Source organism: Alosa alosa, chromosome 2 (assembly GCF_017589495.1).
Source record: "Alosa alosa isolate M-15738 ecotype Scorff River chromosome 2, AALO_Geno_1.1, whole genome shotgun sequence".
In the NCBI taxonomy this organism is placed as follows: domain Eukaryota; kingdom Metazoa; phylum Chordata; class Actinopteri; order Clupeiformes; family Clupeidae; genus Alosa; species Alosa alosa.
The window spans coordinates 4702448-4774536 of NC_063190.1; the positions used below are offsets into that span (position 1 = coordinate 4702448).

Sequence of the window (72089 nt, forward strand, 5' to 3'; positions counted from 1 at the left end):
CCGGAGTCTTGAAATGTTACGGAGGTGAAAGAAGGCAGATTTGGTGATGATCTGGATGTGGAAACTGAATGAGAGTGTGGAGTCCATAATGACGCCCAGGTTCCGCACTTTGGGAGATGGGGAGGTGGGACAGCCGTCGATGACCAGGGTGAGGTCTCCAACCTTCCTGATAAGGGGGTGAGTTTGCAACCTATGATCTTCTCGGCTTCTGTAGCCTGTTCTGAACACTGGCATTTCCATACCAGACAGTAATAGAGAAGGAAAGAATACTCTCAATAGTGGCGCGATAGAATTGCAGCATCCCCTTGCAGGCCACCCCACATTTTCTTAGCTGCCGGAGAAAAAAGAGCCTCTGGTGGGCTTTGCTCATGATACAGCTCAGGTTCTCTCCCCATTTCATAGAGGATGAGACTATGGTCCCTAAGAACCTAAAGCTGCCCACCCGTTCCACCTCTACCCCATTGATGGTCAGGGGCTGGGACACTTGCCCCTTGTGGCGAAAATCCACTACCATTTCTTTGGTTTTTAAAACATTTAATTCTAATTGTGGTGGGAGCACCATTCCACTAGTGTGAGGACCTCGTTCCTGTAAGTCACGTCATCGTCCTTAGAGATAAGCCCTACCAATGTTGTGTCATCTGCAAATTTATACATCTTGACAGAGTCTGTATGTGATACACAATCATTAGTGTACAGTGAGTACAGTAGGGGGGACACATCCCTGAGGGGCGCCAGTGCTGATGTATTTGACCCTGGAGATTTTGCTGTTTACTCTTACCACTTGTTTCCTATGCAGCAGAAAGTCCAGGACAACTACCATATGTTAATTATATTACAAGGGCATTGTTACATTGTCCCTAAAGCACCTCAAGGTTAAGTGCCTTTCTCAAGGGCACAGTGAAAGCTGGGAATTGAACCCACAACTTTCCTGCTACTGCATTATCCCAGCTCCTTAACCATTACAATATCACTGCCCCATGTTTCAGTTGCTGCTGCACTGTGGCCTAATACCCTGTCTTTTGTCATGAGGGCACAGAGCTGCATGATGCAGAATCATTTGAAAAGGCAAAAAAGACAGGAGGCACGTCATATTTCTTTGAAATAATTCATTACACTCCTAGTGACCCTTTCTACCATCCTGTTTCTAACATAACACCTTTGCTGTTGCTGTATCCTTTCTAACTGACTCGCACCTTTCCATCTCTCTTGGTGGGCTTTGTGGCTTATGGCTGGAGGTGTGTAAAGGTAATACTCGTAAAGGAAACCTGCAGTTTGTTTTGTTCGCCTGTAGAGGGCACGGTTGTGTAACTTTTTTATGGAAGCCCTTTGATCGTTCAACTCTACATAAAATAACCACTGGAGTGTATAGTACCTGTGTTATGAATGACTTCCACATATCATCACCAAAAATAAACAATCTCAGTAACAGTTTGGATACTATACCAAATACATGCTGTAGTCAGGCCTATAGTGCATTTCGAAAAAACAAAGACTAACTTAGACAAGTACATTAGTGTATGAAAAAGCAATGTGTTGTACATGTTTTATTCAGTTATTTTATCTATGTGCTTGATTTTCCATATACAACTGCATATTTTGTTTTCAACTGCATTTAACTTTTTGCTGCTTTTTTGCTGCTTTTTGCTGGTTTTAGTGGAACTGCAGCGTGAGCAAACCAGAAACTGACATCTATGGAACATTAGGGTTACCATGCAATCAACTACCTGCTCTTTCGACCCGCTGCTGTAAACATCACTCTACAAAATGTACTAAATGAGCTCAGCACAACAAGAACACATTTACACTTTCCGCCAAGCGTGGCTCGTTAGAGGGACACTGAGAGATAATGAAACTGGTCGTATTAATGGGAAAAAAATACACCATCACCAAGGCAGCATTTCAGCATTGGAAATCCAAAGCCCCCCTGGGGGTTAATTTAAAACAGTAAGGCTGAAAATGCATGCAGCACCACATGGAAAAAACATCAGGGTATGCCCAGTGTTTTTAAAGGAGAAACAAATCAAAGAACAATTAGTGTAGCAGAGAAAGAATGTTTTTTGATGGGCCTCATAAATAATATCATGCTACAGCTTGGAATTTATATTCCCATGAAATATTCTGCTGATTAACACTTATCAGGAGAAAACTGTTGGGCTCAACAAGATCAACGATGTAAACTGTGGCTATGCTGTTGTGCAACTATAACACACACAGTCTTGAAATCATAACACCTTGACTCTCTGAAGCCTGCCATCATATGTCAAAAAGAGTAGACACGTCTAGTAAAATTATAGTGAACAAATCTGTTCTTCCTATCAACATGGCATTTAAGTGCTTACAAAGGAAACTGGTTTCTCGGTTAAGCTTCAGACCCACAGAAGAACATTTTGTCATCAGTAGCCACGTCATCCTCATCAGTGGTTTCTAATGCTGGTGCAGTCATTTTCTGTTACGCTGACAATGGAATTATAAGAAATACTAACAATGACGGCATTGACACACCTGTATTTTAGCCATCAGCTCATATTACATGTCACTCCTTCTCTTATAGCACAAGTCTGTGTGTGGATAATGAGGAGAGTTTGTCTTTATGTGCTGAACTGCCCTCCAAAGGGGTAGGGAAAGGGTGAAGTGATCCCTTTCCCATGGAACTGTTGACTCTTTCAATTGTAATCTATTGCTCTTTTTTCTGAGAGGCCAAAAAGTTGCGGCTGGTGGAAAGTTTCAAGAATAATATAACAAAAATAGATCTGGCCGAGCAATTATTCAAGTTCGTGCTCAACCAAATGTCACAAATCCATTTCTTCCTGGCTTGAAAGTTCCATCCTGGACCATGGAGTAAAGAGGCCTCCGGAAACCTCAGTTTCCTTGGTTTCCAGCCTCAATGTCCTGTCCCAGTGCAATGGGTGGGCTCCAGGATGGGCTATAACGGCTGCCTACCTAACTGCTTGAAGATCGTGATCACTGGCAATGAGCGACAGAACTCCTCACTGCTGTGATGATCAAACAATTAATGAATACACTGTCTCTACTGTTTGTGTCCAGTGACCATGCTAGAAAGTTATGCTGACCACATGTCTATTGCCAGTGATGTACTCCTCATCATAGGTCCAAGATCAGCTGTCATGCATCAAAGGAACAAGGAAATACTCATTATGCATTGCTGTTGTAACGGCTGACTGTAAGTCAGTGAACATCACCGTGTCCTGTTATGTGAGTTAGGTTCTAAGAGTGCACACCTGAAGGTCATGGAGTCTGTGGATCCTTCCTTTGTGTTGACTATGGTGCAGTCTTGACTAATGAGCTCTTGGAAACATCTGATGAGCTGAATGCCGTTGTTCCTGTACAGCTCCATGTGCTTCATTAACTAAGCATGTTGAAGGAACTTGATGACACCTGGGGTACAGAGAGGAAAGGCAGATAGCGGATACTTAGCAAAGAGTGCAGTCCCCTTAATCAGTGAAACCCACTGTTGTGAATAATGGCACTGTGGAAGAATTGATGATACTTGGATGCATTCTGATTATCTGGAATCTTCTCAAGAAACAGTCAGATTTGTGAAAACTGCTGTCTCAAGGTGAAGATTTACCAAATTTAGCAAAAGGCGCATTGGACACAGAGTTCATTTCAGACATCTGTTTGAATTCAGCTCTTTAATACATTGTTTTATTGCTTACCTTTAAAATATACCAATAGCACAACTCTCACAAAGCAAAGCTGGCAAGGAAAACTACAAAGCCTCACCACTGGCAAAGAAAGAGGCAGGATGCCGTTTGTTAAGAATGAGAATTCCCAGAGCAAGTCCTGGATGATTATATTGAGTAGCATAATTGTATGGTTTGCTTCTAAACCTTGTGTAAAAAAATTGGTTGATTTAGTTGCACATCTTGCACATAAAATCAATTTATCATAAAACCATAACATTTATGTGTTGTTTTTAAATATGTACTGTAAATATTGTAAACAAATACAAAAGAAAACATTTATTTTATTTATTAGTGATGAAGTTTTCAATCTACTCTTTTCCTGCCCCTTCAGCCTCTTAGTTAGTGACCCAGCTGACTTACAAAAATGATTTCCCAGGAGGGAAAAGGACTCAACCTTTTCTAATCAAGACACCCCATGAAGCCACTTGCATCACCTGAGTCTGTTGTCTGACTGTGGGAAAGATAGCTGCAGAGGCTCAGGGCAGGTGTCCAGTTCCCAGTGTGTTTATGGGCATACCTTTTTTGCAGTGGAGGCACAAAGCTCATAAACCAGCAGCCCCTCACTCTCAGAACAATTATTTTCTTCAGTGCAGTCTCATATTGTTATGGGTGGCGTTCCATTCTTCCCCTATTACCATTTCATACAGTAAAGTAACAACAGTGCAATAAAATTCAGCCGTGTGGAATGTGGAAAGCATGTGGCGAGGAATTTACAGATCATACCAACTTAAATTGAGAGAAAGAAAAACAGGACAGAAACTTTAACCTGTGGCCTCATTACATCTCTTAACCAATTTTGGTTTGATTTTCCTTCACAAGCCTGTAAGCTATTCGGGTCATCACAAGGGGGATCATTCCCAGTGTTGCTGTTGTTTCAGCAGTTTGTAAAGTTTTGCTTTGATGTAAATATGCTCACAAATATGCTTTTTCTAGGGTAATTAAGAGAGGAGAAGGAAGAACAGTCAATTGTGTGCAGGTTTTGTATATTGGTAGTATTCATAAATAGAGATGATGGAAAACAGAGTGGGTAAATTAGAATGGTTTTAGAGAGAAAGAGAGAGAGAAAGACGGTGAGAGATACAAATTGTTTATGCTCTATTGCATTCTCTATATCAGTGGAGAAACATAAGGCTTCCAGATGGCAACCAAACCATCGGTCCTTTTCTCTGAATGTGAAGTAACGTGCTCTTTCTGAAATCAAATGCAAGAGCTAAATCCATAGACTAAACAGTACCAACCTGCAGCACCTCTGCTTAAAATAACACAACTTGGGCACACTGCATTTGTCTAAACACTTCACTTACAATAATAACAGATTGGAAATGCCCTGTCTTTTTATAATACCATATACTATTTATATACTATTTATATACTATTTAATACCATATACTACTTTGGTATCCTCTGTGAAGGAGGACGTTGTTAAGCTGGTCAAGCCACTTACTGATAAAAATCACTACAAAATGAAAACAAGGCAGTCACACTTGTGGAGAACAATGCATGTGTACACAAGGACGGCTAGAGAATTAGAGAGTGGGATGGACACAACTTTCACAACTTGTTGGTCATTTGCGTTTATTCATTAGCAAATTATTTTTGTTATCACTTGGTCTTTGAGCCAGTGGGCTTGGCTGGAACGATATGAGGGGAACAAGTCAAGTCAAGTCAGTTTATTTATACAGCACATTTTACGCAACAGAGTTGACCCAAAGTTGACTCATATTGACTTTTGTTAAGGCAGGGGTCTCAAACTCAAATGAGCTGGGGGCCAATTCTGCCAACGTCATCTGATTGGAGGGTCGGCTATTTCTGAAAATGCAATGTTCTTTTTTTCAAATACCACACAAAACTGCAAACAGAAAGTGCAAGTGTTTTTATCTAGTTTTAGACACCTGTGCTAGCAACCTTAGCTTATAAATAAAATAATGATAAAATAAATATTAATACAAATTATAAAATAAATGAAAAACATAAAAACAGGTATGTGTGTGTGTTTCACACCAAATAAAAATATTTCCTCTCATAACTTTTTTAAACCTGGCAAACTAGGCATCAGGGTTAAGAAAGCCATTGCCAACACCATTGGATTTTTATATCAAAATGTCAAAAGGCCATGGCTTGAAAGTGGTCAGAGATAAAGTCCTACTGTAAATGTAAAAATCTTTGAGTAAAACAAAAGTTTATGAAGGGGGTAAATCTACCCATCTAATTTGTCACTGGATGGCAAGCACCTCAAATTATGCACCTTTCAGTAAATACTGGATGAACATATTTAAGCAGGTTTACTTTCTTTTTTCATATTACCCACATAACAAATTAACAGGAAAACACCTAAGATGTATACCAACACCTAAGATGTTGTGGTTTAGTAATAGATTACTACAATATAGGCCTACAATAAAGTATTCTGGTCAAACAGTTCCTATCGCGGGTAATCTGCAGTACCCAGAAGTTCGCATCATATTGCGGGTGACTTTGTAGTTCTTTAGAGCCCTATTTCTACTAGCCCTGCTGTCTGTACCACATCCATTACGGACACTATCATCACGATTACCACTGCAACCTCCAAGCTATGTTGGGCAGAGGGTCGAAACAAGCATGGTATGCTTAGTGGACACCGTTGTATACACGCACCTCCATTCACAGACGCACCGTGACTATCACTGTCATAGACGATCGATCATAATCTCCAAAAGGATATTCTCCTTCAGAATTAGAATAGGTGAATAACATAGCTTACCTAAGACTTCATCACACGTGAACGTTTTTTAACATTTGGTGTAGGCCTATTTCTGCTTAATTTCTGCTTCAATTTCTGCAACACTATGGCCTGCATCGCTTCCGCGTCATTACATATGCACGTCTTTGTGTTTCTCGCGTGTAATACAAGTATTTCCTGAAAACTTTGCGCAGCGATTTTGAATCAAGCTCTGGATGTCTTGCACATAGTGGAGCAGAGTAGGCCTACAAATGAGATTTGTCACCGTACCTGGATCTATCGTCTATTTTAATCAGTATCGTTGTTTGTCGCAATTAATAGCCTCAAGGGCCGGATTACATTATTATTTTGTCATACGTCGCGGGCCGGAATTGGGCAGGACGCGGGCCGGATTTGGCCCGCGGGCCGGGTGTTTGAGACCCCTGTGTTAAGGTATACAACCCTAAAGTTGGAATAAATTATAGCTTTGCATTGGTGGTAGCTTTTTGTGATCACCCTGTCTGTGTCTTTGATATGCCTATGCAGGGATATATTACAAGTCAGTAGGATACATGATAATTACAACAATAACTTCCCTGCTGATTATTTAAATTGAGTCAATATTTTTTTAATAAATTCACAACAACCTTAACAAAATTCACAACAACCTTAACACTGGATAAAGTCAGGTTCAAAGTTCTTCTTTTTGTTTTTCATTTTGGTGACACATGACATATGAGTATTCTGCTCGAAAGGTACTTTAGAAGGACCAAAATCTGGCTCTAGGAGTAAGACTGATATTATAGAAAGATAAAACATCAGGTGCTACTCCTGCTGCTGCATATTACTGCTATTGAGTCCATAACTTGTTGGGGTTAGTTAGTGCCTTATTGATACTTTGAGCTAATAGACCTGTCACAGTAAATTTCTTCCACAAAAATCCTCGCCGTTCATGTTTGATGGACTGCCATTACTTCATTTTGTAGCCTACTTCGTTCTGACTTGCAGTTTTCACTCAGATTACACATTATTATACACTGAAAAAAATGGAAATAGGGGGTGATTTGACACAAATTAATTTGATATATGCAACATGATTGTTTTATATTCCGCTTGCAAACGTGTTTTAATTAAGTAAATTTCAAGAGATAATTTTGAATGCTGGATGTAGACATTTTTTTGTGTTGATCAAAAGTAGCCTGGCTAGCACCACCACTTCTCAGACGTGGTCTGGGAACCAAACGTTCATTTTCTCGTATTTGAAAAAAATGCCCAGATCCGTTTATTGGGTGCCACGGATGTCTATCAAATGCGTCTGTGCATAGCTCATCATCGTCTTGCTTTCCCCCCTGTTCTGTGATTGGTTCCCTATCTCAGGCGAAAATTTGCTCCATGGTCTCCAGGCTGCCCTAGCAGCGTGAATCAAATTGCGCGCAAGGCAGCATGGGAACACCCAGGCTAGATCAAAAGTGAAAATTTCAAGTTCAGACATACTCCAGAGAAGTAGGTGGCTGTAATGTGTCATACGTAGTAGTAGAAGAAGAAGTGTTTGAAGCATGGTTTGACCAAAGATTGTTAAGGCGGAGCAAGATATTTCATCAGGAGCCACTTCCGGGAACCCGGATCGCACGAGGGGGGGGGAGGTCAAAATCCCTCTTTATGCAGAGCAGAGGCAGCAACTGCTCCATTGAAGTCTATGGGCATAGCTCAGAATTTCACCACATATGCTAAGGTCTTGGTTCTATAGAGTTAGGAATGTGAATTGGTTCTATAGAGTTAGGAATGTGAATTTCTGGCACATTTTCATGATCCTCAAACCCTTCTGAACATTTCAGGTACATTTTTAGCATTTTTGAGCAATCCAGTCTAGAGAAAATCAACCTTATATCAGGTGTGCGCCGGTTATTTATGCCGCTGCTGTTGGCCGGTTGCAACTTACGCTCGTCAATACGTCATCGACACGCCTCTTAATGCAGACAGGATTCGATCCCCATTTCACGCCCATAGACATGAACTACGACGAAGTATCTTGCTCCGCCTTAACAATCTTTGGTTTGACCGTTAAAGTTTGAATATCTATCATCAGTGACTGAAGTGGAAGAGAGAATAGCAGATCGAATTAGCCTACTGAAGGGTAAGTTTATCAACCTTATGATCATCTTATATTAGACAATAAATCTCCTAGCTGTTTTCTTACAGTATTACAGCGTTGCAAAGTTGACCCTTGATGTCTTTGTATTTTTTGGTCCAATTCTTTTTACAAAGTTAACGTTAGCCTAACCAACCAGTTAGCTGCATCTGTTGGGCGGTTGGAAAAATACATAAATCATAGTAAAGCTAAATTGGGCTTGGTTTGGTACAGTCCATTAATTTGAACACGTTTGAAGCATAATAAGTTGTATGTGAGTGAAAAGCCTGTTAGCCTGTGTGCGCCAAGTGTGTTGCCAGCAAATGGCTGCCTAAAAGCAAGCTAGCATAGCCACGTGGACAAAAAGCCATTTGCAAAGTTACATTATAGCATCCAAAAACGTTTAGCCCTAGGAAGTTGTCTCCCCATATGATGAAAATATGAAATATAAATATTTTGATTTGTTTGTGCAGGCAAAAAAAACAGGTAGTACAGTGTACGCATACAACTTTTTTGTTACTGAGTCTAAGATGTAGTGATGTTACTGTTTGAAGTCACTGAAGTTTGATCTTTTATTTATTTATGAATTTACTGTTGATAAAATGAATGTCTTATACACCAATAAATGGCTGTTATGCTAGATGTGTGGTGCAGTATGTGTATGTTTTTTTCTGGCACTGTCGTGTGATGGTATGAAACTAATTTAATTCCTGCTAATCTTATTTCAGATCAACACGGAATTTCAAAAGAATCACAATTGTCCCACTTCAATCCAAGTTCCTGTCTCCAAGCAATGATTAAGCAAATTACTGATGTGAGTGATGCAGAGTTTTAATCATGCAAACCTTACAGAGGCTAATATTTTTATCATGTTGATATTGATACTTCTTCACATATTGTTCTATTATTATTCTATTATTTATCACATCCTAAAATTTGTGATGATCTCAGGAAGAATAAAGTATCTATCAATCAATCAATCTATCTATCTATCTATCTATTGTGTTCGTCTAACTTTTTGTTTCTTTTTATCATATGGTCGTTTACAACAGTGGCTGACTTAAATGAAACTTGGATTAACGTGCTAATCAATAATGTTTTTATTTCAGTGTGATATAGATGCTGGCCAAGTGTCTCCTGAAGGGACTTTGTATCTACACGTGGGAAGATCCTGAAAACTTTGTGCAGGAATATGTGGTATGTACATGAACATGTCTATTTTCACATTCATTTCTCAATAGGGCTTTGTTAGAGGGTCTCATTTTCTTACTGTTATGTGCATTTGTCTGCCTAATTCAGGGCATGGATGAAGTTGATGTCATTGAAGACAACTGGGGTTTATGTCCTGAGAGAACATGAGTCAAGTGAACCAGAGGACATTGGGGTTGTACTCCAAGGAATAAAGTTTTGACAGATCTACATGGCATAACGTTAGCTGTCACTATGATGTCGTTGTTGATAACCTCATGTACCTGCCCATGCTTAGATACACCTTTGAGGCATTGCAAAAAATCTTTATGGAGCTGGATGAAGGCAAACTCCCAAGGTTGGTTAAAGAACAACCTGTTTCAGTGAATGACTTTCTTGTCTTTTTGTGTATGTTTTTTATTATTAAGTGTGCTTGCAAAGCAGCACACTTATTGTTCTTTCAAACGAAATCGGCGGCGAAGCTCCGAAACAGGAAGTTGTCCATATCTCAGGAACACTGTCACATATCGATACCAAATTTTGTATTTGAACTCGGGACTCCAATGTGAGGGTGCATAAGCTAAAAAAAAAAGAATATATTCCAAAAGTTTCCAGCATTTGGCAAACCACTCACCCGTATTTGGTAACTAGCACCTTTCACATTTGCAGTTGTACTACTACCACAATGCCTTCCAAGTATGCACAATGTCTCTGGGCAGCTTTGCCTAATCATGAATTCCTTGCTCAGCCATGGGATAGTATGGACTTACTAACTGAAATAGTAAGGAGAACATTAGCTATTTATTGCTGACGTAGTACAGTTATTTTCACATTGACAGTATTCAAATTAAATTTTTCATTATTGTTAAATATAATGATGGGAGAGTATTATTAAAAATGTTACAAGTATGCAAATGCATATGTTTACGGGCATTTAGGTTTTACTGTGTTGTTTTGTTGTAAAGACATGCAAGGCATTCTGGGCCATGTAATGAACAGTGGTCGGCAGCACTCCATACGTATTAATATGAATAGGTGTTTCTGTAAACCTAGGTACAATAAACAGCTATCTCTGTTACAAACACGAGCTGGTAATCGCTCATTGAAGAGGGAACTATGATAAAAAGATTGTTTTCCTAAAAGCATGGAGTTGACGAAAGAATAAGCAGGAAATGTCACGTTAATGTTAAATAGCCTAGGCCTACATCTGAACGCTAGGTGGCAACGTTGTATTACATTTCACTAAATGCGGGAATTAGTGTGAGCTTCACAAGTAAGGAAGGTGCAAATATTATGTAATTTATCTTGGGAAATTATTGGAAAAGTTGGAATTTCTTGTTTATTCTAATTGCAAACCACACACATCCATTCGTAATCACACGTACACTTTTAATACCTGGAAGACTCATTTAGTTTATTTGATGTTGCCTAGCAACGCTGGGAACGGCCTTCAGAGCAAAGATTCTAGAACAGAGCTTCATTCAGAGAGACACCAGAGCCCGTCTACGGAGAGCCTTGCCACTCCGTATTAAGTCCCATTGTACCGAATTTTGGATGCAGTTCCACCAGAGTTCCACTGGGGGCGATCGCCATGAGTGCAGAATGAATGGGAGTCAATGGAGCTAGACAGCTAAATTGGTCTCTTTCACCTGATTGTCGTTGACAAATCTCAGATTTGATTGTAGTTTGTATAACTTCAACATGGGTTATAGGTCAAAAGTTGAATGAACGAGTACTTATGTCCTTTTGATTTCTTACAGGTTGGGTCGTTGTTGCACATAACACGCTAGCAATGTGCTAATGAATGACGTCATTGACACATTTGAAAGGCTTTTTAGAGCAATTAAGTGACTTTAAAAAATATAATACTCAACCAGGTGTATTTTCTTTGCCTCTCCTTTCGAATGCAATACTCAAATTACTTGAAAAAAAATTATATCCCAAGAAAAGTGGATTTTGAGGGGTACAGCTCCATAGACCTCCATGCATTCTGCACTCGTGGACGAGCGCCCTCATGTGGAACCACAGCAGGAACTGCAACCAGTTCAGAAACCGGAAGTTTTCCGAGAGTGGCAGTTCTCCCCTTATTAGACATTCTCTGGAGACACGTTTTGAGTTTGTTTTTTGTGACTCATTATGTCTGTGTTTTATAGAGTTACAGACATAATGAGTCATGTTGTAGTGGTCAACATGTGCCCCTTCTGTTATTAGAATGCTAAGCAGAGATTTAACATCATTCATTTCTTGTGTGGCTAGAAGTTAGCTTGCTATGTCATAGGAAAGAGATGTTGCTGTATGGGATTTATGTTGCTTAGTGTAATGCCATGGTCATTTGATATGAGATGCTTGTACTCGTAATTTCGTCACTCATAACTTTAGGACTCCTATTTTTTTTTTAACTAAGAGTAATTCAGGAAGAATTTTAGCCCTAAAAGTAGCACCTGAGTCTGTGACGGCTTAAAAGAAGTCGTGAGGACTTCTAACTCACTAAGACCGATTCACAAACAGTTTTTTGTGGTGGCATTTCACGTCGCGATGTTTTGAAATGCGTCTACAGGAGCTTCCAATCGCGAGGGAACAATGTTGCATTGTAGGCATAACTAACTAAGGGATGCAGGGAACACCCTTTCTTTTACTGTCTATGGGAACACCAACAACAACAACCAAAACTAGCCTACTCATTGTCAGCATGATCATGTACATTAAATGTAACGTTTCATTGTGAATCAAATTAAAATGTTCTCCTCTTTGCAAACGTAGGCATATGGTGACAGATTAATTTAATAATGTTGCTGCGTGAATCAAGGTAAGCGCGAATGAAGTGGCCACTTCTTAATGGGACTCACTGTATGGAAGTAGGCTAAGTAATGTTTCAAATAAAATAACTTAATAGTCTAGTCGTGATTTCATGAACCCAGAAATGTTGAGTACCCTAAAGTTTTATTGCAGAAATGTCATCTATAGTCCTAGTGGGTGGAATTCAACTTGGTTGCCTAAAGTTGCACTTTGGGCAATTTGCATAATTAGCATAAATAGGCAATTAAGGCGAGGCATGAATAGGGTAAAAAAATTAAATAATAGATATCACCATGAACATTTCTGAGTTGATTACTTATGTTAAGATGAGAAAAAAATTTATTGCATGTTTTTTATATTTTAATGTTTACATATGCAAATGAGGCCCTATCTCATTAAAAATGCTCTGATTTGCATACACACAAAAGCAGATAGTGTGATAAAGCCAGGCTCAAAATTGTTTTTCCAAGGTAAACACGTGTACTTGGTTGGGTGAGTTGGTGAAAACCTTTAAGAAACTTGGTAAGGAGGCAGTGTTGACCTATGGACAGACAGATTAAGAAATTAAGTTTGCCATGCAAAACTAGAAAAGCACTCGAGTGCAGACCTCCACCAAACGAAAACATAACCGCCTCCTGGATCCAGACGGTGATCCGGATCACTCCCAAACTTTTTGAGTTATCTTGCGAACAAACAGATGAACAGACAAACAAACAAAATATGAAGTATTCCTTTATTCTGAGATACATCTGAGATACAGATGCTTTCAAAACAATCCCAGGCTCTCAAAATAATCCCAAACAGACATAAGGTCTTTATAGAGCAAATCCATATAGAATATTTGTCAAATAAACCAGTAAAACATAATTAGGGGATGGAATATATAACATTCACACTCATAGTTCATATTTTTTTTAAATAAATCAGTGAAAAAGTATCCTGACAAACAAGCAGCATTTTAATGCCTTGGTCATATTTCATAATTTCAATTCTTTACCTGATAGCCCAGTTTGAGAGGTGCAAGACACGTGACATTATTTATTATTGCAGCCAATCGCTGCTGTTTATTTTTATTGATTTGATCTTAGTCACCCCGCAAGCCAATAGTTGAATAGCCCTCTCCTAGAGCTTTAGAGGTATTGCCACTGCTCCAACACTGAAAGGCACTGTTAGAATGCTTGGATCAAGCCAGGTTCAGCATAGCGTATGCCACTGTCTGCTCACGTTGGTGACCGGACCAGGGCAAGCACACTTTCGCAGTTCCCGCCGGAAATGCAGTCTAGTTATTATTTATTCATTATCTTTATTTTAGGAACTAGAAATGTCACCTTTTGGTCGGTCATCTTTGAATCTGGTCCATCAGTCTTCAGGCCTGATCTCTCTCTTTCTTTCTCTTCTCTCCCTCTCTCTCTTCTCCCTGTTCTCTCCCCTTCTCTCTCTCTTCTCCCTCTCTCACTTCTCTCACTCCTCTATCTTTCTCCTCTCCCTCCTCTCCCTGTGATGTTTGCTGCACTTTTTTCCATTTGTCAATTGCTGGATAAAAAACAATACTGTGTATTTCATGTTGCTTTCAATAAAAATTGACTACTAAACTGACTTGACTCTTTTCAGTAAAAAGATGTATAACAGATGTCTGCAATTCTAGAAAAAAAAAACAGTTAAAAGACACTGTTCTGGTACTATAGGGACATACAACTTTAAGAGTTTATTTTTTTAGCATTAATAAATGAAGTTAGAAGTACCTTTTACAATCTATTACTATTGACATGATAAAATTACTTTAGCATTACACAATACATTGGTATTACATAAATATGAAGGTATTATCTTCATTCAACATGATTTTTTTATGTAATACGATGTGATTTCAATGTGTAGGTTTTACAAGAAACGATTAACTAGAACAAAAGTGTAAAAATTGTGTCAGTTGGACACATTCTGATCATGTGGGACCGATGTACACATTAAAATCATGTAAATTTAAGGAACTTTTTTTTTTCAGTGTATATGCTGTTGTTGTTGTTGGCAACTCTTGGGCTGGTATGATCATAATTTGGAGCATGATCAAAGCAGAGGAGTTGGTATATAGAGCCGGAGAGAGGGAGTAAGTTCCGTCCCCAATCATTTCAATAGTCGATCACAATTTGATGTGGCAACAAATTTAATCCATTTCAATCAGGTCACTCGTGCTTTACTTTCTTTCTGCAGCACATTCTGCAACACGTATATCTAATAGCTGCTACAGTAGTCAACAAAAGGAGCCCAACCAAAGACAGCAGCGTCAGAATGACATCTAGTGAGTGGTAGGTGTACCAGGGCATCTTGTAGGAGTCAGTGCGTAGATGAGCGGCTCCCTTGTTCCTCATGACGAACTCGATCCAGAACCCTGCCTGGTCCAGCGGGCTCATGGGCTGGTCCCTGTGGAGCCGAGACAGCCTCTGCATGTTCTCCCTGTAGCTGGGGTTCTGCGTGATCTCCTGCAAGCTTGTGTGGAAGGTGTGCTGGTTCAGTTCGGACAGGTCCAGGATCAGCCCGCCGCCCCTCTCCCTCACGCGCAGCAGGTTGTCGAACTGGTCGAAAAACAGCGGGATGCCGAGGACAGGCACCCCGTGGTAGATGGCCTCCTGAACTCCGTTCGTGCCCCCATGGGCGACGAAGGCCTTTATCTGGGGGTGGCCCAGGAGGTCATTCTGGGGCATCCACTGCACCAGCATGGTGTTGTTGCCCAGCGTCGATGGCCTTTCGCCTAGATGCCTCCAGATGACCTTCTGCGGCAGTTTTGCGAATGCAGCTGCTATCTCGTCAGCTATCTCACTGGGGAGCCCTTTGACCAAAGTTCCCATTGACATGATAACAAACCCATGTTCACCTGCGCTCTGAACGAAAGCCTCCAGGTCATCTGGGAGGGGTTTGGATGGCTTACACTGGAACCCCCCCATGTAGACCACATTAGGCATGGTGGGTCGGGGAAAGTCAAAGACAAAGTCCAGCCTCATAAGCCAGATGTCGGCCTCCTGAGTGTAGGTAAGAACATTGCAGTTTTCATCAAAATGCTTTTTGCATAGATCTTTATAATGTGGCCCCACCACAAAATAGTTCTGAAAGAGCATTGTGCTATAAAAAAAGACATTCTTCACCCTTTGAAAAAAAGTCATGTTATCGGAATAGCCAGATCCTGTAACGGGGATATAAGACAGAGGTGAGGGAGCAATGGCGAAATGACCTTCACCACTACAAATCCAGCGGGCGTTCAGTACAAGGGGAAGCTTAAGGTAGTGGGCTAACATAACCCCTCCAGAGATGGCCGGATCAGTGAGGACGAGGTCAAACTTTTCATTTTGCAGTCGTTGAATAAGCTCTCTGTCATCGAACATTCGTGAAAGCAAGGCGCAAGTGAGGCGGTGGTAATATGACAGCATATCAAAGAACTCCAACTGAATGCTGAGGAATTTCAGCACAGACGCCTTCCCCTTCAGAAATTCTATTTGCTTCTTTAAATAGACATCAAAAAAATCGTCAAATTTGATCTCGTCCGGGACGTTGATGATAGTGAAGAGGGGAGATGTCTCCGGAATGTACCAGCTCGTGGACGGACGGATAAGGGTCATGCTGTGACCCCTGGCGTGCAGGTCCTCCATGAGAATTTTCATGTTGATCCAGTGGCTGCCATCCACGGGGAAGACTAAAATATTCCCACCATTGCAGCTTTCCACAAACATGGATAGAAGAAAAGCAGCTTTCAATGCTACATTTCCTACAGATTGCAAAGTACTGGACCCCATGATCTCTGAAAAAGAGAGGGAGTCAAGATCAGATCAGTGCAATCTCAGTCATCATTTTAAACACAGTGTAATCTTTGAGAGAAAGTCCATTTTTAAAATTCTTCAACAATTTAAAAACTCCTTCTACTTTTCAAGTCAAAGGGCATACATAAATTCTCTGCTCTAAAAATGCTGTTTCAGTGGTAAGACACAGAGAATTAAAACATTTTCTAATGTACCAACATTCTGCCACTCTTTCATGTATCTCAATAGTGAATTGATAGGCTACAGCTTAAAACATGACATGCTAATTGTTAAGTGAAACTAAAATACAATATAAACGTTGAGGTGAAAGTAAACTGGAGATACAATAGACACAATATAAAACACTTTTTATATGCAGAATCGGACCCGCTTTTGTTGCAAGCCTTTTGAGTTCTGTCGGACTGGCCACATATAAGCCTTTTGAGTTCTGTCCATAATTTCATAGCTAATATAGAATAACTTCACTTACAAGTTTCCATGGCAGCCAGTCCAGTGGGAGCCAATTTTTGATTATCAAAAGCTACTCTGGCATCAACAAGATTGATGTCGGCATCTGCCTGTCTCTGCAGGTGTATAGCATTATTACCAAATCTGCTGCGTGTGCTTGTGTGTGAGTGTTCAAAGTACAATTTCTCAACATGTTGATCATTAACCTCCTGAGACCCGGGGTATAAATTTGAATGCATTTTTTATTTCTTTCAGTTATTTTGGTTCATTAGGGCTTCAAGAGTATACAAAATAAATTTCACCTCCATGGGCGTAGATTTAGGGTGGGACGCTAAGGACTAGTCCTAATCAACATTTTAAGATGACAAAATTGTCCCCACCAATATTTTAGCGAATTACCTTGTATGACCTTTTACCGTTCTAGTCAGTAACCATTAGACTGTAAAATGAAGAAGAGAGAAGAAAATGTGCTGCCTAGATCATTGATTGGAACATTTACTTTTGAAAAACGGCCTGATGGTGTTGATAAAAATAAAGTGTTGATTAAAATAAAGTCCTCTGCAATGTCTGCAGCAAGGAATTTACATATCACCAGAGTTCGTTAACTCTAAAGTCACACATCAAGGCAAAAAAATAGTGTTGACATTGAGGGGAGTGTTCATTGTGTCCCCTAAGTTATATCTGTGGCCTGAAATGCCTTGTATGTGGAAAAAAAACTTCTTCCCGAAGCACTTTTAAATTAATTTCCTCAGAATATTAGGTCTTATTATTATGGCGATTCTTTGAACAGTGAAAATAATAATAAAAGAGTTTTTGAACTTTAATGTCACTAATGCTGATTATTCAATGACTCATTTGAATTTAAATATTTAAAATACTTTCACAGCAAAAATTATATATGCGATTAATTTAGATTAATTTAGTAATTAATTCGATCACATTTTTTAATCGATTGACAGCCCTAATCTATCTATCTAGATCAGCTATGCCACCCAAAAAGAAGAAAGGGGACATAATACGCTTTTTCATTATGCAGAGTCTAAGTAGGCAAAATAACTAGCCATACAAACTGGCAACTTAAGCACTGAAGGGGGGGGGGATTCCCCCCCATTTTGAAAAATGAATTTTAAAACCTGGATTAAACTTAGCTTCATGTGTTCCACTGAACATTATAATCAGGGCTCACAATGTGTGGGGCTGTGCCAAACCTGACCATAAGGCTACTTTGGCCAGAGTTCAGAGTCGCAAAACGTGGCAAAAAGATCCATATAGAAACTATTAGATACTGTTTGCACATTTTCGAATACACATACTGCCATTAAAACAACTATTATTAGAAATACATGCATTTAACAGCTAAAAATGTATTGAGATAAGGTAGCTACTAAAGTATACTAGCCTATAAAATATGCCTACAAACCATAACTCATAAGAAACGCTTAATTATCTAAGTGCATGCTGATTAGATAGGCAATGCCTATAGACCCCTCTTGAAAGACCCAAAACTATCATTTTACACAGTGTAGATACCTCTTGAAAGACCCAAACCTATCATTTTACACAGTCAGATACCTTGAGTCTCACAATTTTTAAAGTCTCAATGTGTCCATTAGGATTCACTAGAAGTCATTATTTAGGGGGCATATTTTTCAAAAATGTCTGCGGGGGGCATGCACCCGGACCCCCCTAGCCTTCCTGTGTGTGACACTGGGCTAAGCCCCCAATGTTTCAAATGTCTGGCTCCGCCCCTGAACTGGTGACCAGGCTTTCATTTTACTGTGTAAAATAGCATTAGCTGTTAGGATATTACCCAGGATATTGTCACAGCTAAACCTAGCTTCTGTAATCTTTCAACCAAAGTTAGGAGTCATGTTGAATAAGGGTGTGCCGCACGGATAGTCGCATAGGCTATATCACAGAATATAACTCGCCATCACTGACTGTTTATGGGGCTACTAATCTTGCAGTCGCAATAAACAATGGATCCAAGACATTTTCCTGTTCCTATATTCTGTTTATGTAGGCTAATGTAACCTGCACAATGCAAAGAAATAAAAGATAAACTATGGTGAATGGTGCATTTCCATACTCATAGAAGTGAACATTGCGATACACCAGATATCTCTTCTATGATCTCATCCCAGAAACATTTTCTTTGACTTGTTAGTTTTTTGAACATTTATTTTATGACATAGCAAACATGATGACATAGCAAACATGATGTTGAATCCACATATCCTTGCGAAAACTATTTTTCACTAGCCTAAAACCGTGAGACTGAAAGCTAATTGCGTTCACATTCTTCTTAAAGTGACTCAGATTTAGCCTACATACCACAAATTATGATATTAAAGACAAGTGTAGCCTAATAATTTAAATATCAATGTGATGTATTCAAATTACTAAATATGTTTAGCTATTAATAACTAGAAAAGCATTTCCTGAAGGAAATACAATGCATGAAAATGCAAAAATGTGATGTAAAATATCATACAGAGTAAAAACAAACTATATTGGTTGCTAGGTAGATGAGGTTTAATATAGTTGGAATCAGTGTTGTGCGTGAACGAGTTCAAAAGAACGCGTTCATTGAACACGCTCATTTTTTCGTGAACGTTGAACTGAACGCAACACATTTTTTAATAAAGAACTTGAACATGAATTAGTTCACATTATGCGTCATGAACGGCAGACATCACTGTAAATCAGTGGTCCCCAAACTACGGCTACATTTTACACTGATATGGCATGATGGCATGATGGCAATATAAACACAGATAACAATGGTATTAAATTGCAATAGCCTATAGATTAAATGTAATGGAATATTCAACTAAGGTAGACTGCCTTTGTTCACAGCGCTAAGCTATTTATGGTTACAAATATACTCCGAGTCTCTGGCCCTCTCTTAGAGCCAGGCATAGTGAGCTGGCCCTCGGAAGAAAAAGTTTGGGGACCACTGCTGTAAATGAACGTTGGAATTTATTTTCCATTGAAAACTGAGTGACATCTGTTTTCTCTTTTGAAACGCAACGAGAGAAAGTTCCTCCCTCCTGTATTCTCGCTGGTGCCGCTTAAATCATGCATCACCAGACAGAAATGGTTTTGACATTGTGTGCGCCAATGCATTGCGGGCAACGAGTGTCGGCTGAGAATAGTTGAATAGCATACTGGCTTCCGCTGCGCGTTACCGTGATGAATTGCAGCAGAGCGGGTAGCAACGGGCGGCGTAGCAGGCAACGGCGAGCCGGAGGGCTGGAGGAGCCAGAGAGAGACAGACCAATGACGAGAGTGAGAGAAAAGCTGCAATTTAAAAAAAAAAAAAATGGCTAGTGGAAGTGATGGCACGGAGACTGGTCTACCTTGTCTGTACTGCTGCAAGTTTCATCACCTGGTAACGGTGTGTTTCCACACAGCGAAACACCTCGCGATTTTCGGCAAGTTTTAAATTTCGCCTTGGGGGGGCATGTGGCCGAAACCGCTTAACCTTTGACTGCAGTGTCTAGCCAGTGGTGGCAAGCGAGCTAATTAGGCTAATCAGCTAATTCAAACGTTTAAGTACTTAATGAAGATATCCAGGGGTCTTTATGACTCGACTAAGACTATGTTGCCTATAAACAACAATTCATGTTCATAGAAACAACAAGGTCAATAAGACTCAATATATTTCATACCTGTGTTGCAGCATGTAGCCTAGCTGTCTAGCTAGGTTTACAATGCAATCCAATGTCCTAAAATACTAGCATTTCGCCTGTCAGCTAGCTAAAAAGATTGAGTGCTTAAACTAACATATATAGTGGTCTATTTAGTGGTGTATGTGCTCTGACTAAGTTCGTGTGGCATATAAACCACAATTCGTGTTGATACAAGTGCCAATGTTCGTGTAGAAACATTTTAATCACATACAAATGTTTGTGTTACAGCTCAGGTAGTCTCCGCCATCTTGGTCAGACTTTTTTGTAACTCCCGCCTCCAAACACAAAGACGCGGACCTGATTGGTTCTCGAATGGTCCTCATTTAAATAAAGTTAAACTTTGGCCAACTTTGTTTAGCCTGCCTCGGAGATTCGCTTTCATTTAAGCCCAACTAGGGCTTAATTTCGTCTCCATTCAACCTCAATGAGAGCGTATGAAATTTCGTTGTGTTGTGTGGAAACACACCGTCAGAGCCATGAGCAAGTGTCTACAATGAGCAGCTTCAAAGAACGTATAGTGATTTCTAGCTCGTAGTGTAAATAAAAAGTATTTATTTGAATATCTCACGAAAAAAGTCAAATGAACTGAACTTTGAACTAGTTCAGAATTAAAATTTTGAACGTGAACTGTTCACTTTGAGCATGTATGAACTGAACTTGAACTAGTTCAGAAAAGCTGTGAACTGGCACAACACTGGTTGGAATGACTGAACAGTTAAATAGGTGGATAGTTGAAATGGTTAAATTATTTAGGTAGATAGTTGACGATAACTGACAGTTGGAATGGCTCTAATGTTTGCTAGCAGTTATGCTAACTATGTTAACAAAGATAATAATGCTAACCAATTTACTTAACTTAGTTAATTTAGCTAATGTTTTCTAGCAGTTTTTTTTTAATGTTAATAATGCTAATGCTGTTAACTATGTTAACAATACTATGTGACTTAGCTAATGATTTATAGCAGTTATGCTAAAATACTAAGAATGCTAACATGCTAACCATATGACTTAGCTAACTTAGGTATTCATTTTAAGCAGTTATGCTAACTATGCTAACCATGTTACTTAGCTTACTAAGCTAATGTTTTCTAATAGTTTTGTCAAAAATGATAACTATGCTAATGTAGCCGGACGAGTCCTTACCTGGAGCATAGTGATCGGTTTTGTTGTATCTCGCTCCTGCCCCGCCTACTTCGTAAGTGGGTAATTGGCAGCTGTGCTCCATAAAAAGGAAGCGGGGCTATCCAGGGCAGACGTCTGCTTTGTCCAGGGATGACTCTGACCGACCTATCGCCTATCCCCGACGTTTGTACGGTGTTCATTTTAGGACATCCTCAGACTCAGGTGTCAGACTCAGAAAAACATCGGTCATCTTCAGACAAAACAGCCTCAGCGTCAGAAAAACCTCTGTCATCTTCAGACAAAACTGCATCAGCGTCAGAAAAACTTCTGTCATCTTCAGACAAAACTGCCTCAGCGTCAGAAAAACCAGACTCAGGTGTCAGACTCAGAAAAACATCTGTCATTTTCAGACAAAACTGCCTCAGCTTCAGAAAAACTTCTGTCATCTTCAGACAAAACTGCCTCAGCGTAAGAAAAACCTCTGTCATCCTCAGATAAAACTGCTTCAAACCAAACTGCCTCAGAAAAAGTGGAGTCAGGTCTCAGAAAAAATGCTATCAGAAAAAAGTGGAGTCAGGTCTCAGAAAAAACGCTATCAGAAAAAAGTGGAGTCAGGTCTCAGAAAATCAGGTCTCAGAAAAACGCTGTCAGAAAAAGTGGAGTCAGGTCTCAGAAAAAACGCGTCAGGCTAAAAAAAGTCTCAAAGAGTCAGGCGAAAAAGTCTCAAATGAAAAGTTATTGTGGGGACAGAAGAAGGCGGCCCGGATACAGAGCGGTGAGTTTAATATTATGCTTATCGTTATTCTGTCACTGGCAGGGTAGGAATTTCCACGGCTGCCACGGCGGCCCGTGGTAACCCCTTCGTTGGCGTGAAGCCCCTTTGAAAATTATAGGTTTACAGGCCACGGTGGCCTTGGTGCCCCTTCTTTCAATATTCTGCTTTGTGTCCTACTAATAGCGATTTTTTATTTAGCCTGCGGCCTGTCAAAATAATCTTAGCATTCACTGGCGCAAATTAATTTAGTCTTTTATTACGCAGTGGAGAAAGTGACATCGCAAGAAAGTGCGTCCAAATTCACCCATTCTTCTCAGTTGAACTACTTTGAAAGTAGCCTATTCATCACACAGACATCACAAGTGATGTCACATGAAAGAGCTTTTTCTCAGCTTTTAAACTATGTTAGCCGATAATTGCTGTGTTGAACGGTTCGCGAGAAAAGTAAATAATAGCTATAATTCAATTTAATCATACATTCTACTGAAGGTTTTGCGTCCATGATCTCCCTACCCATTCATCTCGGTGGAATACTTTACGAACCCTTCTTTTAACACATGACAAACCACATATCAGAATAAACAGCAGACCTTACCGAACATAAAAGTGTAAAGCAGTCCCTGTACAGTTAGCGTTCCAGAGTAATCCAGTTTTGAATTTGCAGTAAATTTCGACATGCATTGATGTCTCCAAATTGGGCTTTAAGTTTTACAATGTGTTTAAATTGTTCCACATGATTTCATAACGGGCCAAATACAAAATACATGTTACAAATATTGCGTAGATATTGGTAAATCAGAAGACAGCTGACTAAGAGTTTGTGAAAGTAGCCTGATCACAAAATGCTAAGCATGCATCTATTTGAGTTTCTTAAAGATGAGCTGTGCTTAAATTTAAATAGTTCAATACATGATTTCATAGCAGGCCAAATATAAAATAAATGTTATATATAGCCTAGATATCTGTTTTTTATTAGATGATCAGATGATTTACAGTTATATGTAATATGTCATGTTTCATGTTTTTGTAATGTTTCATACAATGATGCAGGTCTACTGCAGTGAATAGGCTAAATACAACTTTGATCATTTTTATAGCCTACTACTGTATAGTTAACTTTGGCCTTGGTGCCCATGTGGCCTTTGTGCCCCCCACCAAATATGCCCAACTGAAGGCCAAGTGGCCTTGCCCCAGAATGGTGAAATTCCAAGCCTGGTCACTGGCATGTTATATTTGGTGCTTGGTTAGATGTAGAAATTATAAGTAAAGATAGAAAGTGATCAATGGTATACACATTGTAGGAAATCCATGGATGTAATAGCTAACCTCACTTAAGCTAGTAACATTAGCAGCTGCTGTAAGGCACATGCGAGATAAGCTTCATTACTACATACAGCAAAATAATTTGTTTTTAGTAGGATTACGGTACATTCAAAGAGCTAGGGAAAAGTGGGTTAAACATTTTTCCACCACGAAAGTCTAGAAGCGACACCTGGACCATTATTTCTTACTTTTTGCTAACCATTTCCCAGTTGTACACTACCCCAGTAAGAAACCTGCATCATTATCATCACATCATTATTCCCAAACCCCCATAAAGACAAATGTGCTATGTCATGATGTAATACCATATAATACCATTATGATAATACATGAAATAGCAGGTACCAACAACAAGGCACATTTCTCTAAATAAGTTAAGATAACATCTCATATCAAATGAATTCAACAACGCTGCAGTTATTGTCCCTGGGGATTACATTTCAAGTACCTTTCTATCTTTATGTCTGTCTATTATTGTTGTGCAATGACAATGACAACTGCTAACGTTTTATAATGGTATTATATGGTATTACATCATGGCATAGCACATTTGTCTTTTATTTAATACTTAATACTTTTCTGAGACCTGATTTTCTGAGACCTGACTCCACTTTTTCTGACAGCGTTTTTCTGAGACCTGACTCCTTAGAGATGTTTTTTTCTGAGGCAGTTTAGTTTGAAGCAGTTTTATCTGAGGATGACAGCAGGTTTTTCTTACGCTGAGGCAGTTTTGTCTGAAGATGACAGAAGTTTTCTGAAACTGAGGCAGTTTTGTCTGAAGATGACCGATGTTTTTTTTTGGCGCTGATGCAGTTTTGTCTGAAGATGACAGAGTTTTTCTGAGTCTGACACCTGAGTCTGTTTTTCTGGCGCTGAGGCAGTTTGTCTGAAGATGACAGAGGTTTTTCTGGCCGCTGAGGCAGTTTGTCTGAAGATGACCCGATGTTTTTCTGAGTCTGACACCTGAGTCTGAGGATGTCCTAAAATGAACACCGTACGTTTGGCTGTAGTTTGTTCCACCATTTGCTCCAGGTAGGCTTGAGTCTTTGTCTGAGGAACATTCGTTTGTGCACTGATGTGCCGGAAAGTTCAGAACTTTTGTTTACATTCTAGTAACAGCAGTCGCTGCTAAACTACTGGCTGGATATCCTCACGGCTGCTCTTTCTCCCGGTGTGCTCATCAATTCCAGCTTAGGTAGGTGTACTCCTTCCTGTGTGCAAACATTATCGCATAGCTAGGCCACTCATTTACGTTATCTGTTAATTACAGCAACATCACGGAGTGTTGCGCTGTCCGGGCTCCCTACATCTGACGTTAGCTGTTGTGTGACCGGATCAATAGTGGAGATTGTTTGTGTCGACTACGCCACCCTGGACCTAATGCCCAGGGACTCCAGAACAATACACCAGGTATCCTGAACCCAGTTTAGTCATCAATATGCACAGGTTCAAAAACAAAAAGGCAGACACGTGAATTCCAATCAAATCAAATGTCCGTTTATTTAAAGCACTGTTATTGGGGAGGGGGGGGTGTGGTGTGATCTGTTGCTGAAACTGAAAATAACTGGCAGGGGTTAGAAACATATAAAAATATACTTTATTTTAGTGTTCTTATTGTATCTTTTTACTGTCGTGTAGGATGCATGACATGAGTTAAATAGCACAAGCAATTCTAACACATCAGCTGGGAATGTTGCACACACCAAAATAAAACAGAAAATTATACTGGCAGGCGGGGCTTACCTGGATGGGGGGGGGGAGCAGACTATCAAGGAAGGTGTCCACACGTGCACTCTCACTGCAGAAAAGTGTTACACCATTGTCACAGCAAGCCACCACCGATATTCCATAGTACACTCCAAAGTGAAGTTCACAAGCCCGCCACCAGGTGACTAGCTACCCCCCGCCGAAGATAACCCACAGGCCTGCCAACACATAAACTGATCAAAAAGGAGCACAGCAACCACAAACACCAGCATGTAGGTTATACCAATTAAAGATGTAAAGCTATTGAGCCAGGGAAATAATCCTCGCTGGGATAAAAGCTAGGCATGCAGACACACTACAAACTAGTGTTAATTTCGTCAGACGAGACGAGAGGAAATATGTTAGATCAGCGACCTTTTTTTTTCATGACTAAGGCGAGGCGATGTGAGGGCGTCAGTAATGTCCTGGAAATACTGACTAAGACTATCTTAAGATGTATTATTGTTGACGAAAAAAAGAGACTAAAATGTTTTGCATGAAATAAAACTAAGATAAAATCTCCCTTCATGTTCGTCTACAAAATGAGAAGACAGAATATCTAGCTGTTACGTTTTCAAAATATTCCGAATGAGTTCATACGCAACAGCTTTCCTGTAGGCTAGTCTACGTGCTGCTGCTGCAACCCTGTGGCTGCAACACGAAACTACATGGAACAAGAACACTGGCAAGCTAACTACCTAAGCTTTATGCCACTGCTACATACCCAGAAGTTGGCCTTCTCTCATACAAATTAACATCCCCAGAATGTCCATACGAAAATGTTCAGCATGTAATGTCAACTATTCATCTAGTTAGACTGATGATGCAAAGTTTGCTAGCAAGTAAGCTAATATAGAAAGTTAAGCTAGCAAGTTAGCTATGGCTAAGATGGAGAGTCTGTTTGGGGAATGTGTTGTGTTTAGGCACATATCGCCATCTAGCGGTAGGAGTAAAACATTAATACATTGGCCTCACGACAGTGTATCTCAAACTATTTCAGTTTCAGGACCACTTAACTAACCCTAGCTAAAAAAAAAAAAAGATTAGACTTACTTCAACAGTAGCCTATAATTAGTCTATAGGCCTACTCACTGAACCACCTTGCTTATTGTCTTTGCACTTTGCTTATTGTGTCAGAGGATTCATTCTGTATGATTTAAACTGGCATATCTTACATAGACAGTGTTGCAGAACTGTTTGGATTTAACTACAAGTTATTTGGCAAACAACTCATCTATATTATATTTTACCACGTCTGCTCGCGGACCACTTGGTGATCCCCGGACCACACTTTGAGAAACACTGGTCTACGAATATGACAGTGGTCCAGTCAAATCTTTTTCTGTCTATGGTCAAATCCCAGCCGAGCTATAACTGTAGCTCGACTTACCTGTGCATGTAAACATACGGACTGACAAAAAATCAGAATGAGTAATTATAACAGACGAGTAGCCCTGTGGACACACAATATTGTTGGAAAATTGAGATGTGTGAAACACTATTTGACTCAAATGGTAATCAGAAATAATTTGTTTTAAAAAAAAAAGACTAAAATGTGTTGACTAAAACTGACTAAGACTAAGATACCTTTAGTTTTCTTTTGACTAAAACTAGACTAAAATGACGAGACTTTTAATTGACTAAAACTTGACTAACAAAAATGATATTTGAATGACTAAATATGACAAAGACTAAAAAGGACATTTCGTCACAAGACTAAGACTATGACTAAATTAAAAATAGGTGACAAAATTAACACTACTACAAACTCAGAAAACACGATTACACACACACACTAAGGCAAAAGCAAAACAGACCAGCAAACAAAAACAAACCCGCCTGGGAAATCCCAATCAAGCAAAGAGCAACACAAACAGGTCAGCTACCGCGACACGGAGGAGCTGTGATGGCGTGAAACACAAAAATAAGTGAAAACTAATGCTATGGACAAGACAGCAGCATTGGACCGCACTAAACAAGCAAACTTGACGGCCATGCTACCAAACACTTGCAGTCACTGATTAGCCAGTAGGCCTAAAGAACGCTTTTAAAACAGACACGCCGTGTCCGCGGGCCATAAGCTGCAGGGGAGAGTTATCTAATGCTAGACAGGTCAGGTTCCATACAGCCACAGCAGAGTAAAGGGAGGACGAGAGCTGGCGATTGGCTCCCCTGCGTGGAAACCCAGGGACAAACCGAGCGAGAGACAGAGGGGAAGACAGTCCGACCTACTAGGCACCTTTATACCATGGCCTAATACCAGGATCTGAATGAATGGATAGCTACATGCCTGCCCCGCCCCCTTCGTTAGAGACCAGTGTGTAAGGTAAGCAGGAGGAGACAGACAGAGCGAGAATGCAACTGGCTACAGTGACATGGTAGGTTTTAGCTTTATTTACCTCAATTTACCTAAATTAAGCATAACGTTAGAGTAATGACTCTGTACCCCTTATAGGATCTGTATGGTATCCTGATGTGGTGACGGCCTTGCTGTTTTGTTCCTGTTTGGGGTTTGCTGTGTGGAGCGCCTTCCGCTTCTCTCTGTGGCCTTCCATTGCTGCGTCTCTGATGCATGATTGCTAGCTAACCTGGTGGTGGCTATCTGCTTGGGCCTGTTTAGTCGACGCATGCGTGTTTGTTGCATGAGTGTGCATGTGTGGGAGTTTGGTTTACTTGCTGCTCTATTGATGCTCTGTGCTTTTCTCTGTATTTTGTTTTGTCTTATTTGTACTCATTTGTTTTTGTTTTTATACTGCATGTACTGTCAAGTGGGCTTTCCCTGTGTATGTTGCTTGTCTCTCCTGCTGGGGGCTGCATTGGGCGCATGTTGGAGGGTTTATTCTTCTCTGGTGGTGTTTATCCCTTATTGTGTGTGCTGTGTTAATTAGTTTAGATAAGTCACCTTTTCCTTTTGATTTGCAGTGTGGTTTGAATCACAGATTTCGCCTCAGAGGCTTTGACATCTGCCCTCTACGGTTAGCCCAATCTAGTGTCAACATTGATCCTGACGATCTAGCATTACATGGTGTTGCTCTGGTATTGAAGTGCATGTACATTGATCCTGTTTTAAATAAATAAATTGTAATAGTTTTGTATTGTAATCTCACGTCTCTGCCTATTATTCAGACTACCAACTTATGTGACCCTAGTGGTAAACAGGAAATTATTAGGTTAATTTAACGGGTAGGTTCCTGGGTAACAGGGTATTAGAACCTGGTGACTGTTTATATCCAAGGTAGGCTACTGTCACACTAACAATGTTAACTATGCTAACCACGTGACTTAGCTAACTTAGCTTATCATTTGTAATAATTATACTAACTATGCTAACTAGCATGTTAACAATGTTAAAATGTTAACTATGTGACTTATCTAACTTAGCTAATCATTTTTAGCAGTTGTGTTAACTATGCTAACTAGCATGTTAACTATGCTAACCATGTTACTTAGTTAACTTAGCTAATCATTTTAGCAGTTTTGTTAAAAATGTTAGCAATGTTAACTATGCTAACCATGCTAACTAGCTACAGTGGGTAGGAGTCATAGTTGATGACAAGTAAGAGTTACAATGGCTGAACAGTTTAAAAAGTTCAGTTGTTTAAAGGGTTAAATTGTTTAACAGTGAAATATTGTAGTGAGGACTTATTTTGAAACAGTTTTTGGCAGAGGAAGCAGTTGAACAGGGTGTGTAGTCTTTGTGTGTAGCCAGTTTGTATGCTTAAAGCCTGAGACTGGCAGTGGATCCAGGTGGCCGGAACACCTGGCCTAGGATTCTAATTGCTTAAGGGCTCTATTGTGATGTCATCAGCCAATGTTAAGTCTATGGGAAAATTTTGAGTAGTTTTTAATTAATAGTTTAAAAAGTATAAAAGTTACAAAGATGAAAAATACATTGCCCAGATGTCCTAAGTAAGACCTATGTAACATAGTTTGAATGAAGTTTCTACGTTAAACGGTTGAAGCTGCATTAACTGCGTTAGAAGAAGAACTAGAAAAGCATTTCCTGAAGGAAATACAGTGCATGAAAATGCAAAAAATATGATGTAAAATATCGTACAGAGTAAAAACAAACTATATTGGTTGCTTTCTAGATGAGGTTTAATATAGTTAGAATGACTGAACAGTTAAATTGGTGGATAGTTTAAATTGTTAAATTATTTGCTAGGTAGATGAGGTTTATAGGTAGATAGTTTAAATGGGAAAACTAGAAAACGCAATTCCAGGGAATTACCAGTGCATGAAAATGCAAAACATATGGTGTGAAATATATTGTTAAAACAGATGTGCTAATTGGCAACCAACATGATGAGGTTTAATATATTTGAAATGACTGAACTAGGTAGATGAGGTTTAATATAGTTGGAATGGCTGAACAGTTAAATAGGTGGATAGTGTAAAAGGTTAAATTATTTGCTAGGTAGATGAGGTTTAATAGTTGTAATGACTGAACTAGGTAGATGAGGTTTAATATAGCTGGAATGACTGAACAGTTAAATAGGTGGATAGTGTAAAAGGTTAAATTATTTGCTAGGTAGATGAGGTTTAATAGTTGGAATGACTGAACTAGGTAGATGAGGTTTAATATAGCCTGGCCACCTGGCCTAGGATTCTAATTGCTTAACGGCAGTCTTAATAGATCCATATTGTATTCTTAAAGCCTGAGACAGAGTGTATAGTTTAAAAAAATGTAGACTCACAAAGCTGGCAAAGAGCTTGACTTGATTTTCACTCGGAACTGCAGCACAGACACCCTCATGGTGACGCCTCTCCATCTTTCTGACCACTTCTTCATCCAGTTCAATGTCAGCCTGACAGAACAGCCTCCCGCTCCTCAGCCGATGGTCATGTTGCCGCCCAACATCCGAACCTGTCTCCAACGCACTTCTCCTCTGTGGTTGCCTCGGTCTACCTCCACTCAACACCTTCTCCTCTCTGGAGGTTAATGAAGCCACTGACTCGCTCTGCTCCACACTGACCTCGGTCTAGATGAGCTGTGCCCTCTTACCACAAGGCCAGCTCGATCCAAACATTCTCATCCATGGCTAAATGATACCCTCCCGATCTTGGCGCACCAAACTCAGAGCCGCTGAGAGGAAATGGCACAAATCCAAACGAGCTGACGACCTCAAAACTACCAGACACTCCTGACCTCCTTCTTAGCCAGCATCACTGCTGCTAAGACTGCTTTCTACAATGACAAAATCAACAGCACTACAGACACTCAAACTTTTCTCAACCTTCAAATCGCTACTCAACCCTCAGCTGCCTCCTCCTCCATCCAGCCTTACTGCAGATACCCTCGCCTCATTTTTAAAACAAAGTGGCGGCAATCAGCAGTCAATTCTCTACATGCCCACTCAACGATCTGACTCAGATACCGCGACTCCTACAACCTCTAGGGACTGCTGGAACATCTTTTTTCAGCATTCACGCCTCTCTCGAGTGAAGTGTCCAGACTCTGACATGCAGCCGTCCCTACCACATGCTCGCTGGACCCTATACCTATGAGCCTACTTCAGTCCATCAGCCCGACCATCGCTCCAGCTATCACACATGTGATCAATGCCTCGCTAACCTCCGCACATTTCCAACAGCTGCTCAAAGCGGCCCGGTAACACCGCATTTAAAGCTTCTCTCAACCCTGCTCAAGTCGAGAACTACCGCCCTGTCTCACTACTGCCTTTCCTATCCAAAGGCATTGAACGAAAGCAGTCTCCAAACAGGTCTCTGACTTCCTTTCACAGAACAACCTTCTGGATCCAAATCAGTCTGGGTTCAAAAGCTGCCACTCTACCGAAACGGCTCTGCTGTCTGTAACAGAAGCCTTAAAGAAGCCAGGGCGACCGCTCGGTCATCAGTACTCATTCTGCTTGACTTATCGGTTGCCTTTTGACACGGTTAATCACCGTATCCTTCTCTCTATACTCGCTGACATGGGAATCTCCGGAGCTGCTCTCTCCTGGTTTGAATCCTACCTCACAGGACTTTCGTTTAACATTATCATGGCTTGGTCAGCTATCTGCACCTCACCATCTCACCACAGGGGTCCCCAGGGCTCAGTGCTGGGCCCCCTCCTCTTTGCTATCTACACCACCTCCTTGGGACAGATTATCCGTTCAAGACGGCTTCTCATACCACTGCTATGCAGACGACACACAGCTCTATCTGTCCTTTCCACCTACCGACCCCCTGGTTTCAGCACGGATCTCAGATTGCCTTTCAGACATAGCTACATGGATGAAGGCACACCACCTCCAGCTGAACCTCTCAAAGACTGAACTGCTGGTCATCCCAGCTAAACCTACCATACACCACGACATCAACATCAAATTTGACTCCCTGTCTGTTTCACCGACCAGGACTGCAAGAAATCTAGGAGTTGTTCTCGACAACCAACTAAACTTCTCAGATCATGTTGCCTCAGTCAGCCCGGTCATGCCGTTTCGCACTCTACAACATAATGGAAAATCAGGACTTACTTGACTCAAGATGCTACCCAACTTCTGGTTCAGGCAATAGTCATCTCACGACTTCGACTACTGCAATGCCCTCCTGACAGGTCTCCCAGCCTGCGCGCAGTGAAACCACTTCAGATGATCCAGAAGCGGCGGGCGCCTGGTCTACAACCAAACCAAAAGGGCACATGTTACCCCGCTGCTCATTCAGCTACACTGGCTACCTATGGCGGCCCGCATCAAATTCAAGTCTCTAACGCTTGCCTACAAAGTAGTCTCGGTTCTGCTCCCACCTACTTGAATGCCCTCATACAGACTTACACTACCTCCAGACGCTCGCTCCTCTGGCCTAACGACGCCTAGCTCTACCACACCGCACGCTCAAGCCAATCCAAACTTTTCTCATCTGTTGTTCCTCGTTGGTGGAACACACTGCCAGTTCCTACAAGGGCAGGGACATCCTTTTCCACTTTCAAAAAACTCCTGAAGACCCAGCTCTTTAGAGAACATGTTTATTGTCTATGGCTATGTCTATAGTATGTCTATGTCTGTATTTAAAGCATGTCTATGTCTGCATGGGAAAGTAAGAAACGAAATTTCAATTCTTTGTATGACCAGTGCATGTAAAGAAATTGACAATAAAAGCCGACTTGACTTGACTTGACTTGAACATCTACTCTCATAGCAACACTTACAACAAGTCTTACTGATCCTAGCACTCAACAGCCGTTTTAAACTGACAAGTAACTGTTAAAAACAGCACTCACCGACACACTTATTCTTACTGTACTCTAATGTTTTTTAAACTGTCCTAAAATTGTGAGAATTGTTCTAAAACTTACTGTTTACCATGTTGTTAGTCGCTTTGGTTAAAAAGCGTCAGCCAAATGTAATGTAATGTAATGTAATGGATGTTGATAGACAGAAAGTTGAATGGATGTTGATAGGCAGATTGTTTAATGGATGTTGATGGATAGTTTAATGGGTGGATGAGTGAATGGTTTGAAGAGGATGAATGGATAGAAAGTTGAATGAAATGTGCCTTATATCCTTGTAGAATGGAGAGACACAGAGAGAGTTGGCCTAGTTCAGCAGAAAGCAGTTGATACAGGTGCAATCAGTTGAACTGATTCTTTGATGGGGCCTAGATGAGCAGCTGGAAGTTGATACAGGTGCAAATCAAGTTAATTAGTCCATTGTGATGTCATCAGCCTAATGTTAAGTCTATGGGGATTTTATAAAAGTTAATAATTAATAGTTTAAAAAGTATAAAAGTTACAAAGATGAAAAATACAAAGCCCCCATGTCCTAAGTAAGACCTACGCAACATAGTTTGAATGAAGTTTCTACGTTAAACGGTTGAAGCTGCATTAACTGCGTTAGAAGAAGAAAAATAACTAGAAAAGCATTTCCTGAAGGAAATACAGTGCATGAAAATGCAAAAAATATTATGTAAAATATCATACAGAGTAAAAACAAACTATATTGGTTGCTAGGTAGATGAGGTTTAATATAGTTGGAATGACTGAATCTCCCCTAGTGGGGAAGACTATCAAATGGCTTTTAAAATTGCTACAACATAACCTAAATACACAACTTAATTTAATATAGTTGGAATGACTGAACAGTTAAATAGGTGGATAGTTTATATAGTTAAATGATTTGCTTGGTAGATAAGGTTTAATATAGTTGGAATGATTGAACGGTTAAATAGGTGGATCATTTAAATGGTTAAATTATTTAGGTAGATAATTGACGATAACTGACAGTTGGAATAGCTCTAATGTTTGCTAGCAGTTATGCTAACTATGTTATCAAAGATAATAATGTTAACCAAGTTACTTAACTTAGCTAATGTTTTCATTTTTAGTAGTTATGCTAACATGCTAGCATGCTAATTATGCTAACCATGTGACTTAGCTAACCATTTTTAGCAGTTTTGCTAAAAATGCTAACTAACATGCTAACTATGCTAACCATGTTACTTAGCTAACTTAGCTAATAATTTTTAACAGTTTTGTTAAAAATGCTAACAATGTTAGCAATGCTAACCATGTTAACTATGTTAACCATGCTAACTAGCTACAGTGGGTAGGAGTCATAGTTGATGACAAGTAACAGTTACAATGGCTGAACAGTTAAAAAGTTCAGTAGTTTAAAGGGTTAAATTGTTTAACAGTGAAATATTGTAGTGAGGACTTTTATTTTGAAACAGTTTTTGGCAGAGGAAGTAGTTGAACAGGATGTGTAGTCTTAATAGGGCCAGTTTGTATGCTTAAAGCCTGAGACTGGCAGTTGGTCCAGGTGGCCCGAACACCTGCCATAGGATTATAATTGCTTAACGGCTCTATTGTGATGTCATCAGCCCATGTTAAGTCTATGGGGAAATTTTGACTAGTTTTTAATTAATAGTTTAAAAAGTATAAAAGTTACAAAGTTGAAAAATACAAAGCCCACATGTCCTAAGTAAGACCCATTAACATAGTTTGAATGAAGTTTCTAATGCGTTAACGGTTTAAGCTGCATTAAGTGCGTTAGAAGAAGAATAAGAAAAGCCTAGAAGAACAGTACAGTGCATTTTCATGCACTGTAATAAGAAGAAGAAGCCTAGGAAGAACAGTACAGTGCATTTTCATGCACTGTAATTATTTTGCTAGGTAGATGAGGTTTAAAATTGGAAAGCTTGAACAGTTGAACAGGATGTGTAGGCTAGTCTTAAGAGAAGGAGACTGTATGCTTAAAAGCCTGATAAACTGACAGTTGATTTAAGGTATTCGTGGCACAAACCCAGTGATGTCATAAAGGCCTAATAGTTTTAATGAATAGTTTAATCAATCAATCAGTTGAACTGATTCTTTGATGGGGCTTTAGATGAGCAGCTGGAAGTTGATACAGGTGCAAATCAAGTTAATTAGCCCATTGTGATGTCATCAGCTTAATGTTAAGTCTATGGGGAATTTTTGAATAGTTTTTTATTAATAGTTTAAAAGTATAAAAGTTACAAAGATGAAAAAATACAAAGCCCAGATGTCCAAAGTAAGACCCACGTGAACATAGTTTGAATGAAGTTTCCAACGTTAAACGGTTGAAGCTGCATTGACTGCATTAGAAGAAGAAAAAGATCGAAAAAGAAGCCTGAAGGAAATACAGGCATGAAAATACAGTGCATTTTCATGCACTTAAAAATAACTAACTAGGTAGAAGGCATTTGGAATGACTGAATCTCCTAGTGGGGAAGTGCAAATGAAAATGCAAAAAATATGAAATAAAAAATAATATAGTTGGAATGAGTGAAAAAAAAACAAACTATATTGATTTGCTAGGTAGATGAGGTTTAATATAGTTGGAATGACTGAACAGTTAAATAGGTGGATCATTTTAAATGGTTAAATTATTTAGGTAGATAGTTGACTCCATAACTGACACTTGGAATGGCTCTAATGTTTGCTAGCAGTTATGCTAACTATGTTAACAAAGATAATAATGTTAACCAAGTATGCTAACTAGCATGCTAATAATGTTAAAAGTTTTAGTAGTTAACCATGTGAGCATGTTAACTTAGTTAACATTATAAAGTAGTTTTGTTTAAAATTAAGTTATGTTAACATGCTAGCATGTTAACTTTGTTAACCATGTGACTTAGCTAACTTAGCTAATCATTTTAACAGTTTTGTAAAAAAATGTTAACAATGTAACAGCCATGTTAACCATGCTAACATGTGACTTAGCTAACCATGCTAACTAGCTACAGTGGGTAGGAGTCATAGCTGATGATACAGTTACAATGGCTGAACAGTTTAAAAAGTTCAGTAGTTTAAAGGGTTAAATTGTTTAACAGTGAAATATTGTAGTGAGGACTTTATTTTGAAACAGTTTTTTGACAGAGGAAGCAGTTGAACAGGATGTGTAGTCTTAATAGGGCCAGTTTGTATGCTTAAAGCCCTGAGAATGGCAGTTGGGACAGGTGGCCCGAACACCTGCCATAGGATTCTAATTGCTTAACGGCTCTATTGTGATGTCATCAGCCCATGTTAAGTCTATGGGGAAATTTTGACTAGTTTTTAATTAATAGTTTAAAAAAGTATAAAAGTTACAAAGTTGAAAATACAAAGCCCACATGTCCTAAGTAAGACCCACGTAACATAGTTTGAATGAAGTTTTACGCTATTAACGGTTTAAGCTGCATTAACTGCGTTAGAAGAAGAATAAGAAGAAGCCTAGGAAGAACAGTACAGTGCATTTTCATGCACTGTAATAAGAAGAAGAAGCCTAGGAAGAACAGTACAGTGCATTTTCATGCACTGTAATTATTTGCTAGGTAGATGAGGTTTAAAATTGGAAAGCTTGAACAGTTGAACAGGATGTGTAGGCTAGTCTTAAGAGAAGGAGACTGTATGCTTAAAGCCTGATAAACTGACAGTTGATGCAGGTGGCCTGTGGCACAATTGCAGTGATGTCATAAAAGGCCTAATAGTTTTTAATGAATAGTTTAATCAATCAATCAGTTTAACTGGCTCTTTGATGGGGCTTAGTTGAGCAGCTGGAAGTTGATACAGGTGCAAATCAAGTTAATTAGCCCATTGTGATGTCATCAGCTTAATGTTAAGTCTATGGGGAAATTTTGAATAGTTTTTTATTAATAGTTTAAAAAGTATAAAAGTTACAAAGATGAAAAATACAAAGCCCAGATGTCCAAAAGTAAGACCTCATTAACATAGTTGGAATGAAGTTTCCGTTAAGCGGTTGAAGCTGCATTAACTGGTTATAGAAGAAGAAGAAGAAGAAGAAGCCTAGGAAGGACAGTACAGTGCATTTTTCATGCACTGTAATAATGTCAGGAAAAAGCATTTCCTGAAGGAAATACAGTGCATGAAAATGCAAAAATATGATGTAAAATATCATACAGAGTAAAAAAAAAACAAACTATATTGGTTGCTAGGTAGATGAGGTTTAATATAGTTGGAATGACTGAACAGTTAAATAAGTGGATAGTTTAAATGGTTAAATTATTTAGGTAGATAGTTGTGATAACTGACACTTGAATGGCTCTAATGTTTGCTAGCAGTTATGCTAACTATGTTAACAAAGATAATAATGTTAACCAAGTATGCTAACTAGCATGCTAGCAATGTTAAAATGCTAAGTATCTTAACCATGTGACTTAACTAACTTAGCTAATCATTATAAGTAGTTTTGTTTAAAATGCTAACTAGCATGTTAACATGCTAGCATGCTAACTTTGCTAACCATGTGACTTAGCTAACTTAGCTAATCATTATAAAGTAGTTTTGCTAAAAATGTTAACTAGCATGCTAACATGCTAGCATGCTAACTATGCTAACCATGTGACTTAGCTAACTTAGCTAACTAGCTACAGTGGGTAGGAGTCATAGTTGATGACAAGTAACAGTTACAATGGCTGAACAGTTTAAAAAAGTTCAGTAGTTTTAAAGCGTTAAATTGTTTAACAGTGAAATATTGTAGTGAGGACTTTTATTTTTGAAACAGTTTTGACAGAGGAAGCAGTTGAACAGGATGTGTGTAGTCTTAATAGGGCCAGTTTGTATGCTTAAAGCCTGAGACTGGCAGTTGGTCCAGGTGGCCCGAACACCTGCCATAGGATTCAAAATTGCTTAACGGCTCTATTGTGATGTCATCAGCCCATGTTAAGTCTATGGGGAAATTTTGACTAGTTTTTAATTAATAGTTTAAAAAGTATAAAAGTTACAAAGTTGAAAAATACAAAGCCCACATGTCCTAAGTAAGACAGAACATAGTTTGAATGAAGTTTCTACGTTACCACGGTTTAAGCTGCATTAACTGGGCGTTAGAAGAAGAAGAAGAAGAAGAAGAAGAAGAAAAAAAATTCCAGGGAGTTACCAGTGCATGAAAATGCAAAAAATATGGTGTGAAATATATTGTTAAAACAGATGAAGTGCTAATTGGCAACCAACATGATGAGGTTTAAAGGAGAATTCGGTGTGATATTGACCTAAAGTGTGTTGAAACATGATACCGAGTGTGAGCGTATGTCTCATAGCCCATCTCGGCTTGTCCCCTGCACTCCAAAATCTGGCTAGCTAGTTAGCCAATGCTACCAACAGCTTTTTCAATGGTGGTGCTTCGGCATCGGCTAGCCATGCAAATAAATCACTGTTTTACACCATTTATGAGGCTCAATGTATCTCCACATTGGAGAAACATCTCATTGGTAGACTTCCGAGGGCAAGGGACATTTAAAACGAGACATTGAGAACTTTGAAAAAGCACTGGTAGTTTACTTACAAGACGATTTTTATACAGACAGTATCTTCAATGAAGTTTAGCCGCTTGCAGCCATCTTGAATTTAGTCCACGATAAATTCGAAGCGACAAGTAGAATGAACAGGTATGATAAGGGATCAGATTCCAAAAATAATTCCGCGTAAATGCATGGATTCCAGTTGGCTTTTACTGGAAGAAACTGGAATCCATACATTTCCACTGAATTATTTTTGGAATCTGATCCCCTGTTTTATTTGCATGGCTAGCCCGATGCGAAGCACCACCATTGAAAAAAGCTGTTGGTAGCATCGGCTAACTAAGCCAGATTTTTGGAGTGCAGGGGACAAGCGAGATGGGCTATGAGACATACGCTCACACTCGGTATCATGTTTCCAACACACTTTAGGTCAATATCACATCAATTCTCCTTTAATATAGTTTGAATGACTGAACTAGGTAGATGAGGTTTAATATAGTTGGAATGACTGAACAGATAGGTGGATAGTTTAAAAGGTTAAATTATTTATCAAAGGTTAGCCTGAGAAACCGATAGGGTGCAGGTGGCCTGGCCACCTGGCCTAGGATTCTAATTGCTTAACGGCAGTCTTAATAGAGCCATATTGTATGCTTAAAAGCCCGAGACAGAGTATATAGTTTAAAAGTTAAATGTGTAGATAGTGTAATGGATGTTGATAGACAGAAAGTTGAATGGATGTTGATAGGCAGATTGTTTAATGGATGTTGATGGATAGTTTAATGGGTGGATGAGTGAATGGTTTGAAGAGGATGAATGGATAGAAAGTTGGATGAAATGTCTTATATCCTTGTAGAATGGAGAAACACAGAGAGAGTTGGTCTAGTTCAGTAGAAAGCAGTTGATACAGGTGCAATCAGTTGAACTGATTCTTTGATGGGGCCTAGATGAGCAGCTGGAAGATGATACAGGTGCAAATCAAGTTAATTAGTCCATTGTGATGTCATCAGCCCATGTTAAGTCTATGGATACATTTTGAGTAGTTTTTAATTAATAGTTTAAAAAGTATAAAAAGTTACAAAGATGGAAAAATACAAAGCCCACATGTCCTAAGTAAGATTCCACGCTAACGCAGTTTGAATGAAGTTTCTACTGTTAAGCGGTTGAAGCTGAATTAAAGATGCTAGAAGAAGAAAATAACTAGTAAATATAACTAGTTAACTAGAAAAGCATTTCCTGAAGGAAATACAGTGCATGAAAATGCAAAAATATGATGTAAAATATCATAGAGTAAAAACAAACTATATTGGTTGCTAGGTAGATGAGGTTTAATATAGTTGGAATGACTGAACAGTTAAATAAGTGGATAGTTTAAATGGTTAAATTATTTAGGTAGATAGTTGACGATAACTGACACTTGGAATGGCTCTAATGTTTGCTAGCAGTTATGCTAACTATGTTAACAAAGATAATAATGTTAACCAAGTATGCTAACTAGCATGCTAACAATGTTAAAATGTTAAGTATGCTAACCATGTGACTTAGCTAACTTAGCTAATCATTATAAGTAGTTTTGCTAACATGCTAGCATGCTAACATGCTAGCATGCTAACTTTACTAACCATGTGACTTAGCTAACTTAGCTAATCATTATAAGTAGTTTTGCTAAAAATGCTAACTAGCATGCTAACATGCTAGCATGCTAACTTTGCTAACCATGTGACTTAGCTAACTTAGCTAATCATTATAAGTAGTTTTGCTAGCATGCTAACATGCTAGCATGCTAACTCATTTAACCATGTGACTTAGCATGCTAATCATTATAAGTAGATTTGCTAGCATGCTAACATGCTAGCATGCTAACTTACTAACCATGTGACTTAGCTAACTTAGCTAATCATTATAAGTAGATTTGCTAGCATGCTAACATGCTAGCATGCTAACTTACTAACCATGTGACTTAGCTAACTTAGCTAATCATTTTTAGCAGTTTTGTTAAAAATGCTAACTACATGCTAACATGCTAGCATGCCAACTATCTTTAACCATGTTACTTAGCTAACTTAGCTAACTAGCTACAGCTGGGTAGGAGTCATAGCTGATGACAAGTAACAGTTACAATGGCTGAACAGTTAAAAAAGTTCAGTAGTTTAAAAGCGTTAAATTGTTTAACAGTGAAATATTGTAGTGAGGACTTTTATTTTGAAACAGTTTTTGGCAGAGGAAGCAGTTGAACAGGATGTAGTCTTAATAGGGCCAGTTTGTATGCTTAAAGCCTGAGACTGGCAGTTGGTCCAAGTGGCCCTAACACCTGCCATAAGATTCTAATTGCTTAACGGCTCTATTGTGATGTCATCAGCCCATGTTAAGTCTATGGGGAAATTTTGACTAGTTTTAATTAATAGTTTAAAAAGTATAAAAGTTACAAAGTTGAAAATACAAAGCCCACATGTCCTAAGTAAGACCTCCACGATTAACATAGTTTGAATGAAGTTTCTACGCTATTAACGGTTTAGCTGCATTAACTGCGTTAGAAGAAGAAGAAGAAGAAGAAGAAGAAGAAGAAGAAAAAGAATAACAGTACAGTGCATTTTCATGCACTGTAAAAAGCCTTGGAATAACAGTACAGTGCATTTTCATGCACTGTAATAATAGAAAAACGTAATCTAGGAATTACCAGTGCATGAAAATGCAAAACATATGGTGTGAAATATATTGTTAAAACAGATGATGTGCTAATTGGCAACCAACATGATGAGGGTTTAATATAGTTCAAATGACTGAACTAGGTAGATGAGGTTTAATATAGTTGGAATGACTGAACTAGGTAGATGAGGTTTAATATAGTTGGAATGACTGAACAGTTAAATAGGTGGATAGTTTATATAGTTAAATGATTTTGCTTGGTAGATAAGGTTGAATATAGTTGGAATGATTGAACGGTTAAATAGGTGGATAATTTAAATAGTTAAATTATTTAGGTAGATAATTGACAATAACTAACAGTTGGAATGGCCCTAATGTTTGCTAGCAGTTATGCTAATACTATGTTATCAAAGATAATAATGTTAACCAAGTTTTTGCTAAAAATGATAATTAGCATGCTAACTATGTGACTTAGTTAACTTGGCTAATCATTTTTAACAGTTTTTCTTGCTAGCATGCTAACATGCTAGCATGCTAACTACTTGCTAACCATGTGAGTTTAGCTAACTTAGCTAATAATTTTTAGTAGTTTTGCTAACTGCTAAATCTTAACACATGCTAGCATGCTAACTATGTTAACCATGTTACTTAGCTAACTTGGCTAACTAACTACAGTGGGTAGGAGTCATAGTTGATGACAAGTAACAGTTACAATGGCTGAACAGTTAAAAAGTTCAGTAGTTTAAAGGGTTAAATTGTTTAACAGTGAAATATTGTAGTGAGGACTTTTATTTTGAAACAGTTTTTGGCAGAGGAAGCAGTTGAACAGGATGTGTAGTCTTAATAGGGCCAGTTTGTATGCTTAAAGCCTGAGACTGGCAGTTGGTCCAAGTGGCCTGGAACACCTGCCATAGGATTCTAATTGCTTAATGGCTCTATTGTGATGTCATCAGCCCATGTTAAGTCTATGGGGAAATTTTGAACTAGTTTTTAATTAATAGTTTAAAAAAGTATAAAAGTTACAAAGGACAGAGAAAATACAAAGCCCACATGTCCTAAGTAAGACCTACATGAAAAACATAGTTTGAATGAAGTTTCTCGTTAAACGGTTTAAGCTGCATTAACTTTCATTAGAAGAAGAAGAAGAATAAAGAAGAAGAAGAAGAAGAAGAAAAAGCCTTGGAATAACAGTACAGTGCATTTTCATGCACTGTAAAAGCCTTGGAATAACAATTACAGTGCATTTTCATGCACTGTAATAATAAGAAAACGCAATTCAGGGAATTACCAGTGCATGAAAATGCAAAACATATGGTGTAAAAAATATATTGTTAAAAACAGATGATGTGCTAATTGGCAACCAACATGATGAGGTTTTAATATAGTTCAAATGACTGAACTAGGTAGATGAGGTTTAATATAGTTTGGAATGACTGAACTAGGTAGATGAGGTTTAATATAGTTGGAATGACTGAACAGTTAAATAGGTGGATAGTTTATATAGTTAAATGATTTTGCTTGGTAGATAAGGTTTAATATAGTTGGAATGATTGAGCGGTTAAATAGGTGGATAATTTAAATAGTTAAATTATTTAGGTAGATAATTGACAATAACTAACAGTTGGAATGGCCCTAATGTTTGCTAGCAGTTATGCTACTATGTTATCAAAGATAATAATGTTAACAAAGTTTTTTTTTTTGCTAAAATGATAATTAGCATGCTAACTATGTTACTTAGTTAACTTGGCTAATAATTTTTTAACAGTTTTGCTAACTAGCATGCTAACATGCTAGCATGCTAACTATGCTAACCATGTGACTTAGCTAACTTAGCTAATAATTTTTAGTAGTTTTGCTAAAATGCTATCTAGCATGCTAACTATGTTAACCATGCTACTTAGCTAACTTGGCTAACTAACTACAGTGGGTAGGAGTCATAGTTGATGACCAGTAACAGTTACAATGGCTGAACAGTTAAAAAGTTCAGTAGTTTAAAGGGTTAAATTGTTTAACAGTAAAATATTATAGTGAGGACTTTTTATTTTGAAACAGTTTGTGGCAGAGGAAGCAGTTGAACAGGATGTAGTCTTAATAGGGGCCAGTTTGTATGCTTAAAGCCTGAGACTGGCAGTTGGTCCAGGTGGCTGGAACACCTGCCATAGGATTCTAATTGCTGTGATGTCATAAAGGGCAATGTTAAGTCAATGAAGTTTCTACGTTAAACGGTTGAAGCTGCATTAGCTGCGTTAGAAGAAGAATAATAATAACTAGAAAAGCATTTCCTGAAGGAAATATAGTGCATGAAAATGCAAAAAAAATATGATGTAAAAATATCATACAGAGTAAAACAAACTATATATTGGTTTCTAGGTAGATGAGGTTTAATATAGTTGGAATGACTGGACAGTTAAATAAGTGGATAGTTTAAATGGTTAAATTATTTAGGTAGATAGTTGACGATAACTGACACTAGGAATGGCTCTAATGTTTGCTAGCAGTTATGTTAACTATGTTAACAAAGATAATAGTGTTAACCAAGTTACTATGCTAACTAGCATGCTAACAATGTTAAAATACTAAGTATGTTAACCATGTGACTTAGTTAACTTAGCTAATCATTTTTAGCAGTTATGCTAACTATGTTAACTAGCATGCTAACATGTTAACCATGTTACTTAGCTGACTTAGCTAATCATTTTAAGCAGTTTTGTTAAATGCTAACTAGCATGCTAACATGTTAGCATGCTAACCATGTGACTTAGCTAATCATTTTAAACAGTTTTGTTAAAAATGCTAACTAGCATGCTAACATGTTAGCATGCTTACTATGCTAACCATATGACTTAGCTAATTATTTTTAGCAGTTTTGCTAAAAATGTTAACTAGCATGCTAGCATGCTAACCATGTTACTTAGCTAACAAGCTACAGTGTGTAGGAGTCATAGTTGATGACAAGTAACAGTTACAATGGCTGAACAGTTAAAAAGTTCAGTAGTTTAAAGGGTTAAATTGTTTAACAGTAAAATATTGTAGTGAGGACTTTTATTTTGAAACAGTTTTTGGCAGAGGAAGCAGTTGAACAGGATGTGTAGTCTTAATAGGGCCAGTTTGTATGCTTAAAGCCTGAGACTGGCAGTTGATCCAGGTGGCCCGAACACCTGCCATAGGATTCTAATTGCTTAACGGCTCTATTGTGATGTCATAATCCCATGTTAAGTCAATGGGGAAATTTTGATTAGTTTTTAATTAATAGTTTAAAAAGTATAAAAAGTTACAAAGCTGAAAAATACATAGCACCCATGTCCTAAGTAAGACCTACGTTAACATAGTTTGAATGAAGTTTCTACGTTAAGCGGTTGAAGCTGCATTAAAGTGCGTTAGAAAGAAGAAGAATAAGAACTAGAAAAAGCATTTCCTGAAGGAAATACAGTGCATGAAAATGCAAAAAAAAATATGATGTCAAATATCATACAGAGTAAAAACAAACTATATTGGTTGCTAGGTAGATGAGGTTTAATATAGTTGGAATGACTCAACAGTTAAATAGGTGGATAGTTTATATAGGTAAATAATTTACTTGGTAGATAAAGGTTTAATATAGTTGGAATGATTGAGCGGTTAAATAAGTGGATAGTTTAAATGGTTAAATTATTTAGGTAGATAGTTGGCGATAACTGACACTTGGAATGGCTCTAATGTTTGCTAGCAGTTATGCTAACTATATTAATAAAGATAATAATGTTAACCAACTTACTATGCTAACTAGCGTTAACAATGTTAAAATGTTAAGTATGCTAACCATGTGACTTAGTTAACTTAGCTAATTATTTTTTAGCAGTTATGCTAACTAGCATGTTAACATGCTAATTATCTTAACCATGTTACTTAGCTGGACTTAGCTAATCATTTTTAAGCAGTTTTGCTAAAAATGGTAACTAGCATCTTAGCATGCTAACTATGTTAACCATGTGACTTAGCTAACTTAGCTAATCCCTTTTAGCAGTTTTCTAAAATTCTAACTAGCATGCTAACTATGCTAACAATGTTACTTAGCTAACTTGGCTAATCATTTTTAGCAGTTTTGTTAAAAATGCTAACTAGCATGCTAACATGCTAGCATGCTAACTATGCTAACCATGTGACTTAGTTAACTTAGCTAACTAGCTACAGTGGGTAGGAGTCATAGTTGATGACAAGTAACAGTTACAATGGCTGAACAGTTAAAAAGTTCAGTAGTTTAAAGGGTTAAATTGTTTAACAGTGAAATATTGTAGTGAGGACTTTTATTTTGAAACAGTTTTTGGCAGAGGAAGCAGTTGAACAGGATGTGTAGTCTTAATAGGGCCAGTTTGTATGCTTAAAGCCTGAGACTGGCAGTTGGTCCAGGTGGCCCGAACACCTGCCATAGGATTCTAATTGCTTAACGGCTCTATTGTGATGTCATCAGCCCATGTTAAGTCTATGGGGAAATTTTGACTAGTTTTTAATTAATAGTTTAAAAAGTATGAAAGTTACAAAGTTGAAAAATACAAAGCCCACATGTCCTAAGTAAGACCTACGTAACATAGTTTGAATGAAGTTTTCGTTAAGCGGTTTAAGCTGCATTAACTGCGTTAGAAGAAGAAGAATAATAATAAGAAGAAAAAGCCTTGGAATAACAGTACAGTGCATTTTCATGCACTGTAATAAGAAGCCTAGGAAGAACAGTACAGTGCATTTTCATGCACTGTAACTAGAAAAGCATTTCCTGAAGGAAATACAGTGCATGAAAATGTAAAAAATATGATGTCAAATATCATACAGAGTAAAAACAAACTATATTGGTTGCTAGGTAGATGAGGTTTAATATAGTTGGAATGACTGAATAGTTAAATAGGTGGATAGTTTATATAGGTAAATGATTTACTTGGTAGATAAGGTTTAATATAGTTGGAATGATTGAACGGGTAAATAAGTGGATACTTTAAATGGTTAAATTATTTAGGTAGATAGTTGTCGATAACTGACACTTGGAATGGCTCTAATGTTTGCTAGCAGTTATGCTACCTATGTTAACAAAGATAATAATGTTAACCAAGTTACTATGCTAACTAGCATGCTAACAATGTTAAAATGCTAACTATGCTAACCATGTGACTTAGCTAACTAGCTACAGTGGGTAGGAGTCATAGTTGATGACAAGTAACAGTTACAATGGCTGAACAGTTAAAAAGTTCAGTAGTTTAAAGGGTTAAATTGTTTAACAGTAAAATATTATAGTGAGGACTTTTATTTTGAAACAGTTTTTGGCAGAGGAAGCAGTTGAACAGGATGTGTAGTCTTAATAGGGCCAGTTTGTATGCTTAAAGCCTGAGACTGGCAGTTGGTCCAGGTGGCCTGAACACCTGCCATAGGATTCTAATTGCTACTTGGCTCTATTGTGATGTCATCAGCCCATGTTAAGTCTATGGGGAAATTTTGACTAGTTTTTAATTAATAGTTTAAAAAGTATAAAAGTTACAAAGCTGAAAAATACATAGCACCCATGTCCCAAGTAAGACCTACGTAACATAGTTTGAATGAAGTTTCTACGTTAAACGGTTGAAGCTGCATTAAATGCGTTAGAAGAAGAATAAGAAGAAGCCTAAGAAGAAGCCTAGGAAGAACAGTACAGTGCATTTTCATGCACTGTAATAATAAAATGCCTTGGAATAACAGTACAGTGCATTTTCATGCACTGTAATAATAATTAGAAGCCTAGGAAGAACAGTACAGTGCATTTTCATGCACTGTAAAAAGCATTTCCTGAACGCCCTTGTTCACCTCTGTACATCAAGTAGTTTCTGAGAAAAGTGATGTCCTCATTTGAGTAAAGATAAAAGACAACTAGAGATAAAACACACAAATTGCCATTGTGTAACAAAGTGTAACTCTGTTTATTTCATCAGAATAGAACAGAGTTCAGAGTAAAACAAAAGTACAAAGTGTGTGTGTGTGTGTGTTTGTGTGTGTGTGTGTGCGTGAGCGTACACACGTAGGCTACATGTGAGAGAGTGCACACATGTGTTTCAAGTGAATTTTTTTTTTTTTTTTTTTTTTTTTTAAAGTAACAAAAACAAACAACTAGTAAACGCAATTCCAGGGAATTACCAGTGCATGAAAATGGTGTGAAATATATTGTTAAAACAGATGATGTGCTAATTGGCAACCAACATGATGAGGTTTAATATAGTTGAAATGACTGAACTAGGTAGATGAGGTTTAATATAGTTGGAATGACTGAACAGATAGGTGGATAGTTTAAAAGGTTAAATTATTTGCTAGGTAGACGAGGTTTAATATAGTTGGAATGACTGGACAGTTAAATAGGTGGATAGTTTAAATGGTTAAATTATTTGCTAGGTAGATGAGGTTTAATAGTTGGAATGACTGAACAGTTAAATAGGTGGATAGTTTAAAAGGTTAAATTATTTGCTAGGTAGATGAGGTTTAATAGTTGGAATGACTGAACTAGGTAGATGAGGTTTAATATAGCCTGGCCACCTGGCCTAGGATTCTAATTGCTTAACGGCAGTCTTAATAGAGCCATATTGTATTCTTAAAGCCTGAGACAGAGTATATAGTTTAAAAAAATGTAGATGGTGTAATGGATGTTGATAGACAGAAAGTTGAATGGATGTTGATAGGCAGATTGTTTAATGGATGTTGATGGATAGTTTAATGGGTGGATGAGTGAATGGTTTGAAGAGGATGAATGGATAGAAAGTTGGATGAAATGTGCCTTATATCCTTGTAGAATGGAGAGACACAGAGAGAGTTGGCCTAGTTCAGCAGAAAGCAGTTGATACAGGTGCAATCAGTTGAACTGATTCTTTGATGGGGCCTAGATGAGCAGCTGGAAATTGATACAGGTGCAAATCAAGTTAATTAGTCCATTGTGATGTCATCAGCCTAATGTTAAGTCTATGGGGATTTTATAAAAGTTAATAATTAATAGTTTAAAAAGTATAAAAGTTACAAAGATGAAAAATACAAAGCCCCCATGTCCTAAGTAAGACCTATGCAACATAGTTTGAATGAAGTTTCTACGTTAAAAGGTAGAAGCTGCATTAACTGCGTTAGAAGACGAATAATAAGAACTAGAAATGCAATTCCAAGGAATTACCAGTGCATGAAAATGCTAAAGTTGTGATGTAAAATATCATGTATAGTTAAAACAGATAATACAGAGATGGTTACTACGGTGATGCTAGGATAGACATGGTGGTTGCATAGCTTAATAAAAGTTGATAGTTTAAAAGTAGACTGTTTAAAAGCTGAATGTAGACAGTTTAAAAGTTGTTGATAGACAGTAGATAGTTTAAAAGTTGTTGATAGACAGCTAGTTTAATAGATAGTTTAATGATAATTTAAAAGTAGACCGTTTAAAAGTTGAAGGTAAATAGTTTAAAAGTTGTTGACAGACTGGAAGTTAAATGAATGTTGATATTCAAATAGTTTAATGGCTGTGTATAGGTAGATATTTGATGATAACTGAAAGTTGGAATGGCTCTAATGTTTGCTAGCAGTTATGCTAAGATTTTTAACTATGCTAACATGCTACTTAGCTAATGTTTTATAGCAGTGCTAGCAATGCTAACATGCTAACCATGCTACTTAGCTAACGTTTCTAGCAGTTTTGTTAAACATGCTAACTATGTTAACCATGTTACTTAGCTAACTTAACTAATGTTTTCTAGTAGTTTTGCTAAACATATTAACTATGCTAGCTATGCTAACCATGTGACTTAGCTAACCTAGCTTATCATTTTTAGTAGTTATGTTAACTATGCTAACTACCATGTTAACTATGTTAACCATGTGACTTAAGTAACCTAGCTAATCATTTTTAGTAGTTATGCTAACTAGCATGCTAACTATGTTAACCATGTGACTTAGCTAACCTAGCTAATCATTTTTAGTTGTTATGTTAACTATGTTAACTAGCATGCTAACAATGCTAACATGCTAACTAGCTACAGTGGGTAGGAGTCATAGTTGATGACAAGTGTTGACATAGTTGATGACAAGTTAAAAGTTGTTGATAGACAGCTAGTATAATAGTTTAAAAGTAGACTGTTTAAAAGTTGAATGTATATAGTTTAAAAGTTGAATGTAGATAGTTTAAAAGTTGTTGATATGATCAGTAGTTTAATGGGTTACATTGTTTAACAGTGGATTATTGTAGTGAGGACTTTTATTTTGAAACACTTTTGGACAGAGGAAACAGTTGAATAGGATGTGTAGTCTTTATTGACCCAGATTGTATGCTTAAAGCCTGAGGCTGCAGGTGGCCTGAACAACTGCCATAGGATTCTAATTGCTTAATGGCCGTATTATGATGTCACAATCGGCAATATTAAGTCTATGGGGATTTTAAAAAATCCGCAAAATCTGTGTGTGTGTGTGTGTGTGATAGTATCGCACCCCGGAGGTATATTTTGTGTGTATATCAAGATAATGTGCTCTCATTTTACTAAAATGTGTGTAATTTAGCTAAATAAGCCCACAATTTAGTAAAATGAGCACACTAAATAAGACCATAATTTAGTAAAGTTAGCTATTTTTGTCAAATGATCTCACATTTTAGTAAAATGAGTGAACTATTTACTAAAGAGAGTGGACAATTTAGTAAAATGAGCACACTATATATTAGAATGAGTGCACAACGCAGTAAAATGAGCGCATGATTTAGTAAAACGAGCGCATATTCATTGAAACATATAATTCAAAAAATCAATTTTAACAGTTTAGTTGACAAAACTGTGTGAAAACAGTGCAAAATGCTAAAAACAATGCAAAATATGTAAGTGTGTGCATGTGTGTATTGAAAACTGCTAAATTTTAGAACTAGCACCATTGGTCTATTATGTGGAAGTAATATTGAAGTACAAATTTTAAGTCCCAATGTCCTCAAATGAGGACATAAAAGATAAAAGCTTTCTGATGTGTTACAATAAAAAATAAATGTGAAAAATGTATGCCATATCATACTAGAACTGTTAGTAAGCATAAATAAACAAGTTTCAACCCCATAAATTACAACGGTACTCTACCATGACGACAGTTGTCATGTGCCCGTTGATAAAACATGTAGGTTAATATCGACGCCATCTTGTTTTTTCCCAATACAGTGTAATGTGCTTTTATTACCACTAACTGGTACAAATAACTGTCAGGATATGAGGGCAACAGAAATGTATTCAGAATATTGAAGTAGAAAGTCCTGAAAAGCCTAAATGTTATGTCCTCATACGAGGACGCAGGGTCTCAGGAGGCTAACAAAGAAAGATGTCATTTCGGACCACCTACTTCTCATAGAAATGTATGTTTTGTACACAAAGCTGCTGTGAATGGGAAACGGAGCATTCTAATATTTGGTAGAGTATTTGGCTATCACAGCAAGTCCAGGCTGATAAGTTCTCACATGTTCAGTGAGAAACTTTCCACTTGGCAAACCAATGCCACAAGCATTGACTTGCCTATTGCTCTCCATGTCGAACGCTATTGTCATATTTAAAAAATGTTGCCATGTGAGCCCCTTCAGACAGGGTTATTATTTGCTGTCACCACATGTGTTTTCTAAATTGACAGGCAGTGTAAACTATCTCATCTAAGTGCTTTCTGGAAATGGTATTGAAAGACGTGCAACATGCTCTCTGAAGTGTGACGTTTTTGTCATGCTATAAAGAAAGAATAAGTTTGAAGATTCAATGGTAAAGTCAAGGGCAATTTGTTCAGGAAAGATAAGGGGAAACCCTATTACATTAATATAGAAATGTGTCTTTTGACAACGTGGCAACTTTAAAAACACAAATACACAGATACACTCTAGCATTAGCTGAACTAAAAAGTGTGCCATCAACTATCCTGGTCTGGCTCTCACTAAGTGCTAAACTAGCTCTAGCCTAAATGAGCTATAACATATAGGCTAAATAAATATTTTCAAACTTTGAATGGATGATAAAAAAAAAACAATTCTCTTTAGCTTCATTGCTCCAGATATAAATCCTCATAAAATGAAGCTGAGGTGTTTTACTGTACTTTGGGTCTTTTCAACAGCATATTAGCAGTATGTATTCAGAGATAGATAATGATGCCATAGAGCAGTTGGTTTAAAGTTAATATTCTACTCTTAATTCAGTGTTAGAGCTCTAGTGTGTGTGTGTGTGTGTGTGTGTTTCACTACAGCTTTCCTCTTTGAAATTGAGGGAGTTTGATTAATTGTATTGCCTGGGTTCTGATTTTCAATTAATGCACCACCACGCATTGAGAACATTTCAAAGCTAATAAACGTGATGTATTTCCAGATTATTGAGCCCTCTGGGAACAGAGATGGATGGTAATGGTCTCGTTTCAGATATTTGTCATAGTGCTATTTTTCCACATTCTTAATCAGTTGGTAATATTCAAACTCTCTCTCTCACCGATATATAACCAGAGGTTCTGAGCACATTTTTGAAAGACAATCTGCCTGGTAATTAATTTTTGAAGACTCATAAACAGTGGAGAAACTCAAAGATCCCAATGTCAAATTCTGTCAAAGTACAGTGGATGTCTGTAGTAAGAGAGAGTAAGTTGGAGATAACTATAGACACCATAATAACAAATTGTAAAAAATTTGTACAAAGTGTAAAATAAATAGTGGAATGAAAAGCCTCAGGGAGGCATTTAAGGGTGTTCATGCCTGATAGCTGCCACTGAAGTGGTTCTCAAAAAAACAGCTAAACAACAAGTTTTGACAGCTCACAGCCATACTGTCAGCTGTTTTCTCTGGTTATGAAGAACATCTTCCTCCAAATAAATATGTTAATGGAGTGATATGAAATGCCCATCCAATTTTACGTTTTTTTTATTTTTAGTGTCACACATATTTGAGGCAGTGAGTTAATTCTGTGTAAAGGTACTGCAAAGGAATCAAGAAGATTTGGGAGAGTATAGAGATTTGGTTATCTAAGTATACCAACAGAAAAATCATATTTTCTCCAAGAATGTGTATTTTTCAAGATATTAGGGGTAAAAGAGAACTGGAAGGCCTTAATTAAGTATTACTTGTGTATTGAAAGATCAATGTCAGAGAATAAAAATAAACAATTTGATAGCGAATGGAGCCAAACTTATAATACCCTCTAGAGCATGTCTTTAGAACCCCCTTTGCTAATTGTTTCCCTCTTTTTTGTTGTGTGTGTGTGTGGGTAGGCCTATGTGTTGGTCCTGTTTTGAATGTGGACCAGCAATGTGCGGGGTGGGCGGCGGATGGTAGAGTGGGTTGGAGGAAGGGAGGGGGGTTGGTAGGGGTGGGTCGGTATAAATTATACCGTATAATCAATAAGTATTGAGTAGGGATGCACAATATATCGGCGGCCGATATATTATTAGCCGATAAGTAAAATAAAAATATTATTATCGGTCTGATAACAGAATTCTGGCCGATATTTTGCGCCGATATTTTTTAAAGTCCTATTATAGGCCTATGTAAGGTCTGTCTGGCTACACTGAGCTAGCCTACTTGAGCTTGTTTGGCTATACTTTTTCCTCAATATAATGTCAGCGGTGTGAATGTATTTCACCACTCTAACAAAATATGTGGATATGCGTTCATTTTGAAATCTGTGCATCTCAAATCCTCTCGTGAATGATCCGCCATTTACCTTAACAGAGCGGAGCTCAGCCCTATCTAGAGCCGTCGTGCTGGTGTGTTTGCACTTTACCGCGCTGGTCGGGGAAACAAATAAACAAACTCGTTAGTGGGACGAGTACATAAGTAGGCCTAGTTCTAAGTTGTGTTTTAGTATTATATTTGCATTACTTTAGCTTGGGTTTTGTATTATTACCTAGAAATATGCTAACCATTCGTGCTTCAGTTCCAGACAGGTCATCATAATAAGTTATAAAAACCTTCGGGGCTAACGCCTTTCATTTCTGCTGCAGCAGGTTGTGCGCAACAGAGTAGACGGACATAAGATACAGTCTGAGGAGTTGCAGCTTTATTCAGTTACCCGCAGTTGAAACTAAACCTAAGTTTCCCTCACAAACTCTGATTTGGTCACTATACTGTAGTTTATTCCAAGCTGAGCCGTTTATGAGCGTTTAGTCCTAATGAAAACGATTCAACTCTCTAGCCACTCACTCGCAATTCACTGATGGTTCACTTAAAGGAGCCACACATACTGTAGGACTAGACTACTGTTATGTTGTTGACAGCCGTACTATTGAGGACTATTATGAGTTCTGTCCATCATTTGGTGGTAGGTAAAATTACTGCAATAAAATAATGCTTATTAAATGCTTTCCCCAAATCACTTTTCACAATTTTTCTTCAAGAGTAATATTATCGGTTATCGTATCGGTATCGGCCACAACAAACCAATAAATATCGGTTATCGTTATCGGCCCTAAAATTCTATATCGGTGCATCTCTAGTATTGAGGGAAGCATATTTAAAAGTAGAGATGAAATTCTGAAATTGTTCTTTTTTTCATTGTTGTTGTTTCGCCCTTATTTGATGTACTTCCTGGTACCATCAGGATGGCCCACAGGAATTAGTACATTTTAAAAAATCTAAAAAATAAAAAAAAGATTAATAGTGAATGAGATTAACCATAACCTGTAAGAATTGTCTTATGTGAAGAAATGGCAGCATCTGTTGGACCTGAATGCATAATTGATCCCCCATATTTGTTGCAGTATTTTTGATAAGTTGTCATAATTGCTTGTGATATGAATGAATAGTCCATTAGTGTCACTCACAGCATAATTACAGCAATCAAATCCTTGACACAAAGCAACTCTGGCATGTACTAATGGCAAGGGATAATTTCTGGAGTCAGGGGTTTTGTTTACTTGGCCATATCCCTGTGTTTGGTTGCTTAGGGTAATAACAGTATCCCCTCTCTCCTCCTACCTCCTGTTCAATATTACATAACAGCTGAATTGTTTGCAAGATGAAGCTTCACCACATCGGGTTGGTGGGTATCTGTGCCCATTCAGTTCAACCATTTCTGAGATCTGTCTAAAATATTTTCACCTTCATTTGACACATTCTTGTTCATGTTCTCTGAACAGAAGATCAACTTCAAATCATCAAACAACTGGAGATGTGTTCAAGATAAGAGCTTTGAAAAGGTTTGTGTGGTAACACATCTGTTTGAGACTGAGAGATTGTGTGTGAATGTGTGTCTTGGATATGTCAAGGATGCTCACCCAATTAATCACGAAATAATCAATGCCAAACGCCTGACGACATGAGCCACATAAAAGCTGTCACTGTTGCACTGTTAAAGGCTTACACTACCCATGCTCTCTCCCATTCCGACTCCGTAAAAACCTGGAGTCCAGACCCAACCCTGCAGTGCTAAATCAATAGCGTTCCATATGCCAGTTTATGGAGATGGAGCCAGTGCTTGAGTTTATAAACATTTTGTTTCTTGCAATCTTCTTTGTTAACGAGGGGTCAAATTCACTCAGTACTTCAGAGGCTATGACCCTAACTTCAATGTCAGTGGTAATTGATGAGACAACCCATTCAAAGAGATATATGGCTCGTCATCATGGCTATGGAACAGACCAGAAAGTCTGCATTATTTTGCAGGTTACAGGTCAGCTGGTTATGATTTTATGATTGTTTTGTGCCATATCATATTTGGTCGCTTCTTTTCCCACACAGTCACTAAATGTTCAAAGTGTTATTTGACAATAACCATTGAGTCATCTTTGCAAAAACAAACAATTGAAACATCGGAAAGAATTCTATAGGCAATCTTATTTAGACATATCAATTGTGTTCACATTTCACTCTTTTCACTTGTTCATGAACCATTTTATCTCAGAAAGGCCTTGATGTGAAATGCACACAGAGTATCAGGATCACATAACTTTTCAGAAGCCAAGCCTTTTCATGCTGCTGATGGGATTTAGAAGCAGGCCCTTGTTGAGTCCCCTTTGCCCCAGGCCTCCTACTGGAGTCAGACGAATGCGATCGCTCTTGCGCGGTCTTCAGCGCTGTAGCACTACTGAGAAAAGGGACGTAATGCTTGAATGTGTGCCATTAGTTCAAAACAGTTTCAAGGGAATCATCTGGAACGAGTCTGTGCTTTGTGTTCTGTGTGTGTGTGTGTGTACAGTATGTGTGTGTGTGTGTGTGTGTGTTTCTGTGTGTGTGTGAAGAGCCATACTTGTGGTCATGCTTCAGTATTGTAAAGCAGTTTAATTTGGCCCTGATGTTGTGATCCCTGCTGATTTACTGCAGTGTTTCACAACCCCACAAGATTTCAACAAGATTATGTGTTGGTCAGGTACATTTCGGTTTCTCAATATTGTTTGAAACTAATTGGAAATTTATGGTGATTCATTAAAAACATATTTTTTTAACATGTAATGATCATTTACATAATTTGTACTTTGTGCTTTTTCAGTCTACAGAAATATTTTTTGTCTGTATGAGCTTGAGGAGAAGAAACACAAAAGTGTCTAGAACATTAAGGCTTATGTGTCTTTTATTGTGTGCTGAAGGATAAGCTAGTGTGAAGCCATACCATACTTGCCAGTAACTCTTAGGGTGAGATCCAAGATTTAGTTACAGACATTTCCCCATCCTCTCCAGTCATTTACATTTTAGAAGCTTCTGTCTATCCATAACGACTATGCCATAAAAATAGAGATCCGCACCAGAGCTGGGCTGACTGTAAAGTGACGTTGTCAGAGGCTCTGAGATCTGTGAAGTGAGCCTGATAAATGGGATGATATTTCAGTGACAGACAGCTGAGGTTAGGGGGAGTTCCTTGGCCTGTCACTGGCCCTTGACGGCCAAAAGAGAAGCTTTTTGTGGCAGCTCTTGTAAGTGCTGACAGAGATTACTTTATATTCAGGCCATTTGTGTGAAGCCGCTTCATTCAGGTGTCAGGCTGGGCTCCTCTTAGAGGCCTCCGCAACGGAGGCAACATGAAAAGCATAGCCTTTGGAGATTTTACTTGATAAAACCTGATAGGCTTTTACCAAGTTTCTAGGTAGCTGATGATTAATGTGACAGCCCCAGGGAGGTGGGTTTGGGGGTGTGTTTGTGTGTGTGTGTGATTTGTCAGATCTTCTCCGATATGCTGTAGGAGCACCCCAGAGGTGGCATTCACTCCGCATGATTATTTTTCCATTCCTCCAGTGAAAACAGAGGCGTTCCTTATGTCATGGATTATGCCACTTGTTAATGGGTTTATCCTACCTTGATTCTTGGGTCAGTAGAATGGAAAGTCATAGATCTGTTTCCATCAAAATACTTCCAATATGATCCTGACATTTATTGCAAAGCAGTCTGAAAAACCCTGAAAGAGCTTTCCTTGATGCATTAGGATATATACACTGACATTAACATAATGACACAAAATACAATAATCACATAATCTGCTCAGTTTACCATGCTTTTGATTTTTATATATATATATATATATATATATATATATATATAAAAATAAAAGGGATGTCAAAATAACTGATTAATTTCGATTAATTAATTTGAGAAAAAATAACTGATTAAAAAAAATAACGCAGATGAATCGATTCTGTATGACCTTTGAGCCATTCTAGTCAGTAACCATTAGACTGTAAAATGAAGGAAAGAGAAGAAAATGTGCTGCCTAGATCATTGATTGGAACATTTACTTTTATGTTGATAAAAATAAAGTGCTGATTAAAATAAAGCACTCTGCAATGTCACCGGAGTTTGTCACTTCTAAAGTCGGACATCAATGCAAAGAAATAGTGTTGACATTCAGGGGAGTGTTAATTTATTTTCATTGTGTCCCCTAGGTTATATCTGTGGCCTGAAATGCCTTGTATGTGAAAAAAAAAACTTCTTCCCGAAGCACTTTTGAATTGATTTCCTCAGCATATTAGGTCATATCATAGATTATTATGGCCATTATTTGAACGGTGAAAATAATAATAGAAGAGTCTTTGAACTTTAATGTCACTAATGCTGATTATTTAATGATTCATTTGAATTTAAATATTTAAAATACAACATTCATTCTCCTGCACATTTATATGTATTTTAGTCTGTTAAATATTCAATATAAATAAGTTATTGAATGTTATTGAATATTTTATGGGCAGTACAGGGATGAGGGTACACATGCATGGTATGAGGGTACACATGCTACATCAACTCAAGCCTGAGGGCAGAACTAAAGCAAGTTCCAGTTGATACTACAGCCTATAAAACATCACTACAAACTGTAAACTTGTGTGTATAACTACGGGGGTGATGGAAGTGTTTTGTACCAGTGTTTAGAGTGAAGAAAGGTGGTGGGGGTCTTAAATATTTAAACAGTGTGTTAAATATATACTAGCATGAGGTACATTTGATGTTTCCTAACAGTTCTGTGATATGTTTGCCATCTTAAAGGTGCTCTAAGCGATGCCATACCTTTTTAGGCTAAAACATTTTATGTCACTTACTGCAAACATCACCTAACCAACCGCTAGCTGTCTGTGTCCTGAATACACTGTATCTCTGTGGATAGCCCAGGCTCCAAAAATGGCAACAAAAACAACCTGGGCAAACCTAGCCCATAAAAACATAACAAACTGTTCCAGCAAATCACAGACAAGATGCGTGTTTAGTTCAATTGCACGGGAGCAGCACGGGAGGGAGGGGGAGGAAGTAAAGAGCTAGCTCTCTGTTTTGTTTGAAAGTCAACACAAGTGACGTTACCCAGCATCGCTTAGAGCACCTTTAAATAAGTGTTCCACCCCCAGAGCTCTTAAGTATGTATAGTTGTATGCTAGGAAAGAGATGCATGGCCATAGTGATTACCGATACTGTAGTCTGTAGTCATGCCTGCTTCTACTTGCATGCATGTTGCAATGGCATTATATCCTTTCAAGGTTTTGTAACCTTTACTGGTAAACAAGTTCTTTGAAGAGAGACATGCTTCCTGATCATATTGTTACTTATTTCCTGGGCAGTGTTGCTAAGATATTATCATTAGAGGACTGTAATAAAGAAATCGATGGCTAGCCTGTAAAATCTCAGGCAAATATATCTTACTGCATTTAGCAACTTAATGACATAATATAAAATCTGAACAGATGTTTTACATCAATTTAAGCAATCCCAATATGAGGTGTGCTTAATCCTGAATGACATCACAATCGTTTAATTTTCAATCATTGATTTGAATATTTTCCATTTCTGCTAAACTTTGAGCTTCACCAGAGTCACCACAAGCAGTTTGTTTATGCAGAAAAGTCATGCATAAGTCATCATACACAGTGTAGTCTAACTAACTTGTACAAATTGCAATTATGCAGCTCTGTGTTTATATCGCAAAGCCACACTTGCTCTGTGTGCAGGACACCATCTTCATCTGTTCGCAGAAAACAGTTTCTACCCCAGAGCCATAGCCACTCTAAATGCTGCTAAAACCTGATTTTACGTATGAAATGAGAATGCTAGCAGAATGTGGAATGTATTGAGTGTGTGTGTGGTTGCATGTTTTCATTCTCTCTGCACAGATAAAGACAATGTGCTTTTAAATTCTGTTGTACATGTACAATGACATTAAAGATATTCTATTCTATTCTATTCTATTCTACCCAACTCTATATTTTATTCTATGTTGTCTGTTCAGTTCTGAGACTAAACCTTTCCATCTCAATCTGCTTTGGTTGTTTGACAGAAATGTTCAGTCCAGTATCTTGGACAGTAAAATTGGAATAAAAGAGTGAAAGACATGTTGAATTATGTTACTGTAACTGCACTGTTCTATCATATTTTTATCATCTTGGAGAGATACTCCACTTACAGCAATGTTTTATTACCTCAGGAAGTGGGGCAGTTCCACAAAGCAGCTTGCAGCTTGCTTCCAAATATTATAAATACGACACAAGTCATTTCACTTCACCATCTGTTCTTTGTTACCTCAGAAACAAAGCATACGGTGCCACAGACACTGATGAGGACAGTGCTTTGAGTGCTTCTTAAGAGCCGCTTTCACAATGCTCGCTTACCAGCCAGTTGACTTGACACAAGGGGATCTTTCTCTTTGTGAATAAGCCGAGCCATATGTTAAGAGCATACTGTAGTATCAGACTTTTCACTGTCATGTGTGTGTGTTGTGTGTTGTGTGTTGTGTGTACATTCAGTAGAATATAAAAAAGGAGAGCTCTGCTCAGTTTGGATTTCCTCCCACCCGTACGTGGGCGTTTAAAATGACTAAGCCGTATGGACAAACGACCAGCTCCATTTCTCCCTGATCAGACACAATGGCAGAGCCAAGGGTCTTCACGCTGACCGCCTGCAGCGGCTGCTCTTAGCGGGAATCGGGAGGATGCAGCTGGCCCCTTCGTCCTACACACTCTCCTGGTTTCAGGAGCTGGACAGACACACTCTGATTAAGTCATGGTGAAAAAGGAAAGAGGAGGCTGAGTGATATTTATTTAACCCTTTCTTGGCTCACTTATATAATTGTCTTGGAAATTATGATGCACACACGTACCTTGCCTCTACTGTTCCCCACTGATCACCAGTCTTTTCTCTCCTGATGGAAGACTGCTTTTAATCATGACGACGGCCACTAAATCCTAGTGCAAAGCCAGCAAAGACTCATAAAGACACATGATGCAGATTATTAGCATACACAAAAGTTGCAATATGAATAAATGCATTTTTTTCTTTCTTTCTTTATTTGTCTTTTTCTGTCTTTCTATCTATCTATCTATCTTTCTGCACGAAATAGAATGCTGAACCACACGGATTGTATGAATGTATATTGCTTATGTAATGTGTGATTAAACACAGTGTAAACATCATGAACAAAGTTGTTATGGTCTTGACATTAACTCCTCTTGCTAGCAATGTGCCAAACCAAGCTGCCAACGGTTTCCAACAACAACATGTGCCATTCATGCTGATGACATAATGAACCCAAGCCATGGGGGGAAACTATTCCCCTTATAATTTTGGCCCATCAGCCAAGTTATTGCTGTTTTCAGACAGGCCACATATTGGATTGCACAATCCAGAGATGTGTAGCACAGGGAAACCATAACTAATGTTAATAAGCCCCATGTGCTCTGTCTCCGGTCTCTTCTCTACACCCTGGGTCTCCTCTCAGACATTATAGGGCAGGAACCTTTGACAGGCCGGCGGTTCAGGGGAACTACTGGCTGAATGCCATCATCACTGGGTTACACCTTTTGGAGGAAAATCCCCTGAAGGCAAAGGATTGCTAATGAGAGCTGTCTTGCGGATTTGACATAAAACAGGGACAAAGGAAGTCTTATCTTATCAGAGGGAATGCAAACCCAGGAGGTAAACGTCATTTCTGGGTAAAAAGGAAGTCGAACTCACAAGCCTGTTTTTTCCCTACAGGTACTCTTTCTTGCTCAGGATATATAATTTGGGCTCTCGAGTTTATCCCTTTTCTCCAGTTTTCCTCAATCATTTAGAGCTTGGTCTTACAGGCCAGAGAGTCAATCAAGGTGTTGGCCATGCACAAATTATCCCCATTTGTAATGTATCCTTGGTTTCCATCTCCATGGTTGCCCTTAGGAATTCAAGTAATATTATCTCTGTCAGCCAGAAAGATGAACAGCTTTTTAGCGGGTACGTTTTTTTCTTTTAACTCCATTGTTCGCTGTTCCTCAGTGATTTGCCAATTTCAAGTGTTTGTCTCTGATAGTTTAGCAAAATAAACTGCTTTTGGAAACTTACCAAAACATTTTCAAGGCTTTTAGAGAAAATTTCCACATAAAAGCTTGTCCTTTTGATAGAAATGACACCTGGAAAGATTTGCCAAGGTAACTGACAAAAGGCAGGTTGGAACCTTGACCTCGAAGTCACCTGAACAGCAACTGTCTGGATTCAGCCGTACGTCTGTAACCCATCATATAGGTATTCATGATGATAACGTCACAACCCTGAGCCATCTGCTAAAAGGATTCTGTCACTATACACTATATAGCAGAAGAAGCACAGTGAGGGAACACCCAATATGCAACATATGCAATCAGTTTTTCCAGTGCCCCTTCTCCAAGAATTCCTGAACCTGTCCCCTTCTTTCCCAGCCTTTTACAGCTAGGGAGAGCAGAGCATGCATACCAATTAATCCCTCTTGACTGGGTTCCTGTGTCAAAGTGAGGAAGATTAATTTCTGTATATCTGTTTCTGCTAAAAAAAAAATCTGAAATAGTGTCATAATACCTTCTTTTGTCTTCTTTTGATATCATACTACTGTACCATTGCTAAGAGGAGGGGTCTTTGCCATTTTATATTCCTGTAGAGTTTGGTAGACAGTTCAATGGCTTCTCTTTGACTTTTAGTATTTGACTGCCTTGGTGTACCTTTTTAAAGGTAGCATTTTTAGTGTGAAATGTGCTCAAAAGCATATCACAGTATCATGATAAGTCATGTCTCATTCAACCAACAACATTACAGAGTTATTCTCATCTGGAGTGCCTTAGAGAGACCCATGGAATTTACCAACCAAATACCAAGCAGAGGTTCAAATCAGATTGGGCCTCTGAGATATCAGTCCAAAATAAGAAGCATTGTTGTGATGAATCAGTCAGAGCAGAAAAGGAAAAGGAGGAGACGTCTGTTTTCAAATCTTTGGCGAGTAGAACTACGCACCGAGTCTGCAAGTCTTGCATAGATTTGACCTTTCTCCTCTATGTTCTTTTTACGCATTTTAGTGCCAGCTGCAGTCCATTTCATTATGTCTTTGTTTAGAATGCAAAAGAGGAAATATAATACTACAGTGTTTTTACTTGATTCATTTTGTTTTAGAAATCTTTCAATGGAACCCAGTTACCACTGCAGTGTGTTTCGTGCCCACAAGCTTTTCTTACACTAGTTTTCCATGGCTGTAACTCGTAACTATGTTATGTGAATATGAAAACTCTTGCATCATTCCCATTCTCTGACTACATTTGCCCGTTCAATACTCCCAAGACTGTAGCAGCAATTGAGACTATTAGGTAGCTTTGAAGGTGCTGATCCAGGTTGCCTTTTTTGCATGCTAACGTAGACAAGTCCAGACCCAACATATTGTAAATGGAAAAAATGAATATAAAAATGATTCAATTACTTGGCTACAGTGCCGTTGTAACAGGTTAGAACTAGGCTCATGAATGATATTGTGGACAACGGACAAGTCGTTTAAAAGCCAATGATATCATACATCTGTTTGTTTATCTTTTATCCCAGGCTCCTTTGTATATTCAACATCAGGCAGAGGAAAGGAGTAAGTGACAAAACACTGGCCATGTCTGGACAAGATCTTAAGTGCTCTGTTTTTCGTCAAGTGACATTTTTCCTTTCAACAGGTAATGGTCACTAAGTCTAACACATGTGTTGTGCTGGCTGGCTGGACATCATAGAATGATTTATTACAAGCTACAGTTTGTAATAATTTTCTAATTTTCTTTGTAGACAAAATAAATTACTTTGGTAGAAATATCACAAACCTTAAACTGTTCATTCTAATGTTGATGTATTGTTTATTTGATTGTAAGTTGCTTTGGACAAAAACATCTGCTAGGAACCATAAACATAATCTTAAATGTACACTATCGAGATAACATTGTCATTTGTTATAGATTGATAGAGATAGATAGATACTTTATTGATCCCCAAGGGGAAATTCAAGGTCTCAGTAGCATACAGACATCACACACACATTCACTAACAGCAGAAAAAAGTAAATAAAAGTATATAATATAAAAAACACTGCTAAGCAATAAGGACAGTAGAAGATAAGGAACATACTAAAATACAAATTATACTAAACACAAAATCTAAATCAAGTCTAAAAACAGTATCCACATACAGTAGTGGGTGATTAATCATGAGGCGCCTGCAATGACTGAGGCAGGTATTGAGCCTGTGATTCTCTGTGCATAGTAAGGTAAGGTGCTCGGTGTGAGTGAGTGTCATGGTGATGGTGCAAATGAGTAAGTCCAACAGTGCAATGAAGTCTAGAGACCAGCATAAAATAAATATGGACATATAAGAGAGTAGGCAAGGTAATATAAAAAAAACAATTATAGAAAAACTATATATATATATATATAAAGGGAAAGGTTTCTTTACATCCAAATTGACTTGATTTTATATACAATCATATAATTAATCCTAAATAAATATACATTTCTTGTTTATGCAATTATATAGTCGAACAATATTAGGTCTTCCTAATATGAATACCTATAACATAATCCATATAGGTTACTGTACAGGTGCATCTAAAAAAAAAAATATAATTTATGATTTATCTAAAAATGATAAAGATTATGGATATATCAAGCCTTTTTGTTTGTTTTGAATCTTGATGCAGCTTCATGGAAATAAAAAATCCAGTACCTCAAAATATTAGACTAAAAAGTTTATAATACAGAAATGTTGACCTTCTGAAAAGTAACAAACAAATCTGACTTATCTGAAATGGTTAATGTGTGTGCTCAATATTTGGTTGGGGTTTCTTTTGCACAAATTACTACATTAATGCACTGTGTTAGGGAGGCAATCAGCCCATGTCGCTTTGATAGCGGCCTTCAGATCGTCTGTATTGTTGGGTCTGGTGTCTGGTGATCTGGGTTCAGATCAGGTGAATTGGCTGGCCAATCAAACACAGTAATACCACAAACCAGTTACTAGTTTCAGCTTATTATCACAAGTATCAGCTTATTCAACAACATACAATTTTCCAAAAAGAAATAAACCATTTCCCAAATTAATTAACATGTACCACATAAGTATGGTGCTCTTGAAAAGTGTTAGTTTGCATTATCTGAGGGAGTGATGATTAACAAAGTGAGAGAAGTCATAGGAAAGCCACAGAAAGCTTTTATTTATTCAGGTCAGAGAGAATATCCTGCTTGGCGAGTGGAGGCCAGGGAAGAGAGCACTGTGACAATTACACACATCCTGTTATCCTGAGACTCAGACCATTTTACAGGTTATTGGGGGTATGTGCCAGTTACCACTTCCTCTAGAGGGAAGCTATTGACAGAATGACATGGAATCAATAAGTTGTGAATTTTCCACAAGCCCCAGACACTATAAGCCCTAGCCAAGTGGTGGGGATGACAGTCAGGTCTCTGGGGTGTATTGGCACCTTATAAATGTGAGGACACCATTAGAGGATACAGTTTAGCTGCTTAAGCGCTCCAACCTGAGGAGACCCTTCCTTTGAGCAGCCCATAGTGTCAGCAGAATGAAGGTAGCCCATATATATATATATATATATATATATATATATATATATATATATATATATATATATATATATATATATATATATATATATATATATATATATATATATATATATATATATATATATATATATATATATATATATATATATATATATATATATATATATATATATATATATATATATATATATATATATATATATATATATATATATATATATATATATATATATATATATATATATATATATATATATATATATATATATATATATATATATATATATATATATATATATATATATATATATATATATATATATATATATATATATATATATATATATATATATATATATATATATATATATATATATATATATATATATATATATATATATATATATATATATATATATATATATATATATATATATATATATATATATATATATATATATATATATATATATATATATATATATATATATATATATATATATATATATATATATATATATATATATATATATATATATATATATATATATATATATATATATATATATATATATATATATATATATATATATATATATATATATATATATATATATATATATATATATATATATATATATATATATATATATATATATATATATATATATATATATATATATATATATATATATATATATATATATATATATATATATATATATATATATATATATATATATATATATATATATATATATATATATATATATATATATATATATATATATATATATATATATATATATATATATATATATATATATATATATATATATATATATATATATATATATATATATATATATATATATATATATATATATATATATATATATATATATATATATATATATATATATATATATATATATATATATATATATATATATATATATATATATATATATATATATATATATATATATATATATATATATATATATATTAGGAGAGCTCATTTACTTGAGGAAAACATTGATGTCTCACATTGGTGTGGCCGAGCATCCAATGGAGAGGAAAAGAACAGATGTGTGTGTGTGTGTGTCTGTGTCTGTGCGCGTGAGAGACAGAGAGAGGGAGAGACAAAGAGAAAGTGTGATTGAGCTGGCAGCTGCCTCAGCGCTGGCTTAAGTGCATGGCTTTATTGAAAATTAGAACGAAAGAAAAAAAGACAAACTGAGAGAGAGAGAGAGCAACAAAAAACTCCTGCAGGATCTTTTCCACGGATTCTGTCACCCTTTGGAAAATGGCACAGACCCACTCCACGTGAGAGGAGAGGCTCTCGCCTCGGTGGTGCGCCGATGGCCAGCAGGCAGGCAGGGGCCAGAACCATGCGCACACCAACTACGGGAGCCAGGAGTCAGGCGCTAGACACATGGCCTGGACAGTCCAGCCAGGGACCTCATCTTCCCATTGTCCACATTTCATCATCATGAGCATTATGCGACCGCTTTCCCACTGTGGAAACAGAGAGTCAGAGGAAAAGCGGCTCTTTTAAAACACAGATAAGTGCTAAGCATTTTGCCCATTGCCACATTAGGGGGTGATCTGGACATGTTTTTTTGTTATATTCTATTTTTGAAAAAAAAAAAAAACAAAAAAAAAAAAAAAAAAACAAATGATGAAAGCTTGACCAAATGCAGAGGACAAAACACAGACTCGTATATATCTGTCATCAACTTGCGACCCACCCATCCGTTTCACTATATTCAACATTAGGTAAGGTATTTATTTGTGCGCTCTCTGGGTATACTGCGACCTGTCCAGCCATACTTTACAGTATTTACTCACATTAGATTCAATAAACACAACGAGATCGTTTTAATGACCCTTATTTCCTTTTTGCTTTATGGTCATCAGTGTGTATTGTCGTCCTCTGTGACTTGTCACTGCAGGACTAGTCATCTTACTGACGTAAGGCAAATAAACACCAGCGATGGCAGGCCTGAGCTTGAGACCATTTGATCCTGAATACAGAACTTGATTTCCCTCAGACTTGGTAACCGAAAGCCATAATGGTTAACGTTTGTTCAGAGACGTTAGGAGTCCCATTTCTGAATAGTCTATTGTCTTTACATCTCAACAGGGATTTTGTGTTACTTCACAAATGTAACTCAAATTTCACACCATGACTTCTGGCAATCAATCGACACAAATCTTGAATGCAAAAATGTGAACACAAATTGCACTAGACATTCCAAATCTCTGTGTGTGTGTGTGTGTGTGTGTGTGTGTGTGTGTGTGTGTGTGTTTGAAAGACAGAGAGAGCATGCTCCTTTGGCTGAGAGGATATGAACAGCTCCTTTGATTTGTTGCCACTGCGATCAATCACTGTGTTTAGAGTCGCCTTGAGACACACTCCCTCTCAGATTCCCCAACTTCACTGAAGGTGCCTGAGGGGGGAATACTCCATCACGCCTTTTCACCTTCCAAACTCCCAGCATGTTTACAACAATAAAGTCAACCAATTACCAGAGTGATTTAATTTCATATTTTATCTAATCACTAACACACTTCAGGGAACAGTATTTAGTGTCGAGCAATTCATTCTAATCCTCCTAAAATGTAACATGCCAGTGAAAAAATCTCCTCAAGATGAGGAGAGAGAGACAGATAATTTCAGCAGTGTTTGAAATGCATCGTAATGACTTAGTAATACTGAAGAGATTTCTGTTTGTAAAACAGCATGATATTTAATGACACATTAGGATGTGGCTAAATTGTCTTTGCACTCCAGCTACATTGTCTTCTGCAAGCTTTTGGCCTCCTCTCTGTTGTCATAACAGTGTGAGGAGGGGACTGCAGTCATCTTTAGACCTTTAGGATCCTGCATTCATTATTCCTAAATTGCTTTTGGCAAATGAGTCAACTATGTACTTGGCACTTTGGCACAAGTTGGCACTTTCCCATAATTTTGTGAAAGCCATCTAGTTAATAGCGACATAAATGCCTTACGGTTTGTTGTATAAGTATATATACTTTTTTGATCCCGTGAGGGAAATTTGGTCCCTGCATTTAACCCAATCGGTGAATTAGTGAAACACAAACAGCACACAGTGAACACACAGTGAGGTGAAGCACACACTAATCCCAGCGCAGTGAGCTGCCTGCTACAACGGCGGCGCTCGGGGAGCAGTGAGGGGTTAGGTGCCTTGCTCAAGGGCACTTCAGCCGCAGCCCACTGGTCTGGGTTCGAACCGGCAACCCTCCTGTTACAAGTCCAGAGTGCTAACCAGTGGGCCATGGCTGCCCACAAAATGTTTGCTATTTGGCTGGTTTCATCTAAAACACTGGCAGTAGGCAACTGTTCCTGTACTGTAACTAAAATTCAATTCAAAGATGAGAGAAAGTATAGATTACATAAAATAATACTTGCCATTTTGTCATTCTGCTAAATAAACAAATGTTAAGATAAAATGTTCCTGCACTTCTGATTCATTCTGAGTTAAATTCATATATGCCCTTATCTTCATATTCTGAATGTCCAGACCCCCAGCTGGGCTGCATAAGATATTGGGCCGTCCAGCCCATAGCTATATGCGGTTCTTATGTAACTCTGTGGGCAAGATAAAAAGGCCCTGCAGAACTCCAGCCCAGCTCTGTGTAGGGAGAGAGTCGGTGAGTCACTGTGGTGTCAGGTGGCGGTGGTGGTGGTGAGTGATGGGTGGGGGGTCATATTCCTGTTCCTGCAAAATTTCAGGACGTAGGGGGTTCAGTAAACTGAACTTCCTGGAAGAGCCTAAAGAGAGCTCCTTATGTGGCTATACTGTAGACTCATCGGAGGAAGGCTACCTTTACTTTTGAGGCTATACACTTTCTAAACTTTCAGCCCCCTCCTCCTCCCTCTCCTGGGACTAATCCCCACACTGACTTACCCCCCTATCTGCCCTGTTCTTTCTAATTGTCCTGTCTTATATGTTGTGTTACAGTATGTCTTATATGTCACTATGCTTGCATGATGAATTTGTAAAATTACTACTCCTCATAGCCACTTTCATGTGTCTATGTCTGGTGCCATTATTGTTATGTTTCATGTTATATATTGTACTGTACTTGTCTTGATGTATTGTTGTATGTTGCACATTGTGCTGTACTTGTCATTGTCTTGTTACTGTGCTGCTGCTGAATGTTGTCCAGGGTAGCAAACTAGTTTCCCCTTTGGGGACTAATACAGTTAATCTATCTATCTATTCCTCAAATACAAATAATAAGCAAAACACAACTAGCTTATAAACTGTATGTGACCTCCTGCCACATTGTACATGATGCTGCCACTGCAGTCTTGTGATCTGTGAATCCATTGTTCCATTCAGTCCCATAGCCTCTTTTCCCCCAATCCATGACTAATCAAGATAAAAGCAATTCTTACCATAAACCGACCTCTGGAAGTACACCTAGAAATTTTCCATTCTGTAAATCCCACTGCGGCATTGACACCGATTATGCCTAATTCTGTGCTTTCACTAACAAAGTCACAGCATTTCCAAACAATGGAATCCAGGCAGAGGCTAAGTGAATAAAACGAAATCCTCAAGCCAGCTGTGATGACTTTAAATGCTGCACTCACATCAGATGAAATATAATTTGTTGAGGAGCAAACAAGGAGACCTCCAATCATCAATGCCGAGATTTATATTTAAATATTTTTGGAAAAGTTTCATATTAAAATCGTATATTTTGTTTGCCAAATACACAAACAACATAAGGGATGAGATAGGAAACTATGACATACTATCTACAAGCACACAGGGATTTTCGTAGACTTAAGAGTTATGGGAAGCATCCTGATCACAAAGACTGGGCCGTGAAGAAAAATATTTGCGCCAACAGCACAAGGTGTCAATTGAAGAAGCGGCTTGGTTGCATGAGACTTTGATTTATCTCTTGAACAGATTCCCAGCCAGCGGAATGCTTGTGTGATGTCACTGGAGACCCATTCAGTGAAAAGCCTTTCACTCTAGGAGCTCTGAGGGCTTCATAAGACTGCATCCATCATGCCACAGACACTACAGGCAACCGTGTTTACACAGTGTTTATGACGACTTTACAACAGTACTCAAAACAAAGTATTCACTAATGCCTAGCACACAGTAGGATGTGACATACAGGATACAAGGAAGTTTGTTGTCACATGCATATAGTTACTGGATGTAAGAAATGCAGTGAAAGCCTGTGTCAGCCTATTTGTGCATTTAGGTGGGGCACCAACAAGGAGCACCCAAGAGCAACAGGGCAAGGAAAACTCCCCTTACTAAGGAAGAAACATTGGGCAGATCCACGGCTCAAGGGGTTAACCCAACTGCCAGGGTCTTGGTGTGTGTGTTGAGGGGATGACAAGGGAGATGGGATAGTGTGCTGTGTATGTGGGGAGAGGGCAGTGTGCAATATGTGTGTTGGAGAAGCTTCCTCATAAGACAATGTGCTGTGTGTATTGGGGGCAGTGTGCTGTAAGTATGTTGGGGATGTGTGTTGGAGAAGCTTCCTGATGAAATAATATGCTGTGTATGTAGGGGAGAGGGGGGGCAGTGTACTGCAAGTATGGTGAAGGGACTTACTATTGCAAGCAGAGTACTGTATGTATGATGTATGTAAGTGATGACAGTGAAGATGTGTGTGTGGGCAGGAGGGGAGTGGAGCAGTGACTGTGTGTGTGTGTGTGTGTAGTGTGTGTGTGTGGGTAGGTGGGGGCAGTGTGCTGTAAGTATGTAGAGGATGTGTGTTGGAGAAGATCCTGAAGACAATGTGCTGTGTATGTAGGGAGGGGGGGCAGTGTGCAGCAAGTATGTAGAGGAGGCTTACTGTAATTAAGCAGTGTGCTGTATGTATGTGAGGTGATGACAGTGATGATGTAAGTGTGTGTGTTTTGTGTGTGTGTGTGTTGGGGATGGGGGGCAGAAAGGCTAGGCAATCAAGGACATGGGTAGATAGATGGAGGAGAAATCAAAAATAATAAATAAAAAGTTCTATGGAGATGTGCTAAAGTTGGAGAAAGTCAGATATGTGTGTGTGTGTGTGTGTGTGTGTGTTTTGATGTGTGATGAAATAAGAAAATAAAATATAGCTGCAAGCAGCAATGAGGGGGCCAAGCAGATAGACCGGAGTAACTATGGCAACAAAATGCTGTTAGCTCAATGCTGCAATCAGGCGTATGGCCATAAGCTGTCAAAGCAAGTTTCCACGTCTAGCACGTCAAAAAGTTACAAGGCAAAATGCATTTTTGCTAATTGCAGTGACCCTAGAGGTCAAAGGTCACAAAATTTCTTGGCATTCACCTGATGGGGTCCATGTACCAAGTTTGGTTTTGATACATGCAACGATTGCTGAGATATGAGCTCACTTCCTGTTTGGCTTCCGCCACAAATTTCGATTGGATGTGGGCTTAACGCTTCTATCAATTGTTACAGAAATAAATGAAGTGACAAGGCATGGTCTGAAGATGGTCTGTGCCAATTTTGGTGAAGATCAGATGAATTCAGAAATTGAAATTGTTGTTTTTTGATCAAATCAAATATGGCGGCCGAATAAATTATATTGATGTGACAAGTTGCCCTCAGTTGACCTAAGGACCTTTCACAGTATTACCAGACACCACTAGTACAATTTAATTCTAAGCACAGCAGCAGCTACAGGCCAAAAGGCATGTTTGTGAATTACAGCGCCCCCTAGAGGTCAAAGGTCACCAAATTTCTTGAGGGTCCTCCTGATGGGGTCACGAGTCAATGTACCAAGTTTGGTTTTGATACATGCAAGGGTTGCTGAGATATGAGCTCACTTCCTGTTTTTGGCTTCGCTGCAAATTTTGATTGGCTTTTACGGGCTTAACGGTAATACTTCCGAAGACAAAAAGTGATAACTTTTGTGAGGCTTGGTCTGAAGATGATCTGTGTCAAATTTGGTGGGAATCAGAGAAAGTATGTGACCCCTGATACATTTTAAGTGTTTTTGATGAAATCCAAAATGGCGGAAAATCCATCATGGCGTCATAGGGTGCGTTGAACTCGGCTTGGTCCAAGGATTCCAACGATACCTGACTTTTGAAAATCAGTCAAAAGTTACGTGAGTGAACACACTTCCAACTTTGGCCTGTTGGTGGTGCTAGAGGGTTTGAGTTGCCGACATGAAACTTGGTGACATGAATCATGGGACCGTCCCCAATTAGTGTGTCAAATTTCCCAACTTTTTACCAGACGGTTCTATGGGCTGCCATTGACTTCCATTGCATATAATAATAATAATAGGAAAATGTAGAAACACAATGAGGTCCTTGCAGCTTTTCTGCTTGGCCCCCAATAATAGGAAAACGTAGAAACACAATGAGGTCCTCGCAGCTTCGCTGCTTGGCCCCCAATAAAAGGTCTGTAGCATAGGGAGAGGGATGTAAAAGTGCTAAAAGTCAGGAGTGAATGAGTGCAAAGTCAGTATAGTGGGAGTTCAGGGTTGGGAAATGTTTGAGAGTGCTGAGTAGTGAATGTGTGCAAAGTCAGTATAGTGTGAGTTCAGAGCATGTGATATGTGTGATATATGCGATGAAACACAGGTATATGCTTAAGTGTATTTTAGGCTGACTTATGCTACAGTGGACAAAGAATGTCTCAGTAAGAGAACCTGGAATGAATTTGTGAGTTGGTAAGATATCGTAAATCATTACCAGTTGGTAATCTGAATCGTTAGCTTTGCATGTTTGCTTCATTATATAGATGTATTTTTGCATCAGCTTGTCCTCAAACCCATTGTCTACGATTAACATAAAATGTAAAAGTAAACATTTGAATTTGATAGTAAATCAAAAACACTCCGCCATTGACATGCGAAATGTGGAGCTGTGAAGCTGCAGAATTTGTTGAAATGGGAATTGTGTTTATCAAATGTTTCCCCACATTGACTGAGCCTAAAATGTCTAAAAACTGTACAGGAAGCTGGAAGGAAGGTGTGAGCAGTGTCCTGGCCAGTCCCTTGCTCTCTCATGCTCTTCAGTTTCTTCAGCATTTTCCAGACGTTTCCAGTCAAGGACTGATGCCAGACAT

At 38.1% G+C, this 72089-nt stretch overlaps 1 protein-coding gene across 2 annotated transcripts; it reads right to left on the minus strand.

Moving 5' to 3' along the window:
* Nucleotides 1–13711: 13711 nt before the first annotated feature.
* On the minus strand, nt 13712–21744 carry ugt5d1 (UDP glucuronosyltransferase 5 family, polypeptide D1). 2 transcript variants are annotated; one of them, XM_048238196.1, is made up of 2 exons: nt 21609–21744; nt 13712–16304 (listed from the first exon to the last, which is right to left on the minus strand). In XM_048238196.1, exons 1-2 carry the CDS (start codon nt 21688–21690, stop codon nt 14698–14700), a joined length of 1689 nt encoding a protein of 562 aa, XP_048094153.1. In that variant the 5' UTR covers nt 21691–21744; the 3' UTR covers nt 13712–14697. The 2 variants fall into 2 exon arrangements, with proteins under 2 accessions (XP_048094153.1, XP_048094154.1); XM_048238197.1 differs by lacking the exon at nt 21609–21744 and adding an exon at nt 16793–16894.
* Nucleotides 21745–72089: the final 50345 nt, after the last annotated feature.

Bases quoted from the DNA above. Each gene is read 5' to 3' on its own strand.
- ugt5d1 (XM_048238196.1), bottom strand. From the start codon at position 21,690: ATGGAGCACAGCTGCCAATTACCCACTTACGAAGTAGGCGGGGCAGGA. The intron at 16,305-21,608 runs GTAAGGACTCGT...TCTCTTTTTCAG, and splicing joins AACCGATCACTATGCTCCAG to AGATCATGGGGTCCAGTACT.